We start from the raw sequence: 72,089 nt of genomic DNA, 5'->3' as shown, positions 1-72,089 counted from the left end.
TGTTTTAATGGATACACACTGGTATCTCCTATCAGGATGTTAGGTAGGTGTTTGGCAACCAATGCTAGCCAATAATCATGCTCATCTGCTTTTAATACGAAAAAGAAAGCTTGCTCTCTGTAAGTTCCATTACCTAGTAACTTTTATTTACTTTGCCTTTTTCGAAGGCTTCCAATAACCACAAAGTTTTACTTTGAAGTCAATTTACTCAACTCGGTCACTAGTACAGTTGTATTAGATAAATCCTAAGAATTTCATTATAATAAGGAGAGTTTTACACATTATTTGAATGAATTATTGACAGCATTATATGACTTTTATGTTTTATAATATATTCTAACCTAAACATAAAAAAGTTTTTTTATATCCTTATTTCGGTTATTCAGAGTTATTTGAACTATCGACATCCCCGATGAGTTCGAATTATCTAGACACTATTGTACAATAATTTTATCGTATTTAAAATCATGTAAAGAAATAACCGACATCTAGACACTATCATATAATATCTCCATAATATTCTTTCTATCAGATTATGATTATAATCTTTCAATATCTATAGTCCTTTCAAATATATCTTTAATACACTGCGTCATTTTTATGATTTATTGTAAGTCATTGGTTCATTACTAAGGCTCGTGATTTTCGTAATAAGCTTGTATTGCAGTAATGGCGAACCTGTGACACGTGAGTAAAGTTAGAAATATGTATACAAAACTTCAGTAGTTTACTTAATTTATCTAATAACTTATCATTGTTTCAAAATTACTTAATCTGGCAATACTGGATTGTATTATAGGTGTTTGAATAGTTTCGCGATAATTTAAACATTTTTTAAATCGATTTAAAGAAGACGTGAGACGATAGAGTAGTTAGTGGTAACTCATTGCCAAGGTGGTAGGTCTTGAAGTCATTTTACGCAATAAACATACAAACATTATTGAGCTAAACGGATTATAATAAATTATTTATCTACATGGGTGTATGTATAAATCAAAACAGACTCGCGGGAACTCTTTTATGTTAAATGACCAAAATCCGTGAGCCTACTGGAGGGATGTTTTCCTTGATGCCTTTATGGATACCTCGTATTTACTATCAAAGTTTTTTTAAGGACTTTGGCACGCAAACTACTCTAATTGATGCTAGTCAAATGAAAATTGTGCCGGCTGAGAAATATGCCTTATTGAAAACCATTCGTCTACCCGCATCGGGTATTGCTAATTTGAATTTGGTCAGGGCCTATGAAACACACTGAAAGGATTAAGATGGAGCGATATGCTGAAGGGAAAAAGCCTGTCAGAAAGTATACACTAACGCGCGCCTTTATACACAACAAGTCACTGCAGGTACATTGACATATATTACAAAATTTAGCTACATATTATAGAAACTGACGATGTTAATCAAATGAAAAGTGGGTTGGATATATCACTCGACGAGTGCCACCATACAGTGGTACCCAAGGAGCACTGAATAACCACAGACATACCCAAAAATCCGCTGGATAAACGAATTCATAAAGTTCAGTGGATGTATGTGACAGAGAAAAACTGGGGACCAAGAAGAGGGGGGGAGCTATAGGAGGCCTTAATCCAGTAATGGAACGACCTCAGCTGATGGTAACGATTTACATTAGATAAAATAAAAAAAACCATGTCAGCGGTACCATGATTTCTTCATTTGGTGATTTGTGAATTTAGAATATATAGAAATAATTAATATATTACACGTAGAGTTGGGTATTTCCCGAGAAAATCTTAATCTCAAGATTCTGGATTTCTCGAAATTATGAAATCTTGAATTTTTGAGATATTGGGAAATTTAAAAAAACCTGTAAAAATCCTAAAATCAGTGTAAAAACAGACAAATTTCAAAAAAATATGATTTTTTTTATTTATGTAAGAAGACAAACAAAATAGAAGTAGGAAAACAAAAATAATTCACAAACATTACCTACTTATTAAAATGGATTTTCAAAAAACACAGACTGGCAATCGCTGCGTCTTTCAATCGCGTACGCTTTTGAGACACAAAATTCCCTGATGTTGCAAAAATTGCACTCATTTTGAGTCGACGTTGGCTTAATTGTGTTAAATGCCTCGATCAGTCTTTGAACGTTTTGTATTTTCTGTCTACTTTTTTCATATGGAAAATAATTTTTTCAATTAATATTTGATAATAAAGAAATCCCGAATCCCGAGAAAAGATTCTCGAAAAATTTCAATTCTCGAGATTCGGGATGGAAAATCTCGAAAATTTCTCGAGAATTCCCGTCGGGGAATTCCCGAAACCCAACTCTTATTACACGCGACTACTTTTTTCAAGCTTTGTGCATAACATTTAACACACTTTTAGAAAAAGGTTTGCCATTCCTGTTCTATTATACTCGTATTTACAATTCTTTTCCAGATTCTTCAGTTTAGACTTAGATAAGTGAATTTTATTACGGGTGTTTTGTTTGTTATGTTTAAAATCAGCAAACAGTTTTCACCCTACGATATTTTCATCTGTTATGTTCAAAATCGACAAATGTCACCTTTAGTGCAAAAGCTCCGAAGAGAAAAGATAAGCTGCGATTCATAAATACACCTCTTAGTTGACTTCACCGCCTAATTGGAACACCTGTGGGATGTGGCTGATATATATTCAATGAGACATACACTCCTTGATCAAATTAATTCAATGACTACTCGGTTGGAAAGTTGATCTTAGCTTTTCACATTTATATGGGCAATTTTATCACTGGCAAATAAGATAAACAATTTGAATTAGGTACATAAATATTTGGACAGTAATATGTATAGATAATAAAATTATAAAATATAAGTAACAGTGTTAAAAAATACGTATTATTATAATAATTGCTATTGACAAAAGCACGTTACAAAATACGACATACAATATTTATGATTTAAAAAGCTTAAAGATAACCAAATTCTTAAACACGTGACATAAATCCGAAATCATGTCATCGGTCGCTTTAAAAAAAGAAAATAACCCCATATATCGCCCCATGAGTGAGCGCGCTGTCTTTTATTGAAAACGTTTGCTGCGCTATTTATAATAGTAGATGTCGCTATCGTTTACCTTGTTAGCAGATCGGTAGTTTTATAGAAGTATGTAACCGTTTTAAACCCTTGACTGATTAAAAAAAATGTTGTTTTTCCTTTAATATGATAGATGACAACTCCTCATAAAAAAGCTCCACTATCATATTATGTTTAGGCCTATTTGAACTACTCGGGAACTAATATAGTAAGTAATTTAGTTTTATTTTACAGTAGAATAATTCATAGAAAGCGTTAATTATCACAACTCATATTATATAGATGTCGCTAGTTTGCTACTTATATTAAATTTAATATGGATAAATAAATAAATTTGGATTATTTTGTGGCACTAATTATATGCTGTAGTTAATAAATGGCGTGAATAAATAAATTAATAATACTCACGATGACCTAGTAGTAACGTGTTGGGTTATAATGTCGTAAGTTCATCCATTTCTTGTAAAACAAAATCTGTTAATACAACCTCCAATATGTGGTAAATAAATACGCTATCATCATATCGTATTATTACAAGAGTTGTTGTTTACGAATTGTATTAATGTGTATTTAATGTTATAAGGTTGTGGAATATTTCAAATGTATCACAAACCATTGAATTGACGTTTACCATGAAAAAATATCTTTGAGATGTAGTGTTGCAGGCATATATTGATAATTCCGATAATGCATATATTAATAACAACCTTGGATGTTGGACCAAATAATAATGAAGAACGGGTTTTCCAAAGCTAATTTTTGTGGAAAAATTTTATTACAGATTGGAAATGTCCAACAAGTGAAACTGGTATTTATGTGAAAAAACTAACATATTGTTTTTTTTATAATTTCATATTGTAATGTACACAATTTACAGTATAGTAATAATATCTATTGACAAAAAAAAACTAACTGTAATACAAAAAAATACACATCACCGACCAGGCAGTGCAAATAGGCGCAGTCCATCCGCAAGTGAAGTAAAACTACTTTAATTTACTTTGTTATGCAACCAACAGTAAAACCATAAAGAGGGGTTTCCAAACTTTATGTTTTTACGCCTTCAATTGTTTCATCAATTGTTGAACTCAAAAATCATCAATTGTTGAATCAATTGCTGAAGATTTCAAATCGCGATAACATCAAGACAATATATTGGAGTATGTGACTGGTTGGGCCAATTATGGTCGCTCTCATTCCTATATTTCCTCTCTACCTCAAATCTTCATTATCGGAAGACTAAGGACAACTCAGTTACGAGTCAGTAATCGACCGATTATTAATATATAAACCTCAATCACTCATCCACCGTGCGCTTATAAGCACTTATAATCTTACTTTTATAATATTTGAAAGCGTATTGCTCGGTGTGTTTGAGCGGTCACTGTATATCACTAAGTAAATGGCGTACCTGTGATTGAAAACATTATGAATGCGATGCTTCTTGGCCAATCAAACTCACCTGTCGCCCGTCTGGTTGTCTAAACGCAGACGAATGAAACGACAGGCTCTGGAATTGCGAATTATTTCCACCTGTACTAACCACTGATTGATAAGAACACGCTATATGGCGGATATGCAAACTAGAAGGAGATTTGTTTAGAAAATAATAATATAGTTTTTTTAATCTTTTGATCAGCTGTATACACGAAAGAGCTTCATTTTAATGTTGAGAAACAAACGCGTTCTATTTAAAAGCTCATTTAAACGCGATGATCATCGCAGTGAATTTATTTTTTGTTTACACGTGTCACCGAAAGTGAAATACTCAATTCATTCCAAAATGGCGTCAAGTGAAATTGCGGTGCAGGTTGGAATGCAAACAATTTTCGGTTGTTTTTATATGAATGCAGAAATTTCATCGAGAGAAAAAGGAATAGGAAAAAGAGTCGTTAGTAGATAAAACCATTAGATAATGTGACGTAATATCATGGGGAATATGATGACAGTACTCAGGGGCACAGTGCGCATGCGCAGGATTTTTGGAATCATCCGTGGTGATCAAAAAGTAGAACCAGTTGAATTTCATTCGCTTTTGATTCCGGATGATCACTTTCGATAATTCATTGATGAATGTGCGTTTACACGAGTCACTGGGGATGATTCCTCCGCGATGATTATCAAAAGTGAATCATGTAAACGGAGCTATAAGTATCTATCAGAAAATGGCAAAATTTTACAATATTTGTTTATCAACAATACATATTTTATATTTGTAATTAATAATTGGGTGAATCTAAAATTATAGTATAATGTCACAGTAGAAGTGTTAGTGTCTCTACAAATAAACTTGCGAAATAAAAAATCACCTGTAGCTAACTGAATCAGTCGACCAAAGATCCTTTTTTGCTTGAATTTCAAGCATTAATCTCCATTTGTATAAAAAGGTTTTAAATAGTTTCAATTATTATCCAAGAAATAAGTTCTGGGGCGGCTCTACCTTAAGGGTTCATAGGGACCATCCCCACATCGTTATCATGTGGATGTATAAAAAACGTCAGATATTTTTATCATTGTCATAATATACCTACTTAATTAAATGAATTATTTAATTTATTTCATCTATCTAAACCCGTTACAATTTTAGAGAGATATTTATTATTATTGTACAAAAAAATAAAGCAATAATGTTAAATTAAGTAATAACATAATAATGATTACGCGGTATTAAAATAACTCATTAAATTAAATACGCCCTATTTGACGGTGACACCTATGTACAAATTAAGAAAGCTATGGCGTCTATTTTTGTCACTCAGTCCCATCCCGTTGCTGCGGTAAAAATCTCTTTCTACAAAGTATGTAAATGCATTAGCGTTATTATACGCATATTAGGGACCGAATAGAATGATCCCATAGGTGAGTAAAAACGCTCGGTGTATGTTATTGATCAAAAATGATGATAGTAAATTTATAATAATTATCATTATTAATCCATAGTTTACGGGCCGCACAAAATTATGTTTTTGCTAATTACTTTTCAAATGCAAATTAACACGTTAATTACAAAATTAATTAAAAGGGCCCGTAAGCATTGTGTTAATCACGTTTATATTTTAAAGCACGATTTTTAGATGTAAATAAGTAACGACTCAGATAATCGTATTAATTATTCTGAAAAATTTGTCATTTCCTCATTAATAAAATCATATTATAATAAGTAGCTTCGTAGATAATGTACCTATAATAATATGAGAATGTAAGTAGGTAGGTAGGTACATACTTGTACATATATTTGATAATTAATGACTAAACCCCACCACCTAGAAAGTCGTCGAGCCGCCACTGGGTAAGTTTTACTAAATACATAGATGATCACAATATATCGACTTTATAAAGGAAATTACATGACTAAATTACGAGTAAATTAGTAAAACAACAAAATTACATACAACTAAATAACAGTATTGTGGTTTAATTATCTTTGATAAATATGTACTATTGATCCACTCTAAATGCAAAATATATTACAATACGTTTACAAACTACTTATATTGAAATGGATTTATAATTAATTTGCTTATTTATAAACCACGTGCACGTTGAAGAAAAGAATCTCTCTATACGGACATTAAGACTTAAAGCTCAAAGTTGCAAGAGCTTTTTCCAAAAAAGGTTCTATATTGCTCTTATGGAATGTTTTATTGCTTGTTAATCGATCTGCAATGGTGAGTAGTACTTTTTGTAATGTGAGCATTAACATGACGCTAAAAACTCGTACACGACTATTGTATCTTCGTCTAATTATGATCATAAGATATATCTACTGATAATAGTGACTATATTAAATATTTACCTTATAAGGGATGTTACTAAGCTGTAATATGCCATTATATTGTATTTCTAATACAGAGTTTAAGAATGCTGACACATTATTCGTTGAATATACCTACACAGATCAGAAATGTTTTAAAAACACACCTGTGGGTATATTCTATACACAAGATGGCTATCGGTGTCTATCAACGGTAGTTTATCATATTTATGTATTAAGGAGGTTAATTTTTTGAATAAATTAACCGTCAAAAAGTGCCCCTCTCTTGGATGTGTTAACTTTTAGAGCCAGATAGACAGTTTTGACAGTTTAGACGGCTAACTTATTGTAACAATTATAATACCTCAATACATAAATATGATAAAATACCGTCAATCGGCGATAGCCGCCTTGTGTATGGAATAGACACACTGATCTCAAAATCCGATTCCATGTAAGAAAAATATTCTCAGTTGAGAATGTCTAATTGAATCGGAAGAAATCAGTTCTAATCATTATTCGCGGCCTTCTTGGTTCAGTAAACAAGATACTAGGCTTTCAACTGGGGACTCCAGGTTCGATTCCCAGTGAGGTTACAATATATTTATGTAGTTATCGTTTCGATTTTACGATTGGACTACTATTTCACTACACTACTAACTGTCATTGGGTCTTGAGGCTATAGCATTAAAAAATAATATATATATATATATATATATATATATATCTTTCCAGGTTCGAATCCTGGATTATGCAAATAAACATATTATACTTTTACAATTTGTGTTTGGAGTCAGAGTGTGGACCTAATAGGTTGAGTAAGTGGCTAAAATCCATTTTTCATGAAAATAAAAAAAAATCTGATAATAAAAACTTCCACTCTATGGAGGCTCATAATATGACATAATTATGATCGGATTTGGTAATTTATATAAATATAACTTATACTACACTATACCTATGCATAATATTAGTATTTACCTAGACTTAAAAATTACAAAAATGGTTGACATAATATAGAATATCACAGACGAATATTTATTAAAAATGAGCTTTTGACATATTTAGTAAACCTCTTTCTTGGATTGCAATGGATGTGGGTTCAAGTTTCGTATGGTCAATTTTTTTTAAAATATGGAATATTTCTGAGGTATATTTTGTTGAATTTCTCAAACTGTATACATATAGGTACTAATAATTAAACATTTTTTACAAGTCCCCCACTACTACTAATTGTATTTGTTCTTTTTTTAAATATTGTATATATTTTTAATAGATAACCAGTTTTCTTCTAAGGCAATATTTGAACGCAAACCTATTACATACTAGCGAATATGACTATACAGTCACGATAAGCGACATACTTTATATTGTTGTTCCTCTGTGTCCTTGACAAAATGTATCTGTTCCACACAATACCATTTATGTCTTTATCGTGTTAAGCTAAAAAAAATCCCATATATTTTTTTGATGTAGAGCAGGCCGGCACGCGAGCAGTTCTTTTGTGATAAAGATCGCCGACGTTTACCATTTTTCCTCAAGAAAACAGTTGTGCTGACTGTAAAACATAGTTTTCTACTTTTTAAAGTAATATATATTGCATAAGTTTAATACACATCCGTAGCGAAGGGTGGAGGTAGGCTGTCTAGATCTGGTATACATAGTCCATACTAAACTTAGTCAGTTATACGTATTTGTTTTCATTGAACTAAGACTACACTAATTAAACCATGCGAAAACCAAGGCATAATAGATAAAACTAAAAAAAAATACTTGTTTATCTATAACATATCTATACTAATAACATTATACATATGGATATTCTATAGATGCAATAATATTTTTATATACTATGTCTTGGTTTTAGCAGGGATTAATGAATTTAAAAAAACTGACCAACAACATAATATTGTGTAATATTTGTGTTCTTAATTCAACGAAAACGAATACTCAAATTGTAGTATCAGTTAAATAAAACCAAATACGTTTGAATGACAAAGTTTAATGTGCACTATTTATGTCGAATCTTAACAGCCTACATCCATCCTTCGATACTGTTACACATTAATATAACTACGAATACACGGTACCTTAGTATAAAGCGTACGTAAGGCGCATATACATACTATATTATATAATGATGCGGCCAGATTCACCATATCAAAGGGGCTTCGGAGGCCGAAAAAGAAAGTAAAAAACTTATGAAATAACTTTGAGGCAGTGAAAACACTTGCTTTCACGTCAGAATTGACAGAAAAAGGTAAATATTTCGATTAAATATTATGATATTATTTAATGAAAAAAAGGAAAAAAATAATATAACCACCACAATAAATGAACGAATGGTGAATGGTGAATAGAGAGAGAGTCTGTTCGGAGTTTCTCTGATGAATCGAGGAGAGAGTTCATTTACTGACATAATACTAAAAGAATACATTGGTTAAAATGACAGGTACGAAGTTATGATGGAGGATAATGATATGCTGGTATTACTAACTATATTGAAAGGACTGCGATGTACCGAGATGTTATGATAGAGTGCCAAGTGAGGAGTGACTCAAGTGACTGTTTCCATCATCGTTTTTCGCTATATATACAACTGAATATTCAATACATTACAAGAATCATTGTTTATCTAGGTTGCAATTTAATAAATCATAATAGTCACTGTTGATCCAGGTTATGATTGAGAAAACTGCTGCCAACTGCCCATCACAATTTCGATTTGTTTTGATAACAAAATATGAACACCAAATTGTGTCATACATGGAATGCTGACAAATATTTCAAACACCGCCCTATTATAATATATACTTGCCTAGTCTACGTTTATCCTAAAAAGGGTTGCTAGAGAGCAAAATATACTTTACGTTATAAAATTTATTCAATATTATTTTATAGGTAATACTGCCTAGATTAAGTATGCGTGTTATTATCTAAGATCAGTTAAGTAAGTACCTACTGTTGTTCGTAATTCAAATGCGTCACGCGTTCAATACGTTTAGCTTGGCGGTTTAGTCATTTACTGTATCATAAATTGTCCCCATCACCAGATAATATCTCATCCATTACTCTTTGGCAGATCACTCGTTGGAAAACATTTGCCATAAACCGAATGATTCGGTTTTTGTATCTCTACATCGAATCGATGCAGGATAAATTATAAATTCTAATTATTAATCAGGTCTCACCTTTCGGCATATACAGACTTTATGTATATCTATTGATACCAAATATCATAAAGCCTAAATCCCCCATCAAAAATCCTCCTATCGACAGAGTTGGGAATATAATGATAATATTATTGTAACTGTAAATAAGTCAAGGCTAGACCAGGATGCACAGTGAAACAAACAAAAAGAAAGTACCGTTATCTGTTTCTGGGCGGACGAAGGATCAACAGTAGGTACGGTCAGTCGGTAACCTACCCTTGAGTCTTGAACGTCGCCTCTAAATACGATATGCCACCTTTTTGCGCCAAAGCGTGCGTTTACAAATGTCATTAATAATTAATTGTTACTTGACAAGCGAAATATACTTACGTAATGTCCCTGAATCAGTGTTTTTAATAAGTGGAAAAGTGTAAATCAACACCCTACGTAAACCCATACCCACACTATCTACCTAAGGTAAATGTATAATTGACACATATAATTCGGAAATACCTATTTCAGAAATATACTTATTAGAAAAAATCCTGGGTAAGACGCAAACCCACATACATCGGATTCAGGCCAATATGCTTTACTAACACAGTCACCAGCTGCAACCTACCTAATTATGATAAAATTAACTAATATTCATACGACAGTTTCTCAGATTTTGTTAGTATTGATAACCGACTTTTGTGGTTTAAATCAAGAACTTACCTTGACTTTTAACCGGTATCAGGATCTATCAAAATTTTAGTCGTAGTACACTTGCACTTGCTAATTAATAGTCTACTTAGTTTATTACAATTTATTAATACGTCAGTTGTATATTTATCAAATATAAATTCACTATAACAGAATGTAGAAATCAGAAACCTGTTGACGAAAGAATCGCTGCATGGTATAGCTAGTTTAACAATTAAATATTGCCATATAACTAAAAATAATATCCCAAATTAATAGAAAAAATGGCGTATTTTATGTTTCTGTTTTTATCAAAAAAAGTGGGGAATAATATTATCTTCCAATCTCCCAATCAATTCATGACAATTGTCATGACGTCAAGTCGTATTATATGTTAAAAAGTCCCTGACCAAATCCCTTTTGCATCAAACATTAGAGCAATAGTAAATACTATCACGTAATATTGTCTCGCGTAATATTACAGTAGGTAGTTAGTTATTTATCGACATGTATATATCTTCGAACCCATTTGTCGATACCGTTAAAAAGGCCTATCGACAAATCTGGTGGCGGCCGCTTCCTGAGTGATACAGCAAAATGCAAATCCGTCACGTGCGTAATTAAGTGATAGCGCTAATGCCCGGCCTGATAAATTGGTGCCCATATATTATTTACTACCCTGTCGTAGGGATCGTTTACCATCAGGTTATATTACTTGACGAAAAAGCCTTAAAATAAAATAAATTTAATTTTTTGCTTATTCTAAAATAATTTACTTATTATTTATATTGTTCGCTATTTCGGGCTTAATAACCCGGGCTAATTAAGGCCCACTATATTCAAGTCGTGACACGAACAAGTAAACTTAGAACTTCGTGTGAGTTATAACTTCGAATGCAATATGGTAAACTGTTTATAGATTGCCTAAGTACTGTGAATGAAATAAGCAATCGAAAATAATCATTACTATTATAAATATATTTATTTATTATGAATATAAATATTAACTAGCACTACTATCGGAACTCACCATTTAGTGCCGCAGTCTGACATATCTACTTATGTGATTAACCTGCCTTCAGAACAACACTACGATAACTTAGTATTACGTTAGTGTCGTTCGATGGGTTTGATAGCCCGGAATAGTTGTTAAAATAAATAATTCAATTATAAAAGAATTTACCAAAAACATTGTTTTATAAACATTTTAATGGAATTCTACAACTCACGCGCATATTCAAATAATTAATCAAATAAGTGTTATAGGAATTTTGCTCTGTCTTTTGATCTGTCATGAATATTGATTATTATACGTATTATTTTTGTAAGTATGTATCTATTATTTATTATCTTGGCAGTGTTTTTTTCCCTAATTAGTTGAAGTCTCATTCGCCATTTCATTGACGGCCAAGCGGCTACCGCGTCGGCTTATAATGTCGTGAGTCCCAGGTTCAAGTCTCGGGTCTTAAAAATTCACATGTTCTTTTTCAATATTTGTCTTGAACGAGAGTACGAACCTAATAGGTTGATAAAATTTCTAACATCCATTTCTCGTAAAAAAAAAATCTGTAAATACATTGAAGTTAATAGCCCTCCAAACCAGGCTCGGTTTTAATCGAGCGTATTATAGAGCCCTACGATTGGATGTGAAGTATCATTTTTTAATGAATGGAAATGTCTCAAAAACAGTTACCCAAGACTGAGGTCGCCATGAACTCAAATGTGCTTTCACTGAATTTACATGACTTTAAGTTAAAAGTACTAATGGGAGGAGGAGAGGAATGTGTACAAAATGTGTACGGAGAGTAAAGAGCTGCTCCAGTCGGTTCAGCCTACTGTTGGACCCATCAGACCGTCCGACCTGGTCGCCATAAAGGCTAATTATTTTGTTTAACTTAGAAAATTTGTGGCGTTATACTAAAGTAAAAATCTCTTCATTTAGATTGTCGGCAGTTTTGTGTTAGCTTTTGTAACTTGTAATATTTTACTACAATCTCCACTCTCTGGAGTCTCATATATTATGATATTTTGAGGATCGGACGTGGTAAAAAAAAACACGTAGTTTCCTTGCGAAATAGTGCCGTCCAATGGTTTTCGACTTCTTGACGTGCGGTTCGCATCAAAGGCTCACCATCGGCGCAGCTATCAGCATGCGGGAAACAGTAAAGGGTCACATACGCGTGCATTAACAAACGGCTCGCGAGCTACTGAGTTCGCTCTCTATTATCCGTGGATAATTGCAGCGTCGCTTGCGGCCGTGCCCCTTATACAGAAACACATGCGAAGATGACAGTATAAAATAAATTTAATGTTCTTGAAAGATTTTTAATTTATTTATTTCATTTTGGTGACGGTAATTTACGCAATTTTAATGACATTTTTAATAACATATTTTTTCCATTTTCGCCAGTCGAACAGTGTTATAATTGTTTTTTTTTTAGAATTATTAATAACCATGTCCTTGCTTTTTCGTACAAGGTGGTTGTTAATAATTTTGAATATACAAACACCCAGGCTTTGAGAAAAACACATAAATATTGTGTTGTCCTGACCGGGAATCGAACCCAGGAACTCTCGGGTGGAAGGCAAGCGCCTTACCCACTGCACCACGAGAGCCGCCTTGTCTGGTTTATTAAATTTATTTAAAAAAGACACATTAGTCACATAACAAATTATTAATTCAAGACGTTCACAACATGACATTTAGAATAAAAAGTACAGGTAAATCAAATTAATAGAGAAAAATACAATTTTAAAAACAAAATACATATTGCATCGCTAAAAATATCTACCCCTCTATGGAGTGCATTGACCAGCCACATATTCCTCGCTTTTGGTGTCTGGACATCTGCTGAGCCTAACATGAAGAAATAGCTTTCACTTAAAATAAATCATGGCTACCACGCATGTAATTGACGAGTGCATAAAAATTAAGTTTTTCCAGAATATGAAGATTGTTAACTATACCACGTGAGAGCAGGAGAAAATGCTTTAAGAGCAGAAGTCACCTACGAGCTTCAGAGAATGAAAGGCGAGCATGCCTTGAAGGAAGTTAATCGGAACTGTCAAAAGGAAAATATTTATATACATTAAAATAAAGATGTCGAAGTAATTTCTTCTGAACATGCTCTAAAACAAACCCCACACCTCCAGACTAATGACACATTATAGTGTACGTAAAATATTTTGATTCTTAAATGGCTTGGCTTGTCTTATGACAAATGCTAGAAGCTCGCTCGCTATACGACGATTTGGCGCTGAGCCTGTGTGTATTGACGCCATTGACTCATGTATGCCATCTCGGGGTTAGGACTAGCTAATATGTATTCTCTAGATATTTTTTTTTTAAATTCGTAGGCTACAATTTTCCGATATATATTAAATGTAAGAATTCGAAATTCAAAAATGCATTATTCTCAATTATTTATACAAGATTTAAAAAAGAGAAAGAAAAACAAACGAAAACATATTCAATTTTCTGTCACTTCCAAACAAATAATGTTTCTATGACAATTTACTATCTAATGTCAGAAAGTGTCATTAAAACATATTTTTGTTCATTAATTGCTACGAATTTTAATAATTATCAGAAAAACTATGGTTTGGGATGTCACTGTGGTGAATACACTAGCAGTATCTTACCTGAATATATCAGTTCAAACGTCAAGTTCATCAGCTCTGTCAGAAAAGCCAAAAATATGATTGTGTCACCAAATTATATCGTCTGTCCCTGGGTTTCAAGATATTTGGACCCTGGAGGCCCTCTGGTTTTATGACGGTGGCTATTGCCGGTTCAATCGAGTACCCGAGACAGCCAATAAGCATAGTGATCCAAAGAGGTAATGTAGTCTCTGTTTTAGGTACTCTTAAGATATACAGGGGACTGGACATGATATTTATATACTACGGGAAACCTAGGATATTAATAGTTTTATAAATGTTAGTAAGTATATAGGTATATATTATATACCCTTTCTCATTGTTATTTTATTTTACACTTTTGTACCTATTGTATTAATTCTCCATGTAATGCTCTATGCTATTTATGATTTTAATATATTTTATCAAAAAATATGTATTTTTGTTGAGAAAGTAGGCTTTAAAAGTAGTTTAAATGAAATTTATTTTTGTTACAAATGTATTATATCTAGCAGGAACCATGGTAAAATAATCTTGTTTGAAATATAATTGTCACCTCAATCATATTATTATTGAACATCCATAATTTGAAAACATCTTATATACATTAGAAAAATCTTTATGTTGAAAAAAATACGACACCTGATGAGACTTGAACCAATATCCTCTGGATTCCCGCCAATGTACTTTTCCAATTAAGCAACTGGCATCCTACTTAATTACGATGATTTAAACTAGTAGTTGTTACATAAATGCTTATCGAACTACGTTATAACGATGGCTACCGGTTTGAGTATTTTAAATTAAGGGAAGTATCAATTGGAAAAATACACTGGCACAAATCCAGCGGATACAGGTTCAAGTCCCGTCGGGTGTCGTATGTTTTTCTACAAAAAGATTTTTTCTAGTATGTTTATGCATGATATGTTTTCAAATTATGTATGTTCATAATATAGAATTTTGCATTATCAAATCTTGTGTCTTATTCGTTGAATAAAAGAAATAGTTTATCATAATATTATTTTTACACTAGAAGAGTGAAAATGATTACCATAATGTTCCTGAGTTGCCTGACGGTTATCCTTTGTGCCCTTTTACGCACGTCGTCCGCGTTAAAACAGATAACACGGTGTTAAACAGCGTATGCTCCGGAGCGATGTCGTGTATAGATAACACAGATTGCTTCCGTCCAGCGTTAATTACATCCAGATAACGTAAAAGCTTCGCCGGAGACTGTTATTCTAAACGATATATGCGTTAAATTTGTCTTCATACAGAAGCTTTATTACAACCATATATAATAATATATACAATTATATATCATATACTACTAAGCGAGAAGTTTATATATATTCCAGTGGCGTAGACTCCATATTTAAAGGCAATTATTTAAAGCCTACCTTCTTAATATAAACAATTTTAACTGCATATTGACGTAGGTACACTTTATTAAATAAAAATAATTTAATTTGTCAACATCTGTCGCACGTATATGTAAGAATGTGTGAATGTATTATAAATCAATACAGATAACAGCACGTCAGTTAAAAGTTTAAAACAATACATTGTCACGGCGAGACATCTATCTTTAACAAATTTGTCTAATTATTGCAATTACATTTAAATGCAAACAAGGCCATATAAAGTGTGCATAAGCCGATGGAACGATCCACCAGCAACTGGCGGGCTTACTTGCACCAAGCTACCCTAATCTGTGCTAACTTTATGTCACGTGACCTCAGGATGTCTGGAGCATTGCATACAAAAGCGATAGGCTCTAATGCGTAAGTTTAAACCTTGGTGTATAATACATTATTAAAATATTTGATAATTAGTAATTTAAAATTTTATAGCATTCGATCACACATTGTTTTCAAAAATAGAAAAATAATTTCATCTAATGATTTTTTAATACATAAGTAATGTAAACTCATCGCTCAATTTTATGTCATCAGTAAGCTTTTGAAATTTAATCGTATTAGTGTGTCGTTATCATTGGTTACGTGTAAGTTGTACGTATGCAGTTCATCGTGGGACACTTATTCGTGCGCCGCAGTACGTGAAATATGAGTTCGTATAACATTTTATAAAATGACGAGTTCTTCGTTGAATATTTCACTGTGGAATACATTTGTACGTATCTTACAAAATGCGGCGACAGTTTGCAAATAGCACTGTTCCAATTAGATTAACCCTAATCTAACCTAACCTTAAACCAAGTAAAGACGTCTCGCATGATGTTCAAATATATATACAAAGATATTCGCCACATGTTGTAGCATACCTACGTACAAATATACTCCACGGTGAAATGTTCAACGAAGAACTCGTGATTTGATTAAATGTTACACGAACTCATATTTCACGTACTGCGGCGCACGAATAAGTGTCCTGCGGTATACTATTTACGTACAAATTTCCGGGTACGGTTATCATTAGTGTGTACCTATTAATCAGTAGAAATATCGTATTATCATCTTATTTCCCGTAAATATACCTGATAAGTGTGTTCTTTTTCTCTGATCTCCACAGCCTACCTCGTCTCAAGAGTCACCCTTTGCCTCTGATATATTCGATATAGTTATATAGTGTTACTAAATTTTGTAGTTTTTTACACGTCATAAATAATTATTGGAACTATTGAAATAACGATGATAAGTAATACAAAATTTATCATTGCAGTGTTTTTTTCTTGGTTTACATAAAAAAATTAATGATTGGACGTTTCTTAATTGAATTATCTATGTACAATACGATTATAGAGGTGGCTCTCGTGGTGCAGTGGGTAAGGCGCTGGCCTTCCACCCGAGAGTTCTGGGCTCGATTCCCGGTCATGACAAAAACATTTATGTGTTTTTCTCGAAGCCTGGGTGTTTGTGATTGTTCAAAATTATTAACAACCACCTTGTACAAAAAAACAAGGACATGGTTATTAATAATTCTAAAAAAAAAAAACGACTATAGATTTTTTAACCCGAATAACGATGAGTGTGTTAACCCGCCAATGTTTGTAGGTATGTACTACAGAACGGATAATAAATAGAATACCGATAGGCTATATTCAATTTTTCGCATGTTGATGCACGGTTTTTGAATGTGTGAGTGTCCTACGAAAATGAAGCACGCATTATGCACGTACAATAGTGTGTGTAATACATCAACATTAAATGAGCGTAAATGCATTAACCGAGAGCAGTTTTCAGTATTCGACGTAAAACGTATTCTTGACACGTGTGTAAGTTTAACCCGGATTCTTCCTTACTCGAGTCGGTTATTTGCTATCGCCTTACCCGTTAGGTATTTCAGTTCCCATTATTTCTGAGTTCCCTGGTTCTAGGCCGTGAACGAGTTAACACGCGACGTATTTATAAAAAAAAACAATATTCATCATTTTAATCGGAAATTTTTCATGAAAAACTCGAGAAACACGTTGATCTGTGTAAGTTTTTACAAATTTTCATCATTCTATGCGTATTACATATTTTATAAGGAATTTATTTGATTTAAAAAATAACTATCATAATAATATAATGTAAAACTTCCCTGCAAGTGAAAAGATTAAAAGTAAATTTTGTATGTACACCGTTAGTAATACCTACGTATATTACAGGGAACTCAGACATAATGTGAACTAAAATACCTAACGGGCGTGGAGTAACAGGCAACCGATCTCAAACGTGGAAGAATATAGGATAAACTTAAACACGTGTCAAGAATACGTCATTCTAAACTTGTTCTTCGGTTTGACAGCTGCTCTTGGTTTATGCACTGACGCTCATTCAATATTGGTGTATTTAAAGGTGTGGTTTATTTTCGTAGGACACTTACACATTCAAAACCTTGCATCAAAGCTTATCTGAATTGTATTTATATTATTTCTTTCTTTTTTCTTATTTCTATTCTATTAATACGTGTTTTGATATATTATAAACCAACTGATTACTAGGTATAATGCCCGGGCAGGTAATAAAAAATCCTAATTTAATTGTTATAGCGGGTAGTATACTGATTTATTTTTCAACTTACATCCCAATTATTAATAGTAATAGTATTTTCCCTCTTTAGTTGATTTTACATAATATTGCAACTTCATAAAAAAATATAATACAATACAATCGTATTTTAATACTTTGGTTAAATAATATTATATTCATGTATTCTGGGAATCAAAATAATATAGGTACATTCATTTATTTGGCTAAGCAAGATTACATAATATTATACTAAAATATAATAAACTGTAAGTCAAAATAATATAGTACTTATAACTAATACTACTTTTAATAATAAATACATCGCACCCGGGAAATAATAGTGGCACAACTCGAAAGATTTGTTTTTGCAGGAGAGCAATTTGAATATTTTATTTTGGTGTGTTAAACTATTTTTTTTATTAAATTTACTTCATAATTCCGTAAATTTGCTACACTTGAGTCATCTCATTTTGAATGTTATCCGCAATAACAATAGCACAATGATATTGTGCCACTATTTCTGCTTGAATTCAAGTAAAATGTTATAATATGAAAATGACAAAAATGATTTTAAGGTCACCATTATATTTTTAAGAATTATGCCGCTATCTGTGCGGATAGAAATGATAATGAAAAAAAATCTGCATACTTAACTAAAAAATGACAAATTTAGACTTGTGCCACTATTATACCCCGGGTGCGACATAATGGCCTAATAATAATTTAGCCGATAACATAATATTACAGAGTATATTGTAGATATTTTAAAACCAGCTATAGGTAATAAATAATAGTATTATTATTCTGGCAGTTTGAATTGAAAAACGAAATGTAATAAATAAATACAATTGTATCTATATTTGGAAGTCGTTACTTTTCGCATATAATATTTTTAAAAAAAAGTACTCACTGTTGCATGCGGAAGATTGTGTTGTGTGTAGGTAGTAACTGTAAAAGAAAAGAAAATCATTATTAGAGGAAAAGTACAGGTATAATGAAGCTATGCTATATTTTATTTTGCTCCGTTATGAAGGTTTTTAAATTGCAACACAATAATTGTTATATATGATATGATAGTGAAACAAAAATAAAACCATGATCTAACAAAAGCAAATATTTAATAACAGTCTTTAAGATATCAGTACAACAAGAGTCTGAGTCACTCGTTTATTTTTGCAGAAACTGTTAGAAAAAAAAAATCATATAAAATACTGCTACGCTTAGGATAGGGTTGTCACAAATTGAGAACTAATAAACATAATAATAACAATCGACTTTTTATAATATATCGGAACTTACCATAATTAGAAAATAAAAAGTTTTTGCAATAAAAAAATGTTTCTTCACCCGATTAATCTTAGAATAAAAATATGCATGCCATAAATAACATTGACACCCACGGTGACCGCGCGGCTTAAGCGTTGGACTATAAAGCCGTGGGTCCTAGGTTCGAATCCTGGGTCTGGCAAGTACACATATTGTTTTTAAATTTGTGTGTGTCAGGGTATGGACCTATTGGGTTGAGCAAGTAGCTGAAATCCATTTCTCGTAAAAAACAAAAAGCTGTCAATACGAACCTCCACTCTGTGGAGGCCCATATGATCCCATCAGGATCGGACATAGTCGAAAAAAAAATAACGTACATTATATTTAGTTGCCACTGGTGTAATGGACAATGACGACGACGTACTTATTAAATTTGTAAATATATATTTGTGATTTTAATTAACTATTTCTTTTATTTAACGAATAATTCACAATATTTTAAGAATATACCATTCTAATTATTGAACATATATAATTCTGAAAACACTCATGAGAAAATATAGGCGATAGAAAAAATCTTTTTTGAAAAAAGTAAGACATCCGGCAGAAATCGAACCTGCGTCTCTTGGGTATCGCGCCCTGTGCATTAGTTTTTTGTAATTTTGAATTTGGAGAGCGCTTATAAGCAGGTGTTAAAAAAGCCAATAGTTAAAATTTATCGCAATTAAGCATGGCGGTCGTAGCATAATGGTAATGCACAGGGCGCGATACCCAAGAGACGCTAGTTTGATTCCTGCCGGGTGGGTACTTAAAAAAAATATTGGCCATAATTTCTCTACAATAAAGTGTTTTCAGAATTATGTATATTTGTGATTATTTTATACTGAAAATGTATTCAGATTTGTATTTAGGTTATTCCGAGATCGTAATCGTAAAGCGTAACATATTGCTTCGATGTGCAAATATAAAATATAGGTATATTAGCTTTGAAATATTCACTTTTTCGATATTTTTTTCTAGTTCTCCGATATTTGAAATATTTGTGTTCACAGCTGTTTTATTCTTTATCTATTCTCTTCCCGGTCGTTCTCTCATGGCTGAGAATCGACTTCCTTGAGCGATCAAGAAAACTGACTCCCAGTCTTTTGATTATCTCAGGACAGAGTAAAGGCTGCTACCAGTGATCTCCTTAACTCAGTTGGTGCAGCGCACCTACTCTCTTCATCTTTTTGCCTTCCCTATAGGCTATTCAAAACTACCAGTTCCTCCAAGTTAGATGCTCCACGCTAAATAATAGGTATGTCAAAAAACTACAGAATTCGTTTCACACATATAATCGAGAGCCGTTCCTTTATCTGGAGTCCCTTGAGCATTATAGCCATCACCATAAGATTATAAGATTAGACCATAAGATTTTACAATTTTCAAAAACTGTAACTGAACGTTAGCCAACCACCAAATCATTACAAATAATTACAAGATAAAAAGAACTCTTTATACACAACGTTTTTAAATTTTCTGTTGAATTATTATGCTCAATATTCTCAAACTTTTACTTGATATGAAGTAAATAAAAAACAAACAAACAAATATAGAATACTGAAATGGCATTTTGACATTTCATTTTGATTTCCTTAGTATACGCACGTATATATTAATAATTTAGTTGCTAGTACCACCCCCTTAGCAACCAATAATAGTCTTTTACTTTTTACGGATTTTTCTAACATAACATATAAAACAAAATTAACTGAAAATGAATTCAATTGTGCTTAAAGATGGCTAAAATATTGATAGAATGCATTGGCATCGTGTTCTGATATATTCTAAAAGTTTCAAATGTCTAGCTAGTCGGGCAGTTAGTTAAAAATCGATTGCAAGATTTGTACTGGATAAACAACTACCGGACAAAAAAGAATACGAGCTAAGAAAAATGTGGTAAAAATAGGTAAAGTATTGTGTTGAATTATCTTCTTTCCTTCCCAAAGCAATGGCGTTCAAATAGGTACTCTGTTTATTATTTATATTATTATTTAATTTACTGGAAAGATTTACTTTAACGGAATTGAAATATTTTAACGTAACAGAAGATTAAATTTGTTTATTCAATATATTATTTATTTATCTCAATTTTCTGATTGAGGTTGTCATACAAATTAACTATGATTTAATAACCATTTTAATGTAGTTATATTACTTTAATAGCTATATAAGTAATTATATATTTTTAATTCATTATTATTCTGCAATTTTTACCGAGCCTTTATCCGCTGCAGTCACTAACATCCGTAGAATTGCTCACTTTTTTTCTGGTACGTCATCATTTTTTGCTCGTCATCCGAAGCCGCGTGGACGTGCAATATGAAGGTTCTCACGAGTTTCCTCCCGAACACCAAGAAACTGGACGTTGCCGCCAATAATTGGATAATTAACGGCAAGAGTTGAGGTACAAATCACATCCAATAATCGGCATTGAGGGCCGTTGATAAGTGTGAAACTAGATTGATGATGATTAGTTGAGAAAAACATGTCCGCTTCCGATCGGCATTTCCTAATAAGCGTGTAGATATCTTGTTGTCACATTTATTGACTATTTTTTATTATTATTTATTAAGATCTATCAACAAGAATAATCACATAGGTAATAATACAAATATTATGATGGGTATACTATTTAAAATAAATTAATAAGTAAGTGATGGTCCCAATAAAGGTCGGATAACAAAAGTATAATTTTCGGGTGGTAATTTTTAAATGTGGTCAATTCGATTTTTTTTTTACTGGCAATACACAAATCCGTCTCATTAAAGTGTTTTACATTAAGTAATTTTCAGAAATCGCCAAATCCTTCATCAGATCGTTTAAAAAACACACTAAAAATATGGGATGCATTCGTATAGGTTTCCACAGAGTGTAGATTTGTATTGACAGATTTCTGTTTATACGAGAAATGGATGTTCGCCAAATGCTCATTTTATTAGGTCCGTACTCTGACTTTGGAATCCGGGACCCACGACATTATAAGCCGATGTTTGTGTTTTATTTGACCTAAGCAATTATTAAAAATATTGTTAGTTTTCGGGTTTGTGACTTACCCATGCGTCGTATATTATGAAGGTTCTAAATCTAAAACGAACAATATTAATAATTTGGAATAAGTATTAGGTACTTTTATTTATTTTATTTAAAAAAAAAATGCATTTTTCATGAGACAGTAAGTTATGTAACAGTTCATTGCTTCATCGTTATTTTTGATTACACAATTTTGTTAGAATAATTTATTTGTTGTTTATATCTTGAATACACCATATTGATCTTAATTTTTTTTGTATATTATATAGCTTATTATTATATTTTTGGAAAAATATTTTACTGATTACCCTTTTAGCTTGGTATCTTAATCCTGTGTTAGCCTCTAAGTGAGCTTTGTTTCAGTGTTGCAAAAATTTACATTCATGTCACCATAAAAACGATTTATCCCATGGCCAATGGGAATAAAAATCAGAGCTAAAAGAATGGAATCCGAATGGATGGGACATCTCGCGCATCAAGTGAGCATTCCAACACACATAGTGGAAACTTGGAATGCCTTACCATAAAAGCTCCATTCTTGTTTTTTGAACAGGGACGTGCATTATTGATTAATATAATATGTTCGTTCAATTATAAATCTAGTTATTCTTAAGTCAAAAAAGTGTAAGTAATTGATATTTTTTAATTTTACAGGAGTCTCTCCGACGTATTGAATTTTCAGTAATTACTTCACTACTATAAAAAAAATCGTCGTAACCTCGTCAATGAATAAGTATACCTTTGTTTATACACTTTTAGGACCCTAGATATAAAATTTCAAATAATTTAATTTCATAAAGAACTCATTCGTTAAAACCTTTTTGGTTTAGCATCCTCGATATCTACTTACTGAAATAGTGATTATTTGATTTTATATAAAAAATATCAATGAGAATTTAAAGACATACAACTAGTACTTGTAATTAAATTAGCTGCATGTCATGTTGCAGTGTAGAATTATTTGTAGCAAGCTTTACATATTTTGTGTTCTGAGATTTTTAAAAAAACACGTTGAATTCGTGTTGCAAGTCTAAAATATGAATTTATACAGTTAACCATTATTATTTAAATTTATCAAAATAGATAGGTAACTATCTAAGTTAGTAACTCATATAATGATGTATCCTTGTAAGAGGGTGTATCAGTATCTATCAAAAATCTCGGACGGCACTGCCAGTCAGCGATAAACAATTTTTCAAATTGGCAGTTAGATATGAGCTTTGGTTTAAAATGTGAAGTTACCATGCCATAAATGACAGATGACTATGTATATGAACCTCTCATGGGAATATACCATCAAGTAAATGATGTCGAAGAAAGCTTTTTATGAGAAGTTGGCTTTGAATTTTACACCAATTTGTTGAACTCCTTATTCAGTGTACTGATGCAAAAAAAACGAAATAAATAATGTATTTGGGTATAATTTATTTTCTGTTCCTACCCGCTATCAAACGGAACATATTATAGTTACAGTATAATAATATGTGGAGGTTTTTCGATGGACATTAAAAGGATGCACGTCTCATGATGCAATCAAGTATTAAAAAGAAACAGTACAAGATACATACAGATTTTTTAAAAATCATAATCATATATTTCATACATGAATATGTTACAAAACTTTCTCTGATCTTGCTGGACCTAATGTAGGTACGCTTTGCGTAATCATGCTTAATTTTCTTTTCATTTACTCTAGCCATTCGGTTCTAGAGAATATCATGAAGTACTCTTAGGTTATTACTTTTTCTTCTTCCGATGGCACTGGGACTCAATTCTAATGACATCTTTCATCATCTTCATCCAGCCGGTACGGTCGTCTATGCCCCTACTGTAGATATTGATATTACATATTGTTCAACCGTACTTTTATTATTAATTACATCATCCCCTAATTATCTTATGGCGCTGTATTTATTCTCGTGAGTTTTACGTTATATTATCAAAATAATTATCTATACCCGTTCCTATGGAATACGCTGAACTTGCACGTACAACTGATCATTACACATGAGTTTCCACACTTCATCTTTCTACACTAATGCATATTGATATGCATATGTCCACCGCAGAATCCTACTTTTAAAGATGTCGAGCAGCCATAAGTTCACCATTTTGCGATCTGAGATATTATATTAGTTTATTAGTAGTAAAGCTTTGAATTATTGCTACAAGCAGAGGTCATTTTTTTGTAGTAGATAGAGTGGTTGCTATGATAGAGAGTAAAAAATCTTAATACTTAATAAAACTGTGTATTTTTCACAATATAAGTGTAAAAAAATATAAAAGTATAAAACTCATGATGTTTAAAAGAATCTAGTCATATATATACATTTTTGAATACTCAGTGGCGGTTTATTGCTTCAGAAACTTTCCGTAAGGGGTGCTTCTAAATCTCTAAATTACACTTACCTAAAATTGATACAAAAGGATGAATCATTATTACTTAGAACTAAATGAAAAGTCCATCGAAGAATGTAGGCAAAAATTTCTAAATTCTGGTAAATTATTAGGAACTTAATGCTGGTATCTAGAGTAATTAAAGAACATGCCTCATGTAAAATTGGTAGAGTTGGTACATAATCCATTTATATAATTTTACCAATGCTTAGAAAAATGTCTTATTTTTATTTATTGATTTTATTTTATTTTATTAATTGTAAGTCTTTGCATAATAGTTTCCAATATATTATATAATTTAATTAATAACTATATTTTTTAGTGCATAATGCGGATGACAGAAACTGTATTTTTATTATTTTTTAAAATTGAAACTGCGACTTGTGCAATTTTTGAGTAAAATTGGATGAATATTAATTGAAAGACACTACTTGCTAAATCCTTTTGATACACCGTCATAATGATATATTTTTTATAAAATGTTTGCATTTCTATAATAGCATGTAGGTATGCTGTACTGGCCAGAAATTATTGTATTTCGACTGAATATATTTTTTTTTGTGTAAATCTTGTGAAATTTTAATGTTTATCTCCGTTGATTTGAAAACCAGTTTAATTGCTCCTGGACTTATTTCGTTAGTACAAATGAGCTTCCGTTATCATTCGCTGGAAATAAATCAGCCAGTTAAAAAATCTCTCCAGCTTACGGCAATCCGAAGACGATAACTCATTATTTGTTTGGATATTTCCACGTTTCATAATTAATCCTGCCCCCGGGGTACATATATTGATGGTTTATAATATTTAAAATAGTTATTTTTTATACTTCACCACCCTCTAGCAATTCTCAATCAGTGAAATACTAATTTGTACCGTTACAATAAGAACCTGCTATAAGGCCACTTAATAATATAAACATATACGTATACATTTATATTAAGTATAGTAATTTATCGTAGTTAAGATACAAGACTAGTTTCAGGTTATGTATTATAAGGCAGGGTTTCTTAACATTTTTGAGCTGGGGTCTGGATTAGGGTAATAGTTTTAGTTTGGCGATCTAAGTAAAAAATATAAAACACAATATTATTGAATAAACATTTGTGACGTAAGTAATTATCTGTAAAATATTTTGCAACCCACCCAATCTGCTAATGGACACAATTGTATATAATGATTTATAATTTAAGAACCTATATTATTAGATAAGGTAACCTAGCCGAATGCGGCCTCCGTGATCCAGTGCGTAAGGTATTTCATACGGTGGCCCCGGATACGATTTCCGATGATGTCACAATATTTATGTGATCTCTTCAAAGCTTGAGTATTTGTGATTGCTTCACTTCTATTACTAATAACACTACTGTTTCATTGCACTACTGTCATGAGTCTCATGGCCTGTTTTAGTATGAAAAATAATATATATATGTACTTTTAAATTATGTATATTTTATTATTTTATTCTTTACTTTATTTTTAACACAACAGGCCATGCGCCACCATGACAGAAGTGTAGTGAAACAGTTGTGTATTTAGTAGTAGAAAAGAAACAATCATAGACACAAAAGCGTTGAGAAAATTACATAAATATATTATAACCTCACCGAGGTTCGAAGTCGAAGCCCTCGGATGAAAGGCAAGCGCCTTCGCACTGGACTTTGAGGGCCGCTGTTTATATTAAAAAATGTAACATCTATGCACATCTACACATTTAAAAAAATCAAAATTAAATATGTAAGTGCCTACTATAATATTAATTCAGTACGTTAGAAGCAAAATAGCTATTCTTAGTCACTTACATATTGAGATATGCAGATGAAACTAATTAGACAGTTATAGGTGTTTTCAGGTATATTATACTCGTACCTACATACGTCTTATTAGATAGTAATACATTATATTATTAATAGAGTAGGTACCTATATTAAGAAACTTCGTCCATTGCTTAAATTAAAAATAACAACTTTTTTTGGTGTACTCTGAGTATTTGAGTCTGTGACTGTTATTCATTTGAAAAATGGAAGGTAGGTTATTTGCTTCCAACCTACTCGATTTAAAGTTCATATTTAAATATAGTTTGAACACTCATCAAAAATATCGGAATTCTATTATTAGATCAGCTGCACTTTTGGTTATCTTTAGACTGCAGTTTTCTTTGTAAATATGTTTTTGTCAAAATTTAAGTATCCTTAAACTACTAGAGTATTCTCTAGTAGTGTTTTCAGATAGTGATATAATATATATATATATATAGTAAATGGGGAGTCACCGTGATTAGTTTTAGCAAATATTGAATACCAATGTTTTAACATATATATTATGTCTAAAATATTGCCACTAATGAAAAATTTTGCAATCAACTCAATCCACTAATATAATATCCATCGTTGGGTCGCAAATCATTTTATGTTAAGCACCCCTGTTGTAAGGTAACCTAACCTAAGGTAAAATGTTACAATGTTGACAGCAGGTGATTTATGTAGATTTAAGTGGTAGTACTTGTCTGTTATTATATAACCTGGTTTTCTATCAAATAAATTTATTTAATCAGCTGTCAGCATAATGTACCAGCAAGTGCTTAACACTGGGTCGAGTTGGATAAAAAAGTATTGACCTCTTAAACGGATTCTTATTATATTATGCAGCCTGCCACTATGCGAGTGAAATGACAATTATTGATATAAAAACATTCAAGTAATTTTATATATTACTATGACATCAAAAATCATAAGTTTTTAAATGAGGAAATGAAATAACTATGGAATAAAAACACCAAACACTGTGTCAATATAACGACTTAAAATGAAAGTTTTCTCTACAAATTCTTCGAAGTTAAAACAAAGCTCAACCTAAACATTGATAAATTATTTAAAACAGTCAATCAGTCTTGATTTTGAAGTCTAAGAAGTAGTTTAACCGTACTTTTCCGGGAATAGGATCGAGATATAATTTATTAACTACAGCAGAGCTTTTAAAAGCTTATATTGTATAAGTGTACGGCAACCCGACCAGCGGACAAAATACCTGACGTGCTTTATAAACCGAGTGCCTATTTAACGAAGCACAGGTAAATTATATCAAGTGCACATAGACGTATTAATTATTTATTTAAAAGCTCTAAAAAACTTTTTATTACACACGCTATAATATTAACACGAGATGAACTCAATTGGCAGAAGAACGAAAATTTCATCCAGTTTTGATAAAAATGATAATAATTAAGGCCCTGATACATGGAATATCATGAATACACTATTTTACAGTTGATTCGATGTTTAATGGATTCCAAAAAAATGTAAACATACACGATGCTTAAAATAATATGAGCATTGACTAGTGACAGTTGACATCTGCCAGTTGTGACTTGAGAGTTGTATGGTCAATGTAAAGAATGTTACATTTTCAAGTCTTGAGAATTAACTTGTTGAATAAAAATACAGTTTCAGTTCAAGTAGGTACGTTATAATAAAAAAATGGAAAATCCGGATATTGGTTAGTAATTAAGGTACTTAATTTATACCTTCATTTAAAATAAATATTTTATAAAATTTGAGAATGAATTTTCAAACACAAAAGCTGACTGCCAAGTATTAACGCAATTTGTGGAGAGCTTTAAGATGTAAAAACTACCAGTTAATTTAATCTTAATTAAATAAGACGCCCTTGGATTAATCTGTAAAGCACATTGACACGAATCCAGTGGATAGAAGTAAGTATCAAGTTCCGTCAAGGGTCGTATTTTTTCCCAGTTTGTATAATATATCTGAGGTATTTTCAAATTATGTATGTTATGTCGTATCCGGAAATTTGTACGTATGTAGTTGGCCGTAACAGAGTTTACCGTGATAAGTTGTAACGGAAATAGATGGCCACATAGTATTGAGATCAAATTCCTTTATAAATTAAAACATTTAAAAATACGCTTTAAAAACTACCGTTCTATAAGGAAAAGGCAGAGGAAAATATGTAGCTAAGTAAATTATAAATTCAATAGTATCGTATAATTTAGATAAAGTTTTTATCTAATTTTATCTAAATTTTTATCTGTTGTTATCAGATATTTGATACAAATCAATACCAAATTAATGTTGTTATTGAATCTAATAGAATTATTACACTACGTCGCATTATACAGCCATCAGCCAAGACAGCTCACGGTAAGCTGTGTTACGGCGAAATGTACGTACAATACGTAAAATTTACATGTAACCATGTTATGTATATGCACTGAATAATTTTCCATTTTTAAATTATATGTATGTTTAGTCTTGAATAATACATAATTAATATATTTTATTATTTTCATTCAATGATGTACGCCACTTTCAAGGTTGGTGTACATACAATTCGTGAATTACGACTACAGTCCACAATGGTAAAGGCATAAAATTTGCTTTATGTCTAAGGTATCGCAAATGATACCAGCATATAACAATATGATAAGTCTAACAAATGACACAAGTCTTGAAGATAATAATTCATTATATTTTGTAGCTGAAATAAACTAACTAAATTTACGACAGTCTAAGTCAGAGGTCGGGAAAGTTTTCCCCACGGAGAGAGCAACATTTTTAAATTATCAATATATATTTATAGATAGATATTTATTTGAATGATAAACTTCAAAAGCTTGATAAACAAGTCCAATTCACAATATTTGAATTAACAATTAAATTCTGTGTCCTCTACGCTAATGTATCCAATATAATGATCGAGTTGCTGCATTATTATCCCAACACATCTATCTAGATTCTAGATCATACATTTACCTTTATTTTTTATTTATATTTTTTCTGTATGAATTGATAATGTTCAAAAAATATTTCAGATACCTACTAGCTGCTTTCGAGAGCTTTCTTCAATTAATATTAACTAGAGAAGATTTATAAATATTTATACTGTATTCATACCATTACTGGAGCATTTGGCAGCCGTGTGGCAGATCAAAGAATAATAATTATCATCATCGGTTTGTTTTTGTGCTGTTTTTTACTTATGTTCAGAATTACCAACTTAGAATTTTTCTTGACAGATCTAGCATATTATTTAAGTATGAATCTAGCTTAAAAATATATAGGTATTTGACGTGTGTCGTTAAATATAATATTTTTAGACACCGGAAACAGCTTAAAATTAATATTAACCAGATTTATTTGAAAACATACTAGCCTTTAGCAGTTATCTTACCAATAAGAAAAAAATGTATTAAGTGACCTATGTACAAAATTCACCTTGTCCATTTTGTTTTGTTTTGATATATTCACGAAAATGTGTATGGAGCTTTTACAAAGAAAAAAATAACCATTTTTTTCATTGGGCGGGTGCTTATAATATTTTAACTTCAGAGCTTTTCTAATCAAACACTTGAAAATTTTACTGAAAATATAATATAATTTCCCGTATTGAGTGAAAGTTTCAAAATACTCACTCTGTAACAATGAAAAAGATTGTATTTAAAAATGGTCACCAGACGAACAAGATGCATTTTGAAATTAGACGATGTTTTTCAACTGTTATACTGACTGCGAAATACTAGTTTTGGAATTGTATATAGAATATATGTGTGTATCCGTTTGAATAAGAAATAATAATTACAAGATAAAAAGAACTTTTTATATACCACGTTTTTAAATTTTCTGTTGAATCATATAAACTTGACAATTGTATGTATTAATAAAAACTTTTTATTGTACTTGATAGAAATACTGAATAAATATTATAGAATATTTAAATGTTATTTTCACATTTTATATTGATTTCCATAGTAACGCACGTATATATTAATAATTTAGTTGCTAGGACCCCCTTAGCAACCGACAATAATAACTTTCCATATAAAACAGAATTAACTGAAAATGAATTCTATTCTGCTTAAAGATGGCTAAAAGTATTAAAAGAATGCATTGTCGCCGTGTTCTGATATATTCTAAAAGTTTCAAATGTCTGAATAGTCGGGAATTTAGTTAAAAATCTTTAATCGTCCAATAAAAATCTTGGACAAACACGAATACGAGCCAATAAAAACGTGATAAAAATGCATGTTCTGTTCAGTTTTGGTAAAAACTGGACAAGATGATTTTTGGAAATGGGCGACAGTTGTACTTATTATTTTTAGTTGTGTTACTTATATATTAATTTCAAAAGAAATTCTACTTCAATTTTTATTATTGTGAAAGCAATGCTCGTATAATTATTTATGACATAGTAATAAAATGCACGTTTCTACATAATTTTTATGAAATCTAGCATTTTTTTCTGTTGGCTATTTTATTTTCATACCCCATCTAGGATATTATTATCCATAACGGTTGACAACACTGGTCATATTATAAAAACTAATTGGTATTTTATAATACTATCCGGAGAACATCTGTTGGACACGAGATGGCCATGCTCACGATTTATTTAATTGTATTGGCTTTTAGAATCCGTTCGCAGAATTTCATTAAGATCGGAGACATTGATAAGAAATAATGTATTGTTTTAAGTAACAAGTTATGATGAGAACAATATATTAGGTGGTACAGTTATTTGTATTGTTAGTTAGCTCGAGATATCGACACACTTTGAATAGGTACCTACTTAAGTAATTTTGATTATAGGTACTACTACTAAATGGAGATTGACTGTAATTGTTTTAATATCCATTGTATTTGTTGCTTAATGTCCTACAAATAGTAGGACATAAAACATATAGAATATAAAAAGTTTTTTTATCTTGTAATTATTTATCAGTGAATTTAAGAAATTCCGTTTTGATTCAATACCGAGAGCTTTATAAAAGCTTTTCTTATATTTATTTTTATTAACTTCTCAATGTTATTTTTATCTACTTACAAGACTTAAGGACTTCTGAGATTCAACATTCACCTTAATAATCATTATATCTCGATCACAACCTCTAGTAAATGGTGAAAGTTGTGGAGACATAATATTACCATGGTGGCGGCTACTATTCACATGGGGTTTTTTTCTGCCGATGACTCTAAAGCTATTATGACATTTGAAACATTAAAAGAGTTCTTATTTACACTGCGATATGCTAAATAAAAATTCGCTATGTAATCTTAAGCCTTTTTTGGTTTTTACATTTTATAATACCATAAAGAATACAAGATAAAAGAACTTTTTATATAAAACGTTTTTAAATTTTCTGTTGAATCATATAAACTTGACTTGACCAACTTAAACGATCATATAATACTGAAATGTCATATTGACATTTCATGTTGATTACCATAGTAACGCACGTATATATTAATAATTTAGTTGCTAGGACCATCCGCTTAGCAACCAATAATGGTGTCGAAATAACTTTTCATACAAAGCAGAATTTAGTGAAAATTAATTCAATTCTACTAAAAGTATTAAAAAAATACATTGGCGTCGTGTTCTGATATATTCTAAAAGTTTCAAATATATAGCTAGTCTGAAAGTTAGTTAAAAATCAATTGCAAGATTTGTACCAGACAAATAAGAATAGGAGCTAAGAAAAACGTTGTAAAAATGTAAAAGTATACGGTCTTGATCTTTGATTCATGAATCTGTTTTTCCTGTTTATACGATGCTATATTACCTACATTATACGACAGTGTAAGAAATATGACTCAGAATGAGTACATATAAAATGTATAATACCTTTCAGGTTTACCTATTCAGTATTCAAGAAATTTTCATGCACGATTGGTTTTGGAGACGAACATTATAATAATTTTATGCGTTTAAAAAGTGGTATATTTTATATCTCAATGTCAAGTGAATTTTTTTATTGTGGACTATAAATAAAGCAATTTTAATGATGCTTATAAGCTTCTCATAATAATTTACGATTGGTTACAGAGCAATTTCACGTGCATAGGCATGTCATACTTGAGGTAAACGAGTCCAAAGTGGTATTATTTTAACATAATATTAAATGATACATCATATAAAATTAAGTAAAACATTCATTATCCTCATATTATGCACCTAATCAGTAATGTGACATTATTCAAATATTCTAATGTATTTAAGTATCTAGATTAGATAGTATAATAATCATGACCAAGTGGATCCCACAGTGGAAACGGTCTAGGGGCAGACCAAAAAAAAGGTGGGCTGACTGTATCGAAGAGGACTGGAGAAAGATGGGGAGGGCTGGAGACTGTAGAAGAGAAGCCGGGGAAAGGAGCGTGTGGAGGACAATTGTAGAGGAGGTCAAATCCCGACCCGGGATGTAGTGCCGAGAAAGAAGAAGAAGAAGAGAACGTATTTAAGTTTTAAACCATTCCACTTGAGTCGTTTTTTGCGATCCCGGTTTTGCCTTTTGGCATCTTCGGGCGCTATGCACACTCGTCCATGGTAAATATATACTGACTACGAATACAGTCGATTCGAACTTATTCAATAAAGAAGATACCTACCCATTAAGTCAAGGATCACAATAAAAAAATAAAACAAACAAATTATGAATAGTTGAAGTCTTTGTAAGAAACACTACCTAATAAAAATAAATCCTTAGAAATATAATCACTAATTAAATAGTACATTCAAATTCATTACATACAATCGTCATTACTGGAAAACAAAAATAGGTATGCATAAATGTTTTTTTCAAGATTTACAACAAACCCACATATATAAAAAATGCACATATATACAATTATTATATACACGTATACATACATATAAATATGTTATATAAATATTTTGTAAGTGTTTTAAGTACAAGTCGGTTTTCAGGAAACCAGGCGGGAATCGCGCCAATTTTCGCGGCCGATGTTCGAAAAATTCATAAATTTAAAAATGAAAACTTCACCTTACCTAACCTGACTTAACAAATAATCATGTATATTGACTATTTTCAAAATTTTTTTGCCGCTGGCTTCCTGTAAACCGACAAGAACCGTGTTTTATTTAGACATGAATTTTATCTCAGTACTATACAACCCAAAGAGGTTTGATGGTCTTTAATATACCACCATATATTTCTAATACAACATTTCACGGTAAATTGTGATATTACGGCAAACTGCATACGTATACATTTCCGGACACGCGATTTCCGCCCAGATTTTTCCTATTAGGTATGTTTCTGATGAGTTTTCAAATTATTAATGCTATGATTATACTCGTTTAATTAATTAAACATAATTTAAAATCACAAAACTTATTCCTCAGTATAATAATACAATATTTTCTTGTCTCTTTTGGATTCCTTATAACACTGATGCATTTTCATAGTGATAATAGTATGTACTGTTAGAAAAAATATTATTTTTGTTATTTTTAATCGGCATTAATAGTTTTGTTTAACATAAATTGCAGCGTTTATACAGAAAGATGTTTCACACGCATATGACCACGGGAAACACACACTGGTTGAACTCTTTGCGCTTTAGGCATAGTGGAAAGTCACTCTTGAAGACATTATTCAGGCGGCCAAAAGCACTCCAGCCTAGCTTTACTCTGCGAACAATTTCATCAAATATGCATCCATCTATAGACACTACTTGTTGTCCCAGATAGATTCTAGTTTTTCACCTGTTCGAGCTGAGTGCCTTTGATGAGGATCTCTTTTTGGCCCGCAAAGCAGTTGAACATGACGTGTGAAACACGGATCTTAAGTAAAAGAGAGATCCAGAAACTAAGAGTAGCACAACGTGAATGAGTGAACGAGAAAAGAGGAATGAGTGGATAAGGAAGCAGACAAGCGTTTGCGATATAATAGAGTTTATTAAAAGCCTCAAATGGAGATGGGCTGGACACATAGCTCGAAGAAAAGAAAATCGTTGGACAAATCTAGTCATCCAGTGGTATCCAAGAAGTACAAAATGTCCACAAGGTAGACAGAGGCCGCTGGATTGATGAAATGATAAAGTTCTGCGGAAGTACGTGGCAATGCAACCACAGGACCGAGATAAGTGAAATCAGCTTGAAGAGGCCTTCATCCAGCAGTGGATAGATTCGGGCTGATGATGATGATACAGAAAGATAGATGTCGTAATAATGTGTGTATAAATTGAATCGTAAATATTTATAATAATAATAGATCCGATGTATATCTTGCCAATTTATGGCAAATACAGCCGATAATATTTACAATGAGACACGTTTAGATTATACAATATACAGTAATGTGGGGTCGTTTAATTTTATGTGATGGCAAGATACAATTTAAAGGTTGAGATATTCGAAGAACGGATCCGTGGATTGCCAAGAATGTCAGCTATACCACTGCAGAATATCTGGCAAAAGATTCGATCTCCTACATGGAAAGATTTTCGTAAGGTTTATGATTTGTGAGTTGCGTAAAAAAAATGCTGCAGATTCACGTCGAAGCGTATGCTCCGTTGATCATCACAACTAGAAATATTACTCAATTAAAAATAGTTCCAGAATAATGTATTATCAAAAGATGATTTGAAACAATAGCGGTAACCCAGACTTACATAAAAAAAAAACTCAATATTATGGCCATGCAATAGTCGCGAAGTCATCCGAATTCTTCCGTTTTGACTACATAAACTGCCGTTGAATGTGAGATGATCCAATGCATAAAGCGCCAGCCTTTCGTTCGAGGACTTCTGATCCGATTCCCGATGACGTCCCAATATTTATGTGATTTTCTTAAAGCCTGGGTATCTGTGATTATTTCACTAAATATTACTAATTAGCCTACTATTTCACTACACTACTGTCATTGAGCTTCATGACATGATACACATAGTGCTAAACAGAATATAATATATGTATATTAAAACCAAACTAACCCCAACCCATACATAAATAATATAAAAATGCATTAATTCGCCAACCACGTGTATTTTCTATGACAATATCTAGGGTTTTATATAATATTTTATCTCTCCCGATCAATTATCCAACCTTTATACATAAACCTCCAATGTTGTGTAATGTTTTTATAATAATAATAAATTAATATACTCAACTCTGTGGAGGGTTATTAAATAATAAGTTCAATATTTTTAGTATTCCATACTGTTATACAATGTCGCCTGTGTCTCTCCTATGAAAAACAAACTAAAATGATGACTCCAGAGTAGGGATTCCAATCCCGGGATCCCGAGCTATTTTCGATATCTATGAATTTCGGGATTGATGAACATAATCCCGAAACTTTCGGGGTTGATTTTTTTTATAATTTTTTATGAAAAATAAAATAAAAACGAAAATATAACAGAAAAAATACTTTTAATAACAAATAACTACATTAGAACTAAAACGAGTTTGAATGAAGTTTGATTTATACCCATGTGTAAGTTGCCGATTCATTTTATTTTTTCACATAAATTAATAAAAATGAGAAAGATAGGAAAAAAAACAATGCTTCGCACTATTAACAAAGTAATTCCACCATACTCTCATACGTTTTACGGCAGTTTCATATTTGGCTGACTAATTAGTTTTATGAAGCGGAAAGGCCATAAGTACACCATGATTTGCTTTAATATTTTAAATCTCGCTAACCCATTCATTAATTCTTTACTATCAGAAACAGCAATCTAATATTAAATTTACGTTAATATTTATATTACATTATTATTTACTCCATTAAACTTATGTATTTCCAAGATTGAACGTATACAAAATTAAATAGTATAAATTATACTAGATTTATGACTGATTATATCAATGTTATTTGTAAATATAAAAATTTTATATTAACAATGGAAAAAAATGCCAATCCCGGGACCAGTCCCGGGATCCAGGGATTGTCAAATTGTAATCCTGGGATCCGAATTTTGGCTCGGGATTGGATTCCCTACTCCAGAGTACTAGACCCCTCAGACCCTTGTCATCCAGACTCTTTGGAGTATCAATATAATATATTATAATGTTTTTATTTATTGATAATATTAATATCTTAAATATTGATTTTTGTGTAATGCTTATATATTTTAAAGCTATCGACATTATTTTTCATTATTTTCGTACTGGTATAAAAAGTCATTTGAACGATTTTTTTCGAATGCCAGTATTGAATTGTCCATCGAGAATCATAGATAGAAAGATGAGAATATAGAAGGCTTGCGCGATTCTTAACTTAATTAAAAATAGTTCCAGAATAATACAATATTTTTTATGTATCTATTATCAAAGAAATTCGGTTGAAATATCTGAAGATTTGACACAATTGAGTAGCTCATTGCTTTCAATCGACGTATTATAGGGATATTCTCAGAAAATGATAAAAAAAAAAAACAAACGAGTCAACTAGAGTCAATAATGGAATACCCATAATTTAATAATCTAAGTTAAATCATCTTAAATCGTGCAGTGTGTAGCAGTTCAATAATTGCCAATCAAAAGGTATCAATGAACAAACCCGATTACAAGTAAAAGGTACGTGAGTCAACATCAGCTGGGAAAAAATTAAAATACGCTCTTTGGCAACTGTTTTAAATTTAACGACACTTTTATTACTGATCTAGTGATTTTATGAGTGTAAATAAATTAAAAATAAAGTGAAATTTAATATAAATGGGAGCTTGTAAAATATCGAGCTCAAGAGTTCACAAGTGTTTTTGATGCCTGTGTATTTAAGATAACGATAAAAGTTAATTGGTTTGTAATCATTTAATCAAGCTTTTTTTCTGGAAATAATAGGGAATCTCGCTGCAGTGCGTAATGTGCTGTTCTTTCATCCGGAAGCTCCGGGTTGGATTCCCTGCGAAGACACACACATATATTTATGTGATTTTCTCAAAGCATGGCTGTAATAAACAATAAGCAATACACTACTTGCATTGGGCTTCTAGGCCTGTTGTAGTGTTAAAAACTATAAATATATATGTGTACATATTATATATATAATATAAAAATAAAATAATGTTATTAAAAATCATAATTTCAATTCATATTCAATACTTGAATATAGATAGGTACACTACTTTTAAGAATATTATATTCTTAACACTCCCTTAGTTTTTGAAGTTTGAAAAGTCTAGTACCCACCTATTTATCTTGAATTATTTTTTTCTGAATTATTTTGTGTATTAAAAAGAAAATTATTGGTTATGAAAAACCAAGGTTTTTGAAATATCTACACATTTTTTAATGGCATGGAAAATTTAGTTCTACAGTAAATATGCCGTTCACATCGAATTAGTGTAATTAACAATGAAATCGATGACAATTTTTTTACAGATTTTTTTGGTTCTTGTCAGTTTACAGGAAGCCAGCGGCAAACAAATTTTGAAAATAGTCGATATACTGAATTATTTTTTGTTAGGTTGGGTTAGGTTAGGTTTTCATTCTTTAATTCATGAATTTTGTCAAAATCGGCTATGAAAATTAACGCGGTTCCCGCCTGGTATCCTGTTAATCGACTTTACCATTTTATTATATTTAAGTATTTTAGTAAGTATTATATGAAAAAATACGTTTATAAGCTCTGTTTTAATTCTGTTCTTTTAACTCTGTTCAGTGCCCACTCCAAAATCAAGATGATATTTTAAAACAAATTTTATTAATTTATATCTCAGAAACAACAAACATTATTTTAATAATAATATAACAATCTAAAACCTAAAGGTTTGAAAAAATATGTATTAGTCCCTGTGGTCCCTGCCAATACCTTCCATAAAACATTGCAAATGTCATAATAATAATATTATTGTTTATATTATGTTGCATAGCAACTGGTAAATATGACAATTTGATATTTGCTTCAGCTATCTTGTTAAGAAAGTCAAAGAAGGCTTTATTAAAACGTTTTTATTAGCTCGTATTCTTGTTTGTCCGGTAGTTGCTTGTCAAGTACAAATCTTGCAATCGATTTTTAACTAACTTCCCGGCTAGCTAGACATTTGAAACTTTTATAATATATCAGAACACGATGCCAATGCATTCTTTTAATATTTTTAGCCATCTTTAAGCACAATTGAATTCATTTTCAGTTATTTCTGTTTTGTATGGAAAGTTATTTCAGAAAAATCCGTAAAAAGCAAAAGACTATTGTTGGTTACTAAGGGGGTAGTCCTAGCAACTAAATTATTAATATGTACGTGCGTTACTATCGAAATCAAAATGAAATGTCAAAATGACATTTCAGTATTCTATATTTGTTTGTTTGTTTGTTTTTTATTTACTTCATATCAAGTACCATTATATCAAGTATCATATTGAGCACAATAATTCAATAGAAAATTTAAAAACGTTGTATATAAAAATTTCTATTTATCTTGTAATTATTTTCAATTTACAATACCTTTGATATTTACGCGTATACTAATATTGGTATTAATTAATTATTACGAGGTATCAAAATATCATTACCTATGTGTAAGGTAAGTATGACTAATCAGATCGCGAAATGTTTTATCTGTCATAAAGCTTTTTAATACCCATCAAATTAACCGATATAACAACAATTAAATAGCCATTTCCATATGGTACATACAGTCCTATAAACTTATCTGAAGAACAGTCAAAAATGGAACTACGAACTGCCATATTAAAAACGTCATTCGAATGTCAGATTCTGTCCAGCTGCGAGTCTTGATTGGGTAGTTTTCACCTGTGGCTTCCCTATCAATTCTTCAAATAAGTTTGTAGGTCTGTAAATACATGTTCCATGTTCAAATTTGGAAAATAATTAGGTAAGATTAGAAAAAATATTTATTTAAAAACAAAACACTGTCTTCCCCAAGGCCTGAACAAAATCGATGCATAATTACAGATGTGTGAGATGATTTGCTACAGTGTCACCGCCAAATCTTAGTTTGTTGCTAAACTAAGCGTCGATAACCTGCGAGAGCGTGTTGCTAAAATTGCTATTTTTTGTGTTAAGTCAGTGGTAAATATTTTTAGTTAATTAAGTAGAACAGATGGTTCTGAGTGTTGTATTAAAATGTGGTAGCCGTGCTGATAAGCAAGAAGATGGTATTAAGTTTTATAGGTAAGTTGATACATGTTCGTGATAATTTATTTGTATATTATTATGTAAGTATTTTAATAACAAGTGACCTAGTGTTTCTTTAAAATAACTTAAATTATGGATATCTTTACCTAATGGTTGCATTTTGATTGCTTTAACTTATACTATATAACATAAAAAAATAGAAAATTATATTTTAATTCTGAGCGTCTAGTACGAGCACTTTGGGCGAGCACTATCGAAATGGTCTATGGTCTCAAACATTTGTATACGAATGCGTTCGCTCGCCCACAAACCAAATGCACGGCACGCAGCTTCATTTAGCAATACAATGTGTGGCGTATATATGTATTTATAGTCTATACAATAATTTGGAATTCGGAACATTCATAATATGAGATTTAAATTGAAATTATGAAAATAAAAATACATAGAAAGTGTTATACCTTTTCTAAGAAATTAGAAAAAAAACAATAAAATAATATTTCAAAAACAAAATCACTGAAAATGTATATCGCATGTCTCGCTGGAGTGTATTGATTAGTGTCGCACTCCTAGCCAATGGTGCTTGATAAATCGGATACGAGGAAACATTTCTGATCCAAAAGAGGCCATGTAAGTAATTAATCATTGATGGGCGCATATAAATGAAAATTTCTTAGTACATCCGGATATTATAGTCTGCCCTTAAGTACGAGTTTTGTGATAGTTGGTATTAGACTAGTTTAATTGACCAACGTTTTCAATTGGAATTCAACACCTTATAAGAAAAAAATTAAATTTAAATTTAAGAAAAAAAAAGAAGAGGTTTTGTATGTATGACTGGTAGTGCCACCTGTCAACATTCTTGTCCACCGTTTTAGATATGACGATATTCTAGTACTGCGCTGTAAGTATCTGTCAAATCATTACGAGAGTATCTAATCATTTGTTTTCAATAAACTATTCATTTATTTTCGTGTCATTTTATTTTTCAAATTTAGAATTTGCGATTACGTCTATCTTTTCTCTCATCTTAAGCTTCAATTATATTGAGCTTCTTTACGAGCTGTTTGTTGGCAAATTTATAATCTGCCTGTAAAGTCGCCCAGTGTAATCATCGAACATGTTAGCTTGTTTGCCAACAAACAGCTCGTAAAGAAGCTCAATGTAATTGACGCTTTACCCTATTTAATACGTATTGTCTCTGTCTCGGTCTCTCTTATACATTTAAATAACATGTTTTCTCTTATGCGTTACAGGTAAATCAAGACAATTATTTTTATAAGGTGTAGTTTGGATCAATACTTTTCCATTTTCAGATATTTAGACAATGATTATAAAAAGTAAAATAATATTAATTTACAATTTTACAATATACATCTACACTCTGAAGGTACCCACTTGATTCTTATTTGATTGATACAATAGAGAAGCAGTCGATGGTTCCGAGTCATCTCAATAATTATTACCGAATGATTTATATTTTATTTTAATTGAGTGGACGATACTACTTTTCCCCGGTCGCGAGGGTGAATTATGGCCATGCTTCCCGGAATGTACGACAAAAAGTTGACAGTCTTGGTAATAACACTTAAGTCACTTTTTAAAGATCATGGCATACCGTACCAAGCACGCACTTGCGTGAAAAAAACGTACACGGACGATCTCCTTAACGATAATTGGTTAAAAATGATAATACGCTTCGTGACGTATCAGGCTGTATTTCATACTAGGCTTCTGACGAACGTTCAATGTTCATTATAAAATTATTATTCATACAGCTGAAGTGGAATATTTTTTTTATAATAAAAGACTTTTAATGACACGAACATTATAATTAAACACGTAAAGTATTTTATATTACATGTCTCATACGTATATTAATCATGTATACATTTCTTTATCAACAATCTATAATAAAAGTGTAAATCTTTCAAAAAATTGGGATAGAAAATAAATTTTATTTATTTATTTATTTGAAAAAGATACGTTGAGTACATAACAAATTATTAATTCAGGACGTTCACAACATGACATTTAGAATAAAAATTACAAAATTAGCAAAAATAGTTTTTATATAAAAAAAATAAATAAAAAAAAACAACAATGTTTCAAAAAGTACAAATTAAACAATAATATAGAATTTAAAAAACAGAATATATAATGGATCGCCAAAAATATCTACATCTCTATGGAGTGCATTGAACAACCGCACAGCCCTCGCTATTGGTGCCTGGTGAGCCTGACATGAGGAAACAGTTTTCACCCAAAATAGGTCATGGCTGCGACCACGCATGTAATTGACGGGTGCGTAAAAATTTAAATTTTCTAGTATATCGGGATTGAAAATGATACCACGTGAAAGCAGGGAAAATGCTTTAAGAGCAGAAGTGACCTACGAGCTTCAAGAGAATGAAAGGCGAGCATGCCTTGAAGAAAGTTAGTCGGAAAAGACTCGTTTGAGAAGGTGTCAAAAGGAAAATAATTATAAACTTTAAAATAGAGATGACGAAGAAATTTTTTCTGAACACGCTCTAAAACAAGCTTGTAGGAAACTTCATAATGACTCCAGGTGATGGAGCCATACTCAAGAATACTCCGTACTAACGACACATAGAGTGTACGTAAAACAATTGGATTCTTGAATGACTTGGTTTGTCTCATGACGAATCCTAGAAGCTTGCTCGCACGCAATGCCGTAGAAGTGATGTTCGTTCATTACAATATTTAAAAAGATTACCTATTATGCTAATCAAGGGATTGGACATTGTACTAATTAAGAAGATTGAGAGAGATTAGAAATTATATTAATCAAGGATATTGAACATTATAATATTGGAGCTAGGGTGAATATGTCGATTCTATAATATGTTTAGTATGATTGAATTAAATTAATACAAAAATAATTGTAAACAGCAAAATAATATTTTCGACTGAGAGTACCTACTTGGTGGAAATTTAATTTAGATACGTTATGATGTTTTAACTCGATTTTGCCTATTGCCATCTTCGGGCTAAATGAGTATTATCGAGACATGATAAAAATAAAACTAAAAAAGATTATTTTTATAAGAGTTTTTACATATAATCAAATATTTGGTAGTTATTTGTACACTAATGAAATACATGAAACTGGCATATTTTGAATGCGTGGTAAAAAATACTAACATTTACAACTAAATATGCAGGGGATAACTAAAGGAAGCCCTAAAAGGAAAGGAAAAGGCAAGGATAGAAGAAGGATCTAAAGACATTGTTTTATAAGAGCACAACTTAGTTGTTCCGGTCAGCGGTTACCTCACTCAACCCTAGTCGAGAACATAAATAATTACAAGATAAAACGCACTTTTTATATAAAACGTTTTTAAATTTTCTGTTGTTGCTAGCTTAAACGATCAAAAAAAATTGTACTTGATAGAAGTAATACTGAAATATCATTATGACATTCATATTGATTTCCATCGCATCTAAATTATTAATATTAACGCACGTATATATTAATAATTTAGTTGCTAGGACCCCAGACCCCTAGCAACCAATAATAGTGTTTTACTTTTAACGGATTTCTTCCGAAATAACTTTTCATATAAAACAGAATTAACTGAAAAGGGCGGACATGCTCAGCGTAGGTCAAAATGGAGCTTTTATTGCATTTTCAAAGCATGATCCTGGACATTCCTTAAACGTTGTAGATAATCTATTTACATAATTTTGAAGCCTTATTATCCTTTATATTTATTTTTAACATTTGATGACTGCATAACGTATTTTTATTACATAAAATAGTATTCTTTTAAACCTCTCGCTCTAATGTTTTAGAATATAGTCATATTTCAGTAGGTACATGCATGTGCAGTGGTGCTAAGATTGTTTATATTTATTAATTTTTCAAGTTTCAAATGTCTAGCTAGTCGGGAAGTTAGTTAAAAATCGATTGCAAGATTTGAAACCGGAAAAAAAACCACCGGACAAATAAGAATACGAGCTAATAACAAAAAACGTTGTAATAAGATAGAGGCCAAACAAGAGTTAAATCGAATTAAACATTATTATTAGCACATGGATAAATCGGCTTCTTTTTTTTTTATTAAAACTTATAATTATTTGTAAATAGGTTTCCGCGTATCTTTATAGATCGTTGTGCGGCTAATTTTTTGCATAATTGAGTCAACGTCAACACAAAACAATCGCGTGGCCCAATGTAGTTTTATTATCGCATGAGCGCGTTATGTGTCTCGTAAGAATTCTTATGAAGTGCCTTCACACGCATAATTGAGTTGGCAAAACTGACAGTAGCCAACACAAAACAATATTTCACATGTCGTGAATGTACGATAATATTCGGGAGTAGTCGTTGAAGTGCCATTGATTGTTTGACAATATTTTCACGGGCTACGTCACATAAACAGTTTCACAAGAAACATGAATATAACATAGCTGGCGCGTTTGATTTCAACTCACGTTTATTTTATTACTGGTTTATAGAGTGTGTTTTTAATATAAAACAACCACGTAGGTGCAGGCATAATATGTTGAACCATTTTCATATAGGTACCTATTTTAATATAAATACAAAATCCTAATTAAGATCTTGGATTGAATAGGTATCTTATGATTTTCAATTGACTAGAGCTTAAAAGCTAAGACCATTATTTATAATCAAACGTAAACATTTACTTAATAGGTAATACTAAAATATAGATTTTGTACGCTTACGTTTTATTACGATTTACTTAACTTTTATGTCAGATTCGTGCAAAAATTCGTTACAATTCACTTAGCAATTCTCTGCTTAGAAATTGATTTCGGTCAGGGATTCTCTGACCGGTTATTTGTGCATCGAATACCGGTAATTTAATTAAAATTATACATAATATTGGTAGAATTATTTGACTTATATTTAATTTATCGTACATCGTGACAGCACTTCATAAATATATTATTCCAACAATATTGTTACCAACTACAGTTTTTATAATTATTATCAGTAACAAGATTCTGGCCGGTGCCTTTGTAGTGAAACTATTTTGAAAACAATCCTTTTTATATTAAATGTGCTTGTGGTTTTATTTCTGTATGTATTTGACCCCCCATAATGGCCGAGTAGCTATGCGTCTATTTATAATGTCGTGGGTCCCAGGTTCAAATTCCGTGTCTGGAAAATACAAATATTGATTTCACTTTGTTTTTGGAGTTTGGAGTATGGACCTAATAGGTTGAGCAATTGGCTGATATCCATTTCTCGTAAAAACAAATATCTGTGTATACAAACCTATACTCTGTGGAGGCTCACATGGTCATTTTAGGATCGGACATTTGTCACTAGACAGCTGATGTATTTGTACGAGGAATATACAAATTTAGATAATAGTTTCAAGAAATAAAATACGCCATCATTTTGAATAATTATTCGCTGTTATAAATATTAAAATAAATTTATACGTGTCTTTTAAATTATTATTAATAATAAAAATAAGTATAGAAAAGTAACATCTATAAGTTCTATAAACAATAGTGTAGTTAATAGTTATTAGTTCGTTGAAATTATGCCTAAAGAGTTCATATTATCGTGAATACATTGAACACACGAGAGCAAAATCCTTAAATTAAAAATAAAATAGAGTTTAAATTATGGCAACACTCGCTGTTAGTATCGGTATCGCATGCTAACTCCTTAAAGATTATTTTATATTTATTTGATTTGAGTACATATTATAAGAAATGCAAGAAAACGGTTTATAAACATTCAATCCCACTGACGTTGTGACTTATATTTATATAACGATAATGTAGATTGCAAGTATTTTTTAAAATAAAATAACCGATATACCGGTAATTATTCTCACATTGTACCTGAATGGAAACCCTAATTATTTTATGTTGTGATGGTGCACTTTCATTCAACTGACTAGTTCGTGGGTAGCCAATGTAAATTGGTATAGTCGGAATCGTTTTGCCATTATGGCAGATTACATTAAGCTTACCTGCCTCTCAACTCGGCTGATACGGCTACCTGTTACTAATTAAACTGCATACTACCTTTGATAATTTCTTACTTACTTTGAAGCGAACTGTCCGACAAAAATGTGATGGGAACGATTCGTATCAAAAGATGAAAGAATCTAATTAATGTATGCTGAATATTTTAATAACAAATTTCAACTCTAGTTTTAAAAAAAAACTATTTTTTATACATGTACATAATATAATATAAAATATACCACTAGGAACTTATAATATAGCTACGAGATGATCATTATAAGTTTACATTGGCCATTAAAAAATAAGTATGAGAATTTGTTGATAATATCTTATAATATATTCTTAAACTTGTAAGTGGTGACATCCATTAAATTTATCCTACTTTAGTGATTAAACCAAAGCCGGTTGCTGGTAGTCTTATAACTATGTGTCAGTCTCAATTTAGTTGTAATAATATTTGGTTTAATTGTATGTTAAATTTAAGCTCGTGCAGTGCAACTCGACACAATGGCTGGACGGTAGGATGGATCACCCCTTATTCCTGTGCGTACTGTTGTTTTATTAGATAGTACACAATCGACACGGACTAATTTGTAACGTTATTTGTAACATTTTATTTGTCAATAGTTAGCTAGCCAAATTCCGAGAAGGCAGGTAGCATTAACTAAACCACGCTATTTTAAAAAACATATTACTTCTATTAGTATAATAGTTCAAAATTATTTAATATACTCTTCTAAATATTACTGTTTGTAAGTGAGTTGGGCAATTTAACGGTTATTTGCCATTGTAATTATTTTTTTGGTTATAACTGTGTGTCCTTCTACATTTTATCGTCGATTATCAGTATTTGCGTATTTTCGGCTTATAACTACAAAATATAATGTATTTATTAAAAACAACATTGTGGACAAGTCAAAATTCAGGACGCTCACAATATGAGATTTAAATTGAAAAAAAAAACTTATTCTAATGAAAGTTAAATAGAAATACGTAAGTAGGTACTTGCATTTATTTATAGTAAATATTATTCTCATACGAGAAAAAAAATAAAACACATAAACATTATACAATAAAAAAATACACAGCACATCACTGAAAATGTCTGTCTTTGCGGAGAGCATTGACTAGTCTTGCACCCCTCGCTAATGATGCCTGATAAGTTTGACTCGAGGAAACGATTCTGACCAAGAAGGTCATGGCTGTGACTATGTAATTAAATTCAAAATTATTTAGGACGCCAGGATTGGAAGCCATCCCTCGTGATAGCAAGCAAAAATATCTGAAAAGCAGAAATTACTACCTACGAGAGTCAAGACAGGGCATGGTTCGTAGAAAGGCAGTCGGAAAATAATTATTTAACGAATTGTTGTAAGGAAAATGATTAAATAATAGCGTCTCGAATAAGGGTTTATTTAGCTGTGAGTTAACGTTGCTCAGAGTAAACATTGTGGTGATAGTATATTGTATGGGTAATATGATGCAATACTTACAGAATTACTCTAACTTGATAAACACAAGTATGGGACATCAGACAGTCATAGCACTGTGGACCCATAGCGGATATCACACACAAGACGTCAATAAACTAATTAAAATGAATAAAAAATGTATGAAAAGGGACACGCAACTCGCGCCTTACGTCTATTATTTTTAATTCTTTGTAACGGGTATATCTTTTTCGTTGTATTTGTACTTGCACTTCCGTTCAATAAACTTTTTTTAATTTTCGTGAAAACTTATTGTTTTCCGATCATTTTCTCGACATCTACTCTAAAAACATCCTGGAAGGTAAATCACCTGAAAATTACCTTCAAGACGACAGTCTTTAAACGTAACAGCTGTGAATATTACTCAGGAGTTGCATAGAAGTTCAGTCTTCGGTAAGGAGATGAAGAAAGGATAACACCATCACACAACATCAAGTTCCTGTCAACCCAAGCCACCTGATTCCTTTATCTTCTTCTCTGAGGGACATAACAGTTCCTTATTGTCAAGGTTTCAGTGAATTTTGATAGGCTCATTTACTAATTTACGAGAATAATTAATATTCCTTCTTGCATTGATACACCTAACAGTATATTTAAATACATTATCTCTTTAGAATAGCCTATATAATGAGCCTGTAATGTAAATGAAAGAAGAAGGAAGAACATGCGGTGGATGACAACCAAAGTGAGTTTTATTTTATTTTTTATCGTTAATTTTTGAGAGCGTACTGTAATGGTGACTGTCGAAAGATTAATTATTCTATTGGGAGTGTTCTAGTTTTTTTTATCAAAAGTGTGGGCATAAGACCGGATCCGACGGAAAATAATTCAAATTAATATAAACGCTGACTGCGCGTGCCTCTGGCTATCCGAGAGTTTAATTTTGATAACCCGCATTAAAATTGGGTATGCATATGTCGATGATCATACGTCTCGTGTTAAAAGGGAAAGTCTAATGTGAAGCGTGTATATTCCAACTATGTGACATATTTATTCGGATCGATTGAAGATTGTGATTTCTCGACTTTTTTCATTTCTCGACTTTTTTCATTTCTCGAGAATTAACAATTCTCTTGATCAAGAATTTTTTTTTCTCGAGAATTCGAGATTTGTTTTTATGGTTTCTCGAGAATCTCTAGAATCTTGCCGATTTTTGATTTATTTTTAATTTTTTTCGGTCAAATTTTTGAGGTCAAAAATTGAGAATTTTTTTAAATTTATTGCGGCCAAATTTGCCAAGACATTTGAGACGTTTTTTTTTATTTTTACCTACGTAAAAAAATCAAGCGAAGAATTATTAAAATTCCGATTCCAGTCGGCTTTCTTTTTCAGCTTCAACTGCCGTTTGTTATTTTTCTATTCTCGAAAATTTTAGAAATTTTGAAATATTAATTTGAGAGATTGGATTTGAGATTTGCTTTTTTTAATATTATATCTCGAGAATTATAGTTTAGATGCTTGCATTTTCCAATGACACTTATATTTAAGTATTTTCATGCATTTATAAGATCGAATAAGGAAATTAATTTAAGTCATAATTATATTATTACATTATGTCAGGTCACAGGTCAGTTTTGTATGCAAAAGTTATATGCATATTCACACCAGTTAAGTGTAAGTTATCAGTTGATAATACTTTAGTAATATTACATGTAAACATAACACTAATTAGTTAAAATACATAATTTGAAAACATCTCATGCATATACCCACTTGAAAAGTCCATTTAGTGGTCTTGTGGCTGTGTTGTAGATTTACCATGAGTGAATGAGCATATTAGTACTTGAAGATGTAGAAAGAAGAAATCTTTATCGTAAAAAATGATTCAAATGGAATAGTGCAAAACTTTATTAAACTAGAATTAATGACTGATAATTATTAAAAGGTTTACTTTTTGATTTATACTCTTTAAAACTATTCCCCACAGATATACGTATTAACGAATATACAATAAAATATGGTTAAAGTCTTAATTAGAATGAAACTATTATACATGTTGCACGTGAATTATAATACTAATATGTACTTTTAAAATATATATTTAATAATTGGTGAGAATTTAATCAGGCACACGTAATTAATATTTTAATTATCCAGTTCCAACAAGAAGAGGGTTCTTTTATTTTTATATCGAGAGGTATAATAATTTTCAATCCGCGATTAAAAGTATTATGTTAAGAGCAAAATGAATTAAAACTACTAAGAAGTAGATAGAAACTTATTAAAATTCCTCGTATAATTTTGTCCAAAATTGTAACGATTGTTTATTTATTTCATTCGACAGTACGACACCGACTTGTCCAGTTGTCCCAGTGAGAATATTACAAACAATGATCGAGATTTTACCATAATTCTTGCCAATCCAATTAAATAAATTTATTTTACTAAAAAATCTTCTAAATTTAATAAATTGGTTCCCACATATTTGATAAATATGTAATATATTATCATATTGTGATACAAGCCAATACTGAGTTACCAGTATGTGAATAATTTGTGTGATTATTGATTCAAAAAACAGACTTAGAAAACGCCTAAAAACTGGCTCAATCAAAGTAACACGTTGAATTAATTTATCGATTACAGTACATAAGGTTCCACAGGTGATTTATACAAACACCGTGTTGATGGAATGCCATTAGAAGTAAAGGAGAATGCGGCGAAACACCGACATCAAAAGTACAAGTGGCATTTGATAAACATTACCTCGGATTTTGACTTAAATGCGTTGAATTTTCTTTCACTTACTTACGCTTTGTCCAGAGAACATCAAACATTTTATTTTAAATTATTGATTTTTATAGTGTGTGTCAAACTCCCTTTACTATGATTTCTTAATTGCTCTTTGTATAATTTCCTTTCAATAAAAACCCACCCCAAGGCATATTCAGGATATATTAAGGATATTTTGATAAATATTGATTCAATTATTATAATGCATCATCCGTCAGTCCAACGTATCTTCCTTTCCTAGCAATATTACTATACATATATATAAATAAACCAACGTAGATTATACTTATTACACAGACTAGGTTACATAAACAGATGGAGCATGGTCACTGTCATGGCCCCCACAAGGGGAGGCTGATAGGGCTCTAGCCTGGGAGCCCAGGTCGACCAGGTAAGTGAGATAAACACACAGCACAAATTTGCTTTAATAGTAAAAAAAAGCTATTTTCCTTCAATAATGTTATTACTTAAAATTATATGGTTATACGATAAAATTATTAATTGTGCATCGACACTCGACAACTCCTTAATTCGAATGGATATATTAAAATATACAACAAAAACACTAAATATACACATTAATTTTACCGCGTACACCATCTGAAATACGCTACTGTAGAGCAGCACACTGCCTTTATCCTTAGGGATAGGAAGGGGGTCCCGCTAAAGATCCTAGCATAGGGGCCCGGTTCAGGATGTGGGGGCCATGGTCACTGCTATATCACTACTGGAATTATGCGACAATGGATATACACCTAGTCAATGACATTAATATGGACGAAGCATCTAGAAAATAAAATGACACTCACTTTGTGTCGGGTCTGCCGGATGGCGAAATTCATATTTAAATATCGGTATCCTACGCTCAAATGAACATTCTGCTTGCAAGCGGTCTGGCGACACCGCTGGGTCTGCTCATACAAAATCTGACTGTCAGGTTTCGACTCTACCATTATTATTGTGTTACAAAATGCCAATGTGCCTAGTTAAAAATTGTAAAAAAAATCTACTAAACACTCCAAGAAAGATGGGATATCACTTTTCATGTGTTAGTATTATTTATTATTTATAAAATGCCATTTTAAGATAATGTTTATTCAATGCAATTGAATGACAGAAACCATTGGACAGTCGCCTGTGATGCGCTGGGCTCACTTGCGTCTAATCTCCGAGAAGTCGTAAGTAACCGAGAATCTGTTTCTAACGCAATGAGTCATGACACCAATACGCCATTACAATAAAGGTTATATTACATATTACTATAAATTCTCAAAGCTTGTATTGCATAATGGAAATGGATACGTCATATGGTCACGTGCCATCTACGTATACATCTGTGAATGACTTTCATGCACAATTTTTCGTGCGCGCCGGTATGAAGTGAGTTGTCCTATAAAGCAAAAATATCAAGCAATATCACCGTCAGTTACAAATCAACTAGGACATATTTTATGCCAAAAATGCATCAACTTCAGAGCAATAGTACTAAAGAGTAAAGAGAGGGAGTATTTCCCGGCCATATGAAGCTGCTTTCATTTGCGTAACATACACAGTAGAACCTAAATTATATTATAATTATATTACCTATGAATCATCATACCATTCATCTTGGTTCTCAGTATGACTACCAAATTTAAACATCACACAGTTAACCATATTTTAAACACAATTAACGTAAACATAATCACCAGAAATTTTATATTTCGCATAAAATAACTATACAATATGTCTTCTATCTTACTCTAACAAAATATATTTCTCTTTCTCACTCGCACTTATGGTTAATTCCTGTTCAGAACTTGGTCTCAATCTCAGAGCAATAATACGAGTCTCAAACTTCACACCCTTTTAGCGGAATAAAATATATTCAATTAAATATGTTGCGATCAACGAGTCCTGCGAGGACCCAGTATAAAGCTGTCAGCATAATCCGTGACATTGAAGTCGTTTTCAAATTAATAATATTTAATTATTTATATACATTTTCACAGGCCGTCAGCGGTATCGATTGGTGCTTACTCAGTGAGAAATGCTGACGGCAAAAATTAGATGTTTATTACATACATTTTCTAAATATGAAATTTTCTCATCTAATTCGAAATAAACATGAACATGAACATCGAAATTCAATACTCATCGAACGGCATAGACTACACAGTGTCAGCAGTGTGAGGGGTTCAATAAATGGCCTAGGTATCACGATCGAATGCATGTCACTCCGCTTTTATCTTCATCGTGTAACTGTCACTCCATATCCTCCCTCAGCATCACCATCATCTCTACACACACACACACATACCTGTCATCCCAAAAATATAAAATTAATATTGTTTGTGCCATGCTTCCACGTAGTAACTAATCCTGTAGGATTTTTTTACATTCATAGAATTTCTTTTGTAACGCGACACTCGTGTGTCTCCGGCATCTCGACATACCGGTGGCTGGACACAGGGTGTCTCGTGTGAAACGGCTCTAACTAATAGCCAGTCCTACGGCAATGCACAAACTGACATAATAAACAATCTCTTGATTAAAATTGGCTGCGCTCCCTGCTTGGAAAGGGTGCATATACCTACAATGTAAGAGCCGTTTCAATAAACGGAAATGTTTCAGAATCACTGTCGCAAACGCACACAGCATGACGCCAGCGCAGGTGAGTACCTGCAAGGCATGGACGGTGCGCCGTTATTTGAATTATTTACGCGCCGCGTTGAAATATTGCGCGTCCACATGGACAGGCGTCTGCGTCGTCCGCATTTTTACTCCTTAATCATTGACAATTTTATTCTTCTGTACCTTCACGACCAGGGCCGTACGTGAGGTTACTCTTATCTGCCCTAAATGAGGTGTAGCCACAAAGATATTGAACAAAACCTTCTTCTATAGAAATGGAGCCTGAATGTATGACATTTAAGCAAAAAAATTACCTGAGTTTACCACAAATTCTCATTTCTACTATGACATTCGACTACAATAATTTCAGATTCACCCAATTAGTAATTTATTTCATAAATGATTATTTGTGCACATATTGCTAAATAATCAGCATTGAATACTTCAATTTATAGGATTGTATAGTGTATAATGTGAAGATGAGTATAGGTGGACGTTGTTTTATAAATTCTTAAAATAGGGTCTGCTTAAGTCATCCGGTGTACTTCCTTGTACCTATATACTTTATACATATATTTATTTTTTGTATTTAATTACATATTTCTACTGTAGAATAAGTTAATACTGATCTATCTCTTTTTTATGTACCTAATACTCTTTTAATAATATTTCTTTGTTTCTAAATGTCATGTTGTGAACGTCTTAAACTTATAATTTGTAATGTCCACAATATGTAAAATAAATAAATTGAATTGAAAAAAAAAAGTTTAATTTGACATTTAACGTATCTTATATACCGTATGACAGCAGTTCTTGGAATATAAAATTCATCTATAAAGACCTGTATAAAGATACTAAGTCGCCAAATTAATGTTTGCATCCAAAAGAAGTACATTTACCATTAATTTTAAACCAAATAATCACGTAAGACACGTATATAAACAAAAAAGACTTCAAAACAGAACACAGCCGCCATTTTGTTTTAGGGACTGCCAATAGAAGAAAGAAATAATGAACTCTTTACCAATAAAACTTCACTAAATCAAAATTCCTAATACAGAATACAAAAAAGACTCATTTAATCTAGAGTCAAAATTCTTTGTGTAGCCCAGAGTAATAATTTTGAGAGAACCCACTTAAGATAATTTCTTGTATTCTATGATTTCCCTGTAAAAATATACATATTGTGGTAAATTTGGTCATATTTTACTTTACCTTTGCTTCTGAAACCATACGTATCAAGCTTTGGTACCGCGCTTGGCCATACGCTTGGTAGAGTATAGTAATTACGTTTTATAACTTTGTACTTTTTTCCACTCTTTACTATGCTGATACGCCTCTTAGCCTGGTTACCTCGCATAAAATTAGATCAAAAGATATTCACTTGTATTAATATAACATATTATGTAGTAATAAATAAATAGATAATAATATTATGTAAAAAAAAATTTTAGAATACATATATATTAGAATATATTACATCATTCTAATCCTAGCGCCAGAGTGCAAAGTTATGAAGTGGCAACTCGACACGGAAATACCCGCAAAAAAACAGTGCTCTTATGACTTTCTCGGCAAACGGAATAATGGATATTACAGACATTTCGACTAGCAAGTACGCACGCTGCCGACAACGCTATTTCGGCCGTCGGGTAAATTTAATAACAATTTGTATAATAACTATTGTAACTATAATTATTGTAGAAGGAAATTAATACATTTTTGGTTTTTTTTTTGTTAGTATTGAGTATTGACAGATGGTAATATTTTTTTGTATAAATTTGTTTAATTTAATTAAATTTACTATCGTTGGTTCTAATAAACAATGGAGAACAAAACAAAAAGTTTTGATTTTATCGTGTGTATTTATAAAAAAAACCTCAACCTGGCTTGGATGTTCTTCAAGCCGATCGGATTCCGACATCCTGGAAGTCCGCTAAATACAATCTACAGAGTGTATACGGCGGAGCTACGAGATGCTGGTTTGACCTGGAACGAAGTAAGAAGACTGGCGAGCAACAGGGATACTTGGAGGCGCCGCGTGGTATCCATATGCTCCAGTTAAGGGGCGGATATGGCCAAAGAAGAAGAAAAAATAAGAATTTATTTGGTCTCCATTTGGGTAGTCAGTCAAGATCCACAGTGAATAACGTTGATGATGATTTGCCTCCTGCAAATTTACAAAGTGACTTAGAAATCGCAGGGCATCTTAACTGCCTTAATACGCGTCTATCCGCGATCAATGAATTCGTTTGAAATGCATTTGAATTATACATGGGAAATAACCAGCCGATAAACAAAGTCCCCGCGATTCTTGATTATGCCGCGAATAAACAGCTGTTGCTTTTTTATGGCCACGCAATGTGAGTTAAGAGCGACCATAGATGTCAGCCGCACCGGGCGTGTGAATTTTTAAAATTGTATGAAGCTGATTGAGTCGTTTAATGCAAAAAAATGTAGACGTATATTATTCAGCTGGCAACGTTTTATGACTAATGCAATTCAAGTATGAGCTTCGAAAAGTCATTGGTGCAGAAACAGTGTAGGTACACTACAGACTGTTGCATTAATTATTTAAAAAAAATTCAAAAGTTGTCTATTTGAGATAACGGGACACAAATCCTCTGGAACCCCCCCCCCTTACAAACCCCCCCTAAAAATAACCCCATGTTTAAAAACCCCCGGATAAACAAAAAACTCTTTAAATACAATTTTCATTGAAACACACAGTGGATACATTTTTTGACGAAATACCTAAATATGTATTTAAAAATAATTCTTAATAGATTCGAATATGATATCAAATAAAATGATTGTTTTCTCCGTTTATCTTTAAATGTGTATAATGTATTTTAGTGTATTTAAAAATAATAATGGTAAAATTACAAGATAAAAAGAACGTTTTATATACAGCGTTTTTAAATTTTCTGTTGAATCATATAAACTTGACTTGACTACCTTAAACGATCAAAAAAAAATGTACTTGATAGAAATAATACTGAAATATCATTTTGACATGTCGTATTGATTTCCATAGCAACGCACATATATATTAATAATTTAGTTGCTAGGACCCCAGACCCCAATAATGATGTCGAAATAACTTTTCATACATAACAGAATTAACTGAAAATGAATTCAATTCTACTTAAAGATGGCTAAAAGTATTAAAACATGCATTGGCATCGTGTTCTGATATATTCTAAAAGTTTCAAATGTCTAGCTAGTCGGGAAGTTATTTAAAAATCGATTGCAAGATTTGTACCGGACAAAGAATCACCGGACAAATAAGAATACGAGCTAAGAAAAACGTTGTAATAAAATACATTTTATGTTAGAGATTTTAATATATTTTTAAAGGTAATTAATTTTCTCCCTTTCTCTATCTCTAAAATGTGCATTTATGATAAACATATCACATACCTAAGCATGAAGTTCTATAGTTATTACAGAATATATGACGTATTCAGAGCGACGCCGGAAGAGAAAAAACGATGCAATACGTTTCAACGCAACTATTCTATTCACAAGGCTGCTATCGGCAGCTATCTGCGGCTATCGGGGGTAGTTTATCATATTTATGTATTGAAGCGATTAATTGTTACAATAATTTAACCGTCTGAACTGTCAAAAAGTGTAATGTTTTAAAGCAAGATAGACAGTTTAGTTTAGAGTGTTTAGACGGTTAACTTACTGTAATAATTATAATACCTCAATACAAAGATATCATAAACTACCATCGATATCCGCCGATAACAGCTTTGTGTATAAAATAGGTGCACATGTAAGAGCAATCGGATATAATAATGGCGACAATAATTATATGCACCCCATGTAATTCGCGCGCGCAGTAGAATAAATCGCAATTTCAAGGTTAAGTTGTTTCACTATTATAGTAAATAGGTGGTTTTTTTTTAAATTTTATTTATTTATTTATAAAAAGAGTATTACGGCATTACAGCTATTGGCAAATGCGCCATAATACATAATAAATACAAATGTATAAAAATATCTTAATTACAAATAACAATAAAAAGACAGCATGTGTAAATATTAATGAAATATGATAATTTATACAATTATAAATTTAGCCTATTTAATACGTCCACAAACATTATATAGTTAATAAAAACAAATAAACCTTTATGGTGCCATCAAATAAGCTAATTGCACGATACACAGCATCATGAAACATAACATCTGTCCTGCGACGAGGTATCTTGAAGACCGTGGAGCTACGAGTGATATTGGTGGGAACATGAAAATTAATATTTGCCAGTATATACGGATTGTAAATGAACCCACGAAGAAGTAAAAAGAAATGCTTTAAAAGAACAATCACTCTTCGGGTAGACAGGGATTGCATTGATAGCATACCCAGAAGAAAACGAGTCGGGAAATTAATTTTATTATCATTATCATTATCATTATCACAAATCTATTGTGGACTCGATCCAACTTATATATTTATACACGCATCACATCGCCCACGGAGTGTCTTAGACTTTTGAAATTTTCACTATACCTACCAATTATATTAATTTTCAATAGCAGATAGCAAATCTCACATTACACCACATTTCCTACTATTCAGAGTTATTCCAGCCAGCTAGTAATATTATGACACAGTTAAACCTTTATAAAATGCATACTTACACTTCTTTGACTTCATTGAAATAACCATTATATCCCTTCAAACATTTCAAATAAATGGCAAAATACCTCAGTTTATTCACGTTATTAGTGGCCCGGTGATCTATCGATAGAACCGGAGCGTGCATTACGAATACAGTATGTCATTAGAGCTACCCACCACGCGAAACTTCTGATTTATAAGCAGTGCATGGTCAATCTGTTTTACATTATTGTTTGTTCGCGCAGCGGATTGCCGCTTTGATATTAAATTTATCTATTTCATAAAAGTGCCGACCGAATGATGTATTTTGAAATATTGGTACCGAAAGAGCTAGCAAGTTATTATTTTTCCCACTCATAATAATGGTAAATAGTTATTATATATATAAGTTGAGATGTATAGTGATGCAGCAGTAGCGAAGAGTGGAGGTAGGCTGTTCATATACGCCATAAATAATACACATTAAACTTTGTTAGTCATAAGTATTTATTTTATTGAACTAAGACTACAATTTACAGATGGTATTAGTTAGTTTTTAAAAATCAATTAAACCCTGCTAAACAAAAGCATAACAGTTTTAGTATATTTTGGGAGATATGACAAAATTGTGTACACTTTTCATTCATACTTATTTATTTTTGTTGGATTAAGAATACATATTATTACAGATATTATTGGTCATTTTTTTAAATTCATTAAGCCCTGCCTATAAGTAAAAAAATATTATTCTATCTATAAAATATCTAAAGCTATGTATGATTTAATTGCATAATTTAAATATTTTATAGATAGACGAGCATTTTTTGACTATTATCTATCCTGGCTTGGTTTTTATGCACTATTTATGGTCTGATATGGATCTGAGCAGCCTACCTCCACCCATCGCCGCTGAGTGATGAGTTAAGGACTTGACTTGCTATGATTGATCACATTGCTTGTCACAAGCACTAATAACACAAGTGACGAAGTAAAACGCCAAATCACCCTCGCCAACAGAGAGTGCTATTTTCGTCTCCAAAAGCTTCTAAAGAGTAAAACACTCACAAGGAAAACCAAAACAACCCTTAGTATATAAAACTCTCCTGCGCTTGGTATTAACATAAGAATCATAATGATGTGTACTCAGCAAACAGGATGAGAGAAATATTTATTTATTTGTGGTTATTGAAGAAAGTGGCATTTAGGGGACTATGAGGAGGTATAATGAGGAGCTTGTACACACTATATGGGGACGAAAAGATCACGTAGCATAATATTATGAAAATGCAGAGACTGCGTTGAATCGGCCACGTGCATAGAATACTGGAGGATATACAAGCGTGGCGGGCTATGTACCCAACCAACGATGGCAAGAGGAAACATGGACGGTCGAATTTAAGATGGCTGAACTGTGCCACGGGAGATTTAAAAATGCTCGGTCAAAGCAACAGGAGAGTGTCGGCGCTGGATCGTCCAGGGTAGAAGTTTTTGAAGAAGGCCAAGGCCCGCCAAGGGTTGTAGTACCATACGTCATGATGATGATGATTGATCACAACAAGCTGATTAATTGTTTGGAACGCGAATTTTATGTGTATCTAAAAATCATGAATATATAACTATATTTGTACATATTTTATAATATTTAACCCTGGTTATTAAAAATAAATAAAATAAAAAACATACAGTTATAGGCCACTTACCTGACTGAATAAAATGAAAAACGAAACGAAAAAAGTACTTGGTTTTTAAGTGAATAATAAATTAATATGAACATTTATTGTACATGCATATTATATCTAATCACTCACTATTGAGGTAAGGCTATATTCAATACACTACATTTTGATGCAGGGTTTTGAATATGTGAGTGTCCCACGAAAATGAACCGCGCGTAATAGACGTGCAATAGTGTGTGTAATACACCAATATTAAATGATCATCAATGCATAAACCGAGAGCAGTACAGTTGTCAGTATTCGACGATGGGCGTATTCTTGACACGTGTTTAAGTTTATCCCGTATTCTTCCGCACTCGAGATCGGTTGCTTGCTTCTTTTTACCCATTAGGTATTTCAATTCCTATTATTTCTGAGTTCCCTGGTTATGATGATAATGAATTAAGGAAGCCAGGGTCTACCACGGGTCGTTGCGCCACTGTCTGGTGATGTGATATACCTACGCCTGGTTTTTTTTTGTTTAAACTAGTTTTCTTTGCTATTTAAGAGTGAATTAAAGATTAGTCGAAACCATAATGATACAAAGTAAAGTTTAAAAACTTGTTTATATTAATCATCGAATATGCGCTTAATCACCGTTTTTGTTAGCATCTAACATTGTTTTAGCGTAATAAATTTTAAAAAAGTCACACGTCCGAGGCCGGAGCGTAAGAGATCAAAAGCCCGGCTGGTCAAATACAAAGATTTACCGATTTATAATCCAAAAAATACGAGTTTAAGGTAACGTGAACTGGATCAATTTGTTAAACACCTACGACATTTTCTAAATATTGGTTGTCAGTGCGGCTGCCTTGCACGCATGTCAAATAATTTATTATTTCTAATGTAGGCAGGTAATTTTAAGTGTTTTTGATACGCAATTAATAATGCTCTGAATATATTGTAAGTCACCTTCTGATTTACATAGTATGATACAGTTGCAGCGGTATTATTGCAAATTATGCAATACCAATTATTGGTTGTTTTAAAATGTAAAGTAATAATAACATTTAAGAGAAAAAAACTTCCAAAAGTAAGATCATTAAAGCGAATAGAAAATGTGATAATTTTTTATATTCAGTATTTTATTCATAACGTTTTAAAGAGATCTCGCATATACTTACTGGTAATTTAAAACTATTTATAATAGATAATTAACTATTTTTTTTATTCAACAAATAACTCACAAGATTTAAGAATGTACCATTCTGATTATTGAACAACAACACCATTGTTCAATAATCAGAATGGTACATTCTTAAATCTTGTGAATTATTCGTTGAATAAAAGAAATAGTTAATTAGAAATTATTAGCAAGTTCAAGTAAGTTACATCATAAAAAATATTGGAGATATCCACGACGTCGCTTAGTAATTGATTACACCGATAACTGATACATACATACATACATACACTGATAAAACCGATTGCCAAAGTAGCTTGATTTAGAAGAACGCTGATGAGTGGGTATTTAAAAGGCCAATAGTTAAAATTTGTCGCAATTAGTATGTCACTGCGTAGCATATTGGTAAATGCGACGGACGGGGCGTAAACCCGGGAGATGCAGGGTTCGATTCCCGGCCGGGTGGCTTACTTTTTTCAAAAAAGATTTTTTTCTATTGGTTATAATATATTCTCTCTGAAGGTGTTTTTCAAATTATGTATGTTCAATTTATGATAGAATTAAAAATGAATATCGTCAATTGTATTAATAATTATTAAGGTAAAACATAATAATAACAATATGTAATTCTTATTTCATATATTATTATGTACTACATGAAGTTGCCGGCTTTGCACTACATCGTTTTCATTGATCGATATACATTAATTTATCTTATTTAACAAAACAATAATATTAACATTCGTAAATATTAAAATACCTGCATGTAAGCACACAACACGTCATAATGAAAATAATTCTGACAGCAAAGTCGGATAAACTTTGTGTGTTGTGAATATTCAAATTTGGAATTTTCAGTAAAGGTGATTTAAACAAACAAACTTTCCATTTTTTATAAAAATATGTATACTTATGTCAGTTTAGGCCAAGGAGGAAAAGAGAATAAAACAAATATATTTTGATCCGATCCTAATATGATCATATGGGTCTCCACAGAATGGAAGGTTTTGTATTGACAGATTATTGTTTTTTTTTTTGTTTACGAGAAATGGATGTTAGCCACTGGCTCAACTTACTCTCCATACTCTGACACCAAACACAAATTGTATTACAATAATAAACAGACCCAGGATTCGAACCTGGGATCCATGACATTATAAGCCGACGCTTAAACCGCTCTGTCATTATGGGCGTACGATATATATTATATAGATAAGCGATAAGGTCAGCATTCATCCACTTCAATAGAAAATGCAACCTTTAATATTTTTTTATATAATATAAATATTTAGGAACTTTATTAAGCACTGTAAAAGATTTTCCAACTTACTCCAAACACTTAAAATATGCATACATATAGGGAGTATCGGCTTGATAAAATTGTATTTCAAGAAATTACACTCTGTACGTAAATGCTAACCCAAACAAATTTTCAAAAAATTTGAGAGATTTCTCTCTTATGGTAGGTATTCATATAATATTTTATGAGATCATGAAATGTTAAATTCTAAGATAAGAAAAGATACGGAATTACAACGATTTATACATATCACTACCTGAAAGCAACAGTGGTATAAGTCAAATATACTAGTTTCGAGATAATTAAACTATAATATTTGTTCCAAACAGATCACATCGTTAACTAGTTGTTTATTTAGTTTTTGTAGTTTATAACATGATAATGGAAAGATTTTTTGTATAACATTATAACAGTGGGTTATTTCGGATTAGGTACTGTTGCTTTGAAGTTATATGACATTTTTTTAATAAATTAAACATTGGTATTTTTCTTTTAAATGGGGTATTACATTTTTTATAGCTTTATTCATATATGTAGCTTGTAGCAATCAATTCGTATTATACTTATCTCAAAATCGATGTTTTCACTTTATCTTATCGTTGTTTTCGGGTAGCGAATTATTTTCTACAGATTAATCAAACATTTCTTACAAATATATACATCGAATTATTATTTTTCGACGTTCACAGATCCGCGCCATTAATCTCACACTGACAATTTTTCAACTGACATTATTATAGGCTCAAAATCAGTTGAGAATATCCTATTAAACTCGATTTTGATCGTTAAGGGGGGACATGCTCAGCGTAGGTCAAAATGGAGCTTTTAATGCATTTTCAAAGCATAATCCTGGACATTCCTTAAACGTTGTAGATAATCTATTTATATAATTTTGAAGCCTTACAATCCTTTATATTTAATTTAAACATTTGATGACTGCATAAAGTATTTTTATTACATAAAATAGTATTCTTTTAAACCTCTCGCTCTAATGTTTTAGAATAAAGTCAGATTTCAGTACATAAATGTGCAGTGGTGTTAAGATTTTTTACATTTATTAATTTTTAAACGAGATTATCAATATCAAATCACAGAGATTATCAATATAATTTTTTATCGTAAATATTTCACTATAATAATGTCAACATAAATTATACTAATGCGTTTAAATGCATTTAAAAATTAATAAATGTAAAAAATCTTAACACCACTGCACATTTATGTACTGAAATATGACTATATTCTTAAACATTAGAGCGAGAGGTTTAAAAGAATACTATTTTATGTAATAAAAATACTTTATGCAGTCATCAAATGTTTAAAATAAATATAAAGGATAATAAGGCTTCAAAATTATGTAAATAGATTATCTACAACGTTTAAGGAATGTCCAGGATCATGCTTTGAAAATACAATAGAGCTCCCTTTTGACCTACGCTAAGCATGTCCGCCCTTAATCTTATGTGGAATATGGTATAGCATTTTATTGTGTTTTATTTTAATTAACACAAATTAAAAGTATATAAAACCTAAACATTAATCAAAATATTAACAGTTAGTAAGCATTTGTTGACTATATTTATTTTTAAAGCCTAATTTTATCTTACTTCTTGCGATTTGTATAAATTTTATAAATTGTATAATTTTGATAATAGTGTGATAACGAAAATATAATTTAATACAATTATTATACATCTTCTAAATGAATATTATTTTCCTACTTTTGTGCTCATAGAGCTTTACTACACTACTATAGGCAATTTATTACTTGTTAATAGCTTATGAACCTATTAATCAACGGTCCACAAACAATAATTTATAAATCAGTCACGTAATCCAACAATACGCGTCTCTGACTAAAAATTTGAGAATTTTTAAAGATCAAGCTTTCAAACTACCTAAAACTGACTCAACTAAAACATAATATTGGATAAAATAAAAGCAAACGACTTAAATATCCACTACATGTATTATTATTATTATGTGTATTCGTCAGTGGCGAATGGTGGAGATTCGTCATAAATAGTGCGCACTTAACTTCGTCAGTCATAGTTATTTATTTCCATTGAACTAATAATACAAATTGCAGATTATATTGATTAGTGTTTAAAATTCAATTATACTCCGCTCAATGTAAACTTAATAGATATTAGATAAAAAATATTCTTCTGTCGATAAAATATCTAAAACTATGCCGTTAAATAATACATAATTTAAAATATTTTATAGATATATGAATATTTTGCATCTAGTATGGTTTAGTTAGGCAGCGCTTAATCGAATTTTAAAAACTAAATGTAATTTGTAGTCTTAGTTAAATGAAAACAAATAAGTATAACTGACAAAGTGTGCAGTATTCTTATCAGATCTCCACAGCCTACTTTTACTATTGTGGTTTATTCTAACTAACCAATACCTATTCCTATTCTTGGAAACAAGTAAGTATGACTGACAAAGTGTAGTGTGCTCTATTTATTTCGAATCTCCATAGCCTACCTCCACCCTTCGCCACTAGGATTCAATTAGTTTTTTAGTTCATATTAACAGTTGAGTAGGTACATAAACAATTCTGTACCTCAGAAAACCTTCAGTCAAATTTCACCTAAATTGAAATTTTACACCTAAATTTAATATCTGTCAGACCCAATTATTCATACTTTTAGTATATTCATAACAGAGAATCAAAATTTAAAAAACAATAAAGTTGCAATTAAAATATTAATATTTTTTCTTCCGACCATATCCGATCCTAATAGGATCATAATATGGGCCTCCACAGAGTAAAGGTTTGTATTAACAGATTTTGTTTTTTACGAGAAATGGATGTCAGCCACTTGTTCAACCTATTAAGTCCATATCCTGACTCATGCACACATTGAAAAAACAATAGGTGTACTTGCCAGACCCAGGATTCGAACCTGGGACCCACGGCGTGATAGTCCAACGCTTAAGCCGCGCGGCCACCGTGTCCGTGAGATTACGGTCATGTGTGTCATACGGTCATGTCACCGTGTGACATTACGGTCATGAATTTTAATAGCGATTTCTTGTAAGTGTTTTTATGCGGATAAAGGGGTTTTGGTATAGATATTCAAGCAGACTATACGCTTTATAACTTTGCACTTTTTACTACATTAATACGCCTCTTTTCCTGATTACCTCGCAAACAATTAGATTAAATGATATTCACTTGTATTAATATATTATATACTAATAAATAAATATATTATTTATAACTGTATTTAACACTTGATTTAATTTGATTTATTATATTTTTTTGTGTCCGCCTGTTATTGAGTCCATCACGTCATATTCTCAATATACTTATTAACTGTGAATGATCCCGATGTTTGACTTAAAAAAATAAAACTAATTTAATCACAAAGTTTTCCAGCATCCATTTTTTTATATATTCTTTAGAATTTTCAATCAAACATAATATCCTATACAAAACGATGCTTATGTATAGGTATATTTAGAAAAGCCTTTTAACTCATTAAGGGGGGACATGCTCGTCGAAGGTCAAAATTGAGTTTTTATTGTATTTTCAAACCATGATCCTGGACACTCCTTAAACGTTGTAGATAATCTATTTATACAATTTTGAAGCCTTATTATCCTTTATAGTTATTTTAAACATTTAATGACTGCATGAAGTATTTTTGTTACATAAAATAGTATTCTTTTAAACCTCTCGCTCTAATGTTTTAGAATATGGTCATATTTCGGTACATAACTGTGCAATGTTGTTAAGATTTTTTACATTTATTAATTTTTAAATGCATTTATAAAACCATTAGCATAATTTATTACGAGATAATTTTTGTAAAATATTCACGATAAAAAAATATATTGATAATCTCTGTGATCCCAAATTTGACAAGAATTAGGCATTTTATTATTCAAAAAATCGGCAAGATTAACACATTTGAAGATAATTTTAAAGATATTTATTATAAGCTATGTCTTTGACCATTCAAGTGTGATAAACATCTTATGAATAATGATTGCTTTATAATAATTATTGACCTAAGAATAAGGTAGTGTTTTTTTGAAATACGCCATTTCTTTTGTCATTGCCTAGTGGTTAAGCTACAACATACGGCCGTAGCCATAAATTGACAAACTATAATTGAAGTAGGGAGTCAAATGATATTGACGCTCGTGTTTGAACATGTACCGTTTAAAAAAAAATTAAAAAAAATTCAGTTAGGTACATGTTCAAACACGCGCGTTAACAAAATTTTACTCCCTACTTTAATTAGAGTTTGTCAATTTATGGCTACGGCCGTATATTGTAGCTTAACAACTAGGGAATGACAAAAGGAATGGCGTATTTCAAAAAAACACTACCTTATTCTTAGGTCAATAATTATTATAAAGCAATCATTATTCATAAGATGTTTATCACACTTGAATGGTCAAAGACATAGCTTATAATAAATATCTTTAGAATCATCTTCAAATGTGTTAATATTGCCGATTTTTTGAATAATAAAATGTTTAATTCTTGTCAAATTTGGGATCACAGAGATTATCAATATAATTTTTTATCGTGAATATTTTACAAAAATTATCTCGTAATAAATTATGCTAATGGTTTTAATAATGCGTTTAAAAATTAATAAATGTAAAAAATCTTAACAACATTGCACAGTTATGTACCGAAATATGACCATATTCTAAAACATTAGAGCGAGAGGTTTAAAAGAATACTATTTTGTGTAACAAAAATACTTCATGCAGTCATTAAATGTTTAAAATAACTATAAAGGATAATAAGGCTTCAAAATTGTATAAATAGATTATCTACAACGTTTAAGGAGTGTCCAGGATCATGGTTTGAAAATACAATAAAAACTCAATTTTGACCTTCGACGAGCATGTCCCCCCTTAAGTTAAACTTTTTTGATTAATTAAAACTTTTGATATGGTATATTAGATTAAATACGTCATTAGCTATTTGCATTGATATTCAAACTGTTAGCAGTTTTTTGTACATGTTACGCCGAATGTGCGAAATTGACTATTACATGAAATGGGCTAAATTTTGCCTAAATCATGAAAAATGCAAGTCCGTTGCCTTATTCATGAATTAGACAAAATATCTGGCGAGTGCGTGAATTCGGCAGTAATTTTTCTGCCTAGTTCATGCATTGGACAAATTAGATAGTGGCGCTACGATGGTATTTTTTGCAACTAAACTAAATGTGTCAAATGCTCATGCATTGGTCAAAATGTACGTATATTATCTATGATCAAAATAGATGGTCGCGCTCCGGTGGTGTTTTTTGCAACTAATCAAACTAACCAAATGTGTCAAATGTCATTGATTATAATTTATAAAAATATACCAATCAATAACTATGATGACGTTCATATCTATTTACTATACGCAAAAAAATCTAGAATTATAATTTATGATAACGGTAGAATGTTATTAAAAGGTATTTTCGCGATTTGATTCGTTCTTGGGTATCAATCGTGCAATGGTCGATTGTATGTTTTGTGATAGTTTGTTGTTAGCTAACCTCAAAATGGACATTCAGTTGAATAATTCAGAATTACAAAATCTAACCTAACCTAACCCAACCTAACCTAATAATACTAATATTATATTATGTCCAATTATAATTAATAAAACCATCCGTATTAAATTTACTTTTTATACTGTCATGTTGACAGTTTAAGAATTACATGCCCTGGCGAATTCACTTACTCGGCAGAAAATTTACCTAATTCATGAATAAGGCAACAGGCTTGACTATTACATGAATTATCCAAAATTAAGCCCATTTCATGTAATAGTCAATTTCGCACATTCGGCGTCACATACATATTACAGTAATTCATATCTTCACAGTTTTGTTTACTATATTAAACTATACTCAATTTGTAATAGTTGTTTCGGCTGTACTTCCATTATCAAGACTAATTATTAAATCTTGTCAAAAAGTATGACTCCTTCATAAAATATAATAGCGAGAGGTTGGTAGTTAATAATCTCCGAGGGTCGCATAATCCTTAACTCTGATTGGCACATGTATGGAATACCAGTCACTTCTGGTTTTTTCCTGGTGCACGATGGAAAGGCCGCTATTGTATTCGAGTGACAAGAGATGGCGCTCGTGTTTTGTTGGAAGTATGAAAAGAAGTCAATCAATTTTTTACAATATAAATGAGGCGACCAAAGAATAACTAACTAGAGAATGTCTGATGTGTATTTTCTTTATGAAACTTGTGAAGCCAGATATTAATGCAGTGAGACATGTAGGGTGCTTATTATGTATAACATAGGCATTTTGACACAATGGTTTATATACATACGTTATATTGTACATGTGTTTTATATGGTTAATAGCATTTTATATTATGAATACCAAAACATGTAGACTCTAAGTATTTCAGAACTATTTATTAAAATAAGAGGACACTCATCACAACTATGTTTATGTTCCAAGTTCCCATGGTGGAATAGTGCTTGAACAGGAATCTCAGAAATAATGGGAACTGAAATACCTAACGGGTAAGGAGAAGCAGGCAACCGATTTCGAGTAAGGAAGAATACTGGATTAATTTAAACACGTGTCAAGAATACGCCATACGTTGAATACTGACAACTGCTCTCGGTGTATGCATTGAGGCTCATTAAATATTGGTGTATAACACACACTATTGCACGTCTATAATGCATAGTTTATTTTTGTAGCACACTCACACATTCAAAACCCTCCGTCAAAATTTACTGTATTGGTATTAGTCTATTGAAATTCTATTTATTATCTATTCTGTGTGCTTGAATATTCGTCTCTGAAACGGTAGACGCGAATTTGATTCCCACATCCGAAAAAAATACAGATATGTTTTTAATATGTCTTTCATCAATTTTGTTTATGTATTTTATGATAACCTGAAGTTTTTTTCTATGATATGCATGTTTCTGAGGTTAATTAAAGTTATGGATTTCTAGCAAAGATTCTCTCTTCATGGTCAATCACTCTTGGCTGTGGAGCATGAATATCCTGAAATCTAGTAATCGTAAATATGACCAAGACTCTCCAACCATCTTGGTTCTCTGCTTCTTTCATAGCTGAGTGAAGACTGCCTCTAGTAAACTCCTTTACTTGATTGCTCCATCACGTCGAAGCTATTCCTCTGCTTCACCTTCCCTAGAGAGTACCCAACACCAGGAGTCTATCTGTTCCGCGACAAAATAAATATGTATAAGTGAGACTGTTGAGTGTGTACTATTTATGTCAGATCTTAACAGCATATTATATCTTGTCACTGAGACTGATATGTATATATTTTTATTTAACTTGTTTAAATACCTAGAACCAGATTTTTTTGCAATTTAAATTTTATGTTGTGAAAGTCCTTAATTTTGGTTTTTTATGTTCACAATATTTTTTGTAATATTTATATAAAATAAATAATTTGGTATGAATAGCCGTTTCTATAATAAAAAAACTGCACTTCCGACAAAGTTATCTCTAACACGAAAAATAAATTAATTAATGTTTTATGTTCACAGCATTAAATTTCATAGAATGCTTGCTAGGTGAGACTGGATTGGTATTAAAAGGGGTATTAAAATCAATAGTAGGCGCCGGACGAGTCGGTTTAACTCACATAGTGTTTATCATGGTTAGGTCCAAAGAAACGTAAATACAGAGATAATTTATTCTTCAGGTACCTACCTATTACAAGAAACAACCGTTTCAAAAATGCGTTTAAATTATATTGACAGATTTTGACGCTGGTCATCTGCCACGGTCGCCACTAGTCACTTTAGATCATTTCCTGGAGACAGAAGTCCTGAAAACGGATCGACGAAATGATATACATAAGTATGGTATCGAATAGGAAATACGATTTAAAAATGATATATATCTAACAAAGTGTCAATCTTTGTAAGAATATGCTTAATTCAAATTAAAGAGATTTCTGGAGTGTATAAATCGAAATTAAAGTCTTAAAAAAATCAACAAACTGGAGGCACTGCCACCTAGTAATACAACATAGTATATAGAGTGTTTAAAACAGTTCTATAGAATTTAGAATCGTAAATTAAAATGTTGTCGATTACTCAGGTACTCTATTATACCAGTGGTGCACTTCTATCTCCAGCACCTGAAATGCTAGATAGGCGCACCAGTTCTGGGACACAAGAATAAGTTTAAAAAGTGTAACAGTAATCAACATTAATAATTAGGGCCCGGATTCATATGCTAGTGCATGTTTTGTTAGGGTGCATGCACAGCTACGAGAGATGCGCAGAAATTGAAAGACAAAGAATCCAAAAATAAAATTTTATTGTGCATATAAATAATGCATATTTTAGGGCTTTTGCATATATAATTTTAGTTTTTTTAAATTATTTTATCGAAATATAAATAAATTAGGTAGGTAGATAGTTTACATGCACTTGCATTTTTAATAGCATCCCCGACCTGTGGATTTATCAAAAAGTCAATTCGGGCACCTTTATTAATTTAAATTTTGCCCAATCACCTCTGTGGACGTTGAGAGGTCGTTTTCCGCATATGAAAAAAATACTGACCGATTTGCGAAAAAATTTAATGTCTAAACGCATTGAAAAAAAAAATTGAACTTATTTTTTCGGACAAAAACAGCAAATAATATTTAGGAATAGTTGTGTTTGTCGTTTTTGTTTTTTTAAGTAGTGTTTAGTTTACATTGCATTTCTTATTCAATTATTTTCACTTGTAAACAAAGTTTTCGAAAATTGTAATTGATTAACTTTATATTGATTATTTGTGTTTTTTTTGTTATTGTACGAGTATTATATTGATTAAGATTATTAATTTGTTATTCGATTTTATATCAGTAATATTGGGTGAAGTGAGTATTTACAATTTTTTTCATAAAAAAATGACAATTTTTAACTGCATATTTCTTCGGTTTTAGTGCATATTTTAATGATTTTGAGTGCATACGTGCATGCATATAACCATGTTTTTTGTTGTATATAAATCCGCTCTCTTTTAATAATGATAGTGGAGTCATCGTCAAAGCCGGCGCCCAACCTTCTTTCGTAGCTCCTTCTACTCTTATCGATCTCTACTTGTTTGATGGAATTATAACTTTATTAAGTTCGTTTATCCTGCGGGCGTTTATTGCCCCTTGTATACCACTGTATGACGGTATTTTTTTAGCCGTTATATCCAACATGCACCTTCTCATCCCAGTTAACGCTAAGTACTCGAAATTTTTGGATTTCTTTTACATTAAAAGTCTATGTTTCATACGCATAATTGAGCACTACTAGTATACATCACAATGTGGGAGGTGACTTTTAAAGATACTATTCAGCAATCTTCTCAAACATACCACCATCAATTGACATTTGTTGTCCAAGATAAACGTAGTTATTGATTTTCTCGGTTTGAATGTCAAAAAAGCAATTAAATATATCGACCGTGTTTAGGAAAAAGGGCATAACCCACATAGAACAAATTTTACAGGAGAGGCAACAAACGTTTTTTGAATGATTTTGGTTTAATATTAATAAAAAATAAGCACATACATTAGGTGCATGCTGATTGATGATTTGGTGTAATATCTTTTCGATCTACTAATAATTAAGTTATTACAGAAATTCATTAAAATTGAGGATAAATGCGTTTTCCTTAAATTAAAACTTAACTAAAGCTCGATTAAAACCTGAATTTAGATAATAAATCGGCATTTGCGGCTTATTTTCATTTTACATAACGTGTATTTAGTTGTAAATATTGTTAATATCTAATAAAAGCACTTTTCGAAAAATCGACGGTTACGCCCCTTTTCCTAAACAAAGTCGATATGTAACAATATAATATCTACATATAAAACATCCATAAATAAGTCAATGAATGAATTTATGACAACTGCAAATAACATGGACGTTGTTCATATTACACCGTATTGACAAATGTTAATATTAGATACCACGTGGTACTGCACTAAATTATATTGGTTATTGCATGAGAGAAATGTCAAAGCGGGATAGCATATTGTATATCCCAGCATCCTAGGATTTTGTAGGAAAGCAGTATATCATTACTTCTGTCATCGAGAAGATTATCCTTAAATCTACTTTGTGACTTTCATTTGAAAGCTTCTGCATCCTGTTTCGAAAATGTTTTGGGTTGTTCGCAAAGACAACAATGCCATCTGCTAGATTAATAAACAATGACACATTAAATTTAGCTATGCTAACTGACGTAAGCGTCCATAATGTTTCTCAGCGTGTTATATAAAATAGATCATTTTGGCCGGCCGTTCATTAACGTTGTTTCTATTTTTATATTATTATAATGTGTCGTATTTTTATCCGCCGTTGTAAATTACCAAGGAGACCTCAACGTCTCGTTTGAAATGTGAACCTGACAGCTGTTTCGGTTTAATAACTCCACAAAAACTCGCCTTTCTGTGGGATGTGTCAATAATTTTATAACCGGCCACTGACCGCGTGACCTCAATGCTGTGAATTTCAATTCACCTCATCAGAGATAAGCAATTCCTGGTATTTGCTATCGTTTTTTTTAACCTCGTTATCTCTTGTGTAGTAACCGATGGTACAGGCTGATTTTAGGGTATTGCCATCGTCATTATATTTTTAATTTATTGTCGTATCATTTAGGTACTAGGTCTTAATTATA

This window comes from Rhyacophila brunnea, unplaced genomic scaffold (assembly GCF_057557595.1).
Source record: "Rhyacophila brunnea isolate RB1 unplaced genomic scaffold, BYU_Rbru_1.0 scaffold_22, whole genome shotgun sequence".
In the NCBI taxonomy this organism is placed as follows: Eukaryota; Metazoa; Arthropoda; class Insecta; order Trichoptera; family Rhyacophilidae; genus Rhyacophila; species Rhyacophila brunnea.
This window is presented reverse-complemented; position numbering follows the sequence as displayed.